The following is a 71,016-nucleotide window of genomic DNA, read 5'->3' as shown; positions in this document are numbered from 1 at the left end:
GATAATGAATGGAAACGTAATGAAAATATTATGATGATATATGGAAAATGAAATGCACCATTTTATGGGTTATATGCGCCCGAATAAGGGCTATATGGTATATGATGATTATGTGAATTATACATATATGTGATGAATATGATATGTACGCCCCATGTGGGCAAAGAAAAGATGCAAATAACATGGAAATTACTATGTAAAGAAATGATAATGTGACATGATGGAACCAATAGTCTCAATATGATATATTATGGTGAAATATGAACTTATGTGGCATTATATGTGAAAGTTGGATAATGTGATTATAAGTGCGATTTTGTGACTTGATGTGGAGAAATGAGGATACGCTACGAATAGGAAATGACGTAATGCCATGAAATGGCATAAGAGAAACCCTGACGCTTCTAGGAGTAAGCAAATTCGATGGAATTTCGAGGACGAAATTCTTTTTAGGGGGGATGAGTTGTAACATCCCGAATTATATGGCTCGATGAAAGGTTTGGATATGTGATGAGGAATAGTAGTTAAATTAAACTATGAGGTAGAAATTTAATACGAAATGTCGATTATGCGATTTTCGGCAATTTCGTTTATCCACGTAAAATCGTAAATCGAAGCTAAGAGCTAATAATTTTATAAATTATAAATTATGGCCTAGAATAATTTTTGAATAATGTGAGGAATTATTTTGTACCATTTGAAGGTAATTAAAATTTTTATCTCCGATTATTTCAGTTTTTAGGGAAAACGATCGGCAAAACGTTTGGAGTTACAGACGAAGATAATTTTACATTAAACTAGAATTTAAATGCTAAATGATGGTATATATAAATCATAAATATGAGATCTTATGATATGGAAACAAATTAGCACAAGAAATGAAATTAATTTAACTAATTAAATATCTAGAAATTAAAAGAAAGTTCTAGAAAATTGCCATCTATTATTATTATCAAATAAAGCTTGACTTCTTCCTCATTGGGAAAAGAGGAAAAGAAACAGTAGCCATGGGAGAAGAGAGAACCGTGAGTTCTCATGGCACTTCTAAGTTCGATTTTTCGTCGAAATATCGATCCAATCGTGTAAACGTTAAGAAATCAAGTAAGGTCTTTCTTCCTATACTATTTTTATAGCATGAAATTCAATATATATTAAGGTTGGAAATCTGAAAATTTCGAGCTCCATAGGTGTTGGCGCATAAATGGTTTTATGTTCGATTAATAATCGAATACGTAGCGTATAGACTTCGTATGCCACGTTTTGATGGATAATTTCAAAGTTAAATTGCCATGGTATGAACTTGATGTTGAGATTGAAAATACACCTTAGGGTTTGTGGTTTTAGTAGTTAGATGCTCAAATTAGATGAAATTTTTGATTAAAAATGAATTGAAATAGAATTGGATCAACAAGGTTTAATCCCCTGTTTTTCAGTGACATGTTCCGAATTGTTTGGCATGAGTAGAATAGTGAAAACTTTGGTTTAACAATTCTTAGAACACCTTTGATTAGTCTAGTAGTGCGCCAAATATTTTGGAGAATTTAGGAGTTCGTTTACTATATGTATAAATTGTTTGAACCATATGACCATAAACTGTCGAAATTCTGGTAAACTTCCATATTTCGTATGTTTTATTCGAATTATTCTGGGTACTTGAGATAAGGATAAAATCGAATAAATAATTTTTACATTAACTATATGGTGTCCAGGTGTTTTTGGAATTTTATGATGAATTAAAGAGTACAAATACCATTTACAAAAATTGTTGAGAAAATGCTGCCAGAAATTGTCTGATTTTGGTAGTATGTGGGAAAACGAGAATATCTCTTAAATTATTAGGAATCTCTGAGTGAATCTTGTTGGATTATAAATTGGACTTCTTTGGGTATTTAAAAATATTAGGTCAAGCCTCTAAATCCTTCCGAATGAATATAGAAGTTGTATGACGAATCGGTCCAGTGTTGTTGTTATACCAGAAAGTTAAGAAATAAGGGGATATTAAGTTAATATAGAAAATGAATTTATGTAAGATGTTTGATCATGGAATTGTGATTTAGAATGAATATGAGTGTTAATGTAAATTTAGGAACTTTCTAATTGAGGATAGCAATTTTAATACATTAATTACATGATTATATATTCTCTGTGAATAGTAACAGAATACTTACTGATTTTATTTGGAAGACTTAATGAGCTGAAATTGGTAAGAAATAAGTATATGAAGTAAATAGTGGTATAAGGATTGCATATGATTAATTTAGAAATTAATTATGGTCATTTAGTATTTTTGATAAAATTATTAAGATGGAGATTATAGGCTGTGAATAGTAACAGCCTATATAACTTATGAATAAGGTTAAATAATTGGGATTAAATCCTTGATACAAATCTAGGGATGCTAATGAAGTTGATGAAAATAAGTATACGTTACTAATATTTACGATATTTACAATATAAGGTGTAGAAGCCTATAACGCTGGTGGTCGTGCAGAAAGGAATGGACCTAGAAGATAGCGAAGGGTAGGAAGGTGAAATAGGCTTATGTTCATAAGCCTGCGAGGTAGCGTATCCTCTCAATGGTTTTCGATTCCTTTGGTTGAGATGATGTATGCTATAATGTGATTATATGTGAGATGTTAATTAAATAATGTGCTTAAATATGCTTATGATTTAATATGTAGATTATTATGATACCTATTCATTTTAATATGAATGATCTGCGGAAAAATGGTACAAATATGAATAAAAGACATTGAATATGATATGCAATGAAATGTAATAAATTATGAAGATCTGAATGATGTGAAATATGTCTGAATAGATTATGAAAAGATATCTGAATGTATATGAAAAAGAAGTTATCTGATAAGTAGAGCCTGAATAAAATGAAACAAGAGAATATTATGTAAAGGTTATAAAAGCATATACTAAAAGTTTAGAATGTATGTGAATTCGATAAGAATGATTATCTGAAGTGATATTTGGAAATGGAATAAATGTGAAAAAGATATTTGAAAGAATAATATGAAATAAAACGTCCCATTTGCTTGGTCATATGTGTTGGGTACAATTGGCATGCCATAGGACAGCAGCGCTGCATTATCTGTGATCACTCGTCTTCTGGATAACCGAAGCGAGGATCGTCTGTTATCTGATGGGCCCCTATCTGATCTGCACCCTAATGGGTGGTCTGATTTTCTGATATGCACCCTATGGGTGGTCTGTGCGGAGTCCTCTCGAGGACAAAATCCGCGTCTGCATGTGATTCTGTTTCTGATCTGGTCCGTGTACCCTGCCTGAAACCAAGCAGATATTGGGGCTATATGATAAGATAAAATAAAATAATATCTGATGACTTCTGAATAAGAATCTGTGATCTGTGATATATAAAATAATATATGATGATTTCTGAATAAGAATTTGTGATATGTGATGTATAAAATAATATCTGATAATTTGTGAATAAGAATCTGTGATCTGTGATATATAAAATATTATCTGGTGACTTCTGAATAAGAATCTGTAATCTGTGATGTATAAAATAATATCTGATGATTTGTGAATAAGAATTTGTGATCTGTGATATATAAAATAATATCTGAGGACTTGTGAATAAGGATCTGTGATATGTGATTTGTAAAATATGATTTATGATATGATTGTTGATCGGTCCTCACGCGGAGGAAATGATATATATTATGTTGAATGGTCCCCGCTTGGGGTAATTAACACGAACAAAAAAATAGTATATGAAAATAAATACTAAAAGGAGAAAAATGTGATACGAAATAATAATATATGATGAATATGTGTGGTTATCTGAACAAGTATGCTTTGGTGTGAAGATTATGAGATTGTAAGTAATTTTGGGATTATGTGAAATTGAAATGAAAATAAGCAAAAGTTTAAAAAAGGAAATAATGTAGTTATTATAGTTACTATTGTCTTAGCTGAGAGGGTTGGATTCTGTAGTTTGGATATTGCTACTGGGCTTTCGAGCTCACTCTCCCTCTTTTCCCCCTGCAGGTTAGAGTTGATATTATGTCAGTGGTGTTGCGCAGCTTTGCACCTTTTGCGAGTTACTGGTGGTCAACTTGGTTTAGTAGTCGTGACATGTTGTATAATAGTTTAATCTTTAATCTTTCGTTGGATAAATGTTAAGTTTTTAAATGTAATAGATTTTAATTGTGCTTTTAAGCTAAAAAGAAAAAGGAAAATTTCAGCACGGGTTTTCGATACTGAAACGTGACATCACTTATTCGGTGGGTTTACCTACCGGGTGAGGGGTGTTACAAAGATTGTCAGCCAGAAAGTATAAATATTGTGATGACGTTAATCGTTGATTGATTTTGCATTCCAATACCGTTTGTTCCAATACCGACATTGCTTTTGTTGTGCCTTGTTTTTAAAATTTCCATTAGAGGGATTTGTAATTGCTTATTGTCTCCGCGTCCCATAAAAATAGGGACACTTTCCTTTTCCGCCCGTCCCATAAAAATAGTCTATTTCCATTTATAGAAAGTTGTCTCCAACTCATTACCCATATACATCAATTTATTTACAACTTCTATCACCAGGACCACCATTAAACACTAATAATAATATGAATCTCATTATCCACTAACATTATTTTAACTACATTTTTCCTCCTATCTCTTAATTTATCAATTTTGCATTAATTCTCGTATTGTCCTAATGTCCATATTTTTATGGGACGGAGGGAGTATGTTATTCGTAAACAAATAGAGTTGAAGGTCAAATTATAGCGAATAGGATGTCTAATAAGCATATAAGATAGGAAGTTCTAACCTAACACAAAACTATGATCAAAGGTAAATGGTGGACTCCCTCTTATATGCTACACTTTCGTGTGAAAACTGATGTGGGACTGTATCAATTCATCCCTTTTTAAAATCGGACATCCACTGAGGCACACGTCAGGTGGCCCAAAGCCATAGGCCCACCATCGCCTTTGCTTCCCTTTTTCTTTTAGCCCACAATTTTTGGCACCCCTAAACTTAAAACTATGGTCAAAGGTAAATGGTTGACTCTCTCTTAACATCCCCAAGGGGATAAGTAAATGAGAATGTAAAGTATGATAACTGCCAATTTTACCTTTTTTTTAAGATCAATCCACAAGTGGAGAGATAAATGAGAATATAATATACATTTTCTCACTTTGAGGAGGTATCTTTACCTCTCCATCAAAGAGAAGGTAAAAGAGAAAAATCTGTTTTTTTTTCTTAGGGGGAGTAAAATAAGCCAACAAAATCTCTACATCAAAATTGAGAATATGTTGAAATTGTTTTTTGATGATGAAATTAATTCCACCAAGAAGAAACAGAATACCAATAAATTCCCCCTAATTTTTGAAATAAAAAAAAAAACTAGAATCACACTTACTTCATCCACTTCTGCTCCCCAAGCCAAACAATTCCATTTCAATATCAAGCAAAGAAAAATTCAAAGGTACAAATATAGAAAAGAAAATAGGGGAAAGAAATATTCGAGAGATTGAGATAGTGCATCGGTTCTTTGTTTGAAGGATTGAGATTAAATATTAGAGAGTGGGGAATTGGGTTCATATAGAACAAGCTTCAATCATTTTATTTGATTAGTTTAGGGTTGATTTATATTTAAATATTTTTAAGACTTTATACTATTTGTTAAATATATTGTTTAATATTGATTGGGGTCATATAGAGCAGTAAGGAAATCTTAATCGAATGTCAAAGCACCATATGCATATCTATGGCGAAGCTAAAATAGAAAATGAGGAAAACAAAAAGTCAGTTTTAACATGGAGGTTTCATTGTGTAGTTGAAGAGTTGAATGCTAGTTGGTTTTAGAGTATTATAGTAAATAATTTGTTAAATCATTATTTCTCTTTAATAGTATGTTTTAAATAAATAAAAAAGAAAGAGTCCCCTGGCACTAACCTTGCCTATCAATTAATTGATAGATGCAGAATTAAAATTATTTACTCTAAGAATTCAGCAAACTTAATTAATAACATAAGTTCAACAAACTCAAAATTTAATTGCATAAAAAAGTAGATCAGTATTAATGAATTAAATACTTTCTCATGGTTTCAGTTGCATACTTGATTTAAGGGTTATGCCTTTCAACTTTATTTAAAAATATATTTTTAGATAATTCAGCTTATTAACAAGAGTTTTGCATAACAATTTATTTAATAGTAGTAGTAGTACTAAATAAATTTGAAAATAAAAATAAGCATGACATTGACTCCAGTGCCTAGGAGACTTCGATTGAGTCAACTACAGACAGAACTACGCAACTTCTAAAATGTGTACTACAGTATTTGATTATGGTAATGAAATGTTATGGTTTTTTTATTGATTTTAATTTGGTGGATTATTGTTTATTTTGATTTTATTGATAGCAGATTAAATGTTACTTATTGATGAGGGAACTCTTATGTAAATTAATAAAACAAGATAAAGTTTTTAAAGTCATACCAAACAATTTAATGGCTTCCCAAGGATCTTTAATATATTACTCCTACTAACATATAGGGCAAAGCCGGACCAAACAAAATTATTATGGTGGGGAAATTATACAAAATAATTTAATGAAATTCTACTATATGTGTCTTTCAATCGAAGTCAAAATTGGAAACTATGTAAGTAATTATATCTGTCCAAATCAGAAAAAAATCAACTGAAGACTTTTCCACATGTTAATATCATAACTCAATCATCTAATTATTGAATAGAATATATATGAATTTTTGCATTTAAAATTAACACTTGTAATTGACATAACATAATAATTATCTGTCGGAGAAGGAGAAGGAGAAGGAGAAGGAGAAGGAGATGGAGATGGAGATGGAGATGATCGACTATGTCATGTTTCCAACCTAGATGTTGAAACCGGTCAAGCTGTTAGTTAACCAACTCAACTCCATAGAAATTCTGAAGCTCAACACTGGTAAGTTTCGAATTCGATATACTTTCCAATTTATTCATCTACACATTTTGTTTTCTATTAATTCCAGTTAAAAAGTGTGTATATTTTCTGTTGGTCAGCAGTTATATGTTGTTATTGTTTGCATTTGAGAAATATGAAGAAATTCCCAATAAACTAGAGCTGTCGATTGTTGTTTTTTGAGTTTCTTGGATTAGATTCGTGCATTTTATAATCAGACTTTATTTGCAATTTGTTGAATTTAGAAGCATAAATATGGAAGAGAAAAGCATAAAAAGAGTAGAAGGGTTTGCTGAAGTATCAGTTGTTGCTGTGGCTATAACTGGAAGTAGAAAAACCAAACATGTAATCACTTGGGCACTGGATAAATTTGTTCCAGAAGGATTAGTTCACTTCAAGCTGCTGCACGTCCGCCCTCTCGTATCGAGCATCCCAACTCCGAGTAAGTTGTAGTATGCAATAATGGACTTGATAGAGCTCTATCTTGTGGAGGGTGATTATGTAGTGTTGTGCTGTAACAGTGGGTAATTTTATTCCAATTTCTCAAGTTCGAGATGATGTAGCAGCCGCGTATAGAAAGGAAGTGGAGTGGCAAGCAGCAGAGAAGCTTCTACCTTACAAAAGAATGTGTAGTCAAAGAAAGGTTGGTTTTGTCTAACAAGATTGCCTTTAACTTCAGTGCTGTGTTTAATCACTGCTTCGACATTCAGGTGCAAGTCGAAATTGCACAGATAGAGTCGGATGATGTTGTAGCTGCAATAACTGGGGATATTCAGAACCATGGGATTAGTAAACTTGTTATTGGTGCTTCGTCTCGCAGTATTTTCTCAAGGTAATGGACAAAACAGCTACATTTTTGCCCTAATGTTATTGGAGCTATCTTGTTGTGACCAATCACGGTCGATTTTATGAACTGCATCAAAAAACAATATTCTGATTCAGGGGGGTGAGTATAGGTCCGTTGTAACTGGATTTTTGTGTATTTCCTGTCATTTAGAAGTTGTTCATTTGTTGATCATTAAATAAAATATACACCTGAAAATCGATGTCCATTCTTTAGTTTACAGTATGTTGTTGTCAATCATGTCGCAGGTTCAGCAACGAGCTTTGTGTATTAACATGCATTCTTTTTGTGACTGATATGATAACTTAACTGTATGCCCAGGGCACGCACACTCTCCTCGAATATAGCAGAACATTGTCCGCCTTTTTGCACTGTATATGCTGTTTCCAAGGGGAAACTATCATCAATGCGGCCAGCAGATTCAGAAACAAACCAGAGCTTTAGAGATGACAGCAGCGAAACAAGTTCCATTAATTCTTCAACCAATACTTGGAGCTCACGATCAGGTACTTCGTATGAAACTTCTGCTTTCTTGTCAATATATTAGTAGTTAATGCTGTAGCCTAGTCGAAGAAAATGAACCTGATTCCATTTAGTTTAAATTGATTAGGTTGTCTGTTCGAGGCCTTAGCATTTATTTCGTTAGTTTGTGAGAAATGTGATCCATTTCTTTCCTTGTATTATGCCTCCAGATCGGACAGACCAAGGCTCATTCGCTCATTTCCGCTCTGCTTCACTGCCCATGCAGCGCTTCCAAGCTCTTTCCACCTTTAATCTGCCTCTTCTTCATAATAGAACGCCTTCAAATGGAGTCGTGGATCCTAAAAATCTATGTCTGGATGCTCAAGCAAGTAACGCGACAAACCTTTTCTCCAATGATTTAGATGTCATCGAAAAAACTTGTCAGGCCTCCTCCAGCTTCACAATCTCAGTAACGGAAAATTCTTTGCTGCAACACGCGTCGACTTCTGAGACCTCTACCAAGGATCAGGTAATAATATTTTCGTATCGTTTCCCCATTTTGCATTGACTCATGGATGACATACTAGGAGGGCTCTACATAATAAGAATCTCGTATTTTCCTTTTATTCGGATGAATAATATAAAATCGAGTAACTTGTAGTCTTTTCCTGCAGGATGATGTCAATTTTGAGCTAGAAAAATTGAGGATCGAACTCAGACATATCCGAGAAATGTATGCAATGGCCCAAGGAGAGGCAATCGATGCTTCTAGAAAGGTATATTTCTATAGCTACCATTCTTTTGGTGCTTAAACTTAGATGTTAACTCATTTTCAAGAAAGAGTTGTGATAGAGTAAACAATAATTAGATTATTCCATGTGAAAATGGTGGAGTTTCTGATATGCAAGTTGAACTTACTTTAAGAGAACATGCTGTGTTGTTCATTTCGCTGCTCTCCTTCAGTTAAACGAGCTTCAGAAACGCCATCTAGAGGAGGAGATTCATCTCAAACTGGAACTTTTAAAGGAGGAAGAAGCCAAAGAGTTGGCCAGACTGGAGAAAAAGAGATACGAAGATGCTTCGAGAGAAGCTGAAATTGTCAAGGAATGTGCTAAAAGAGAAGCAATGGAAAGAAAAGAAGCGGAGATCCAAGTTTCTCGTCAAATGAAAGAAAAAGAGAATCTTGAAAGCATCTTGAATGGCCATTTCTATCAATACCGTCAGTATGCATGGGAGGAAATTATATCTTCCACGTCCTCGTTTTCTGAAGATCTTAAAATTGGAATGGGAGCATATGGAACTGTATATAAATGCAGTTTTCAGCATACAACTGCGGCTGTGAAAGTCCTTCATGCTAAGGAAGGGAGCAGAGTAAAACAATTTGAGCAAGAGGTATTTATTTCTTTATTCGGATAAGAATGAGTTTATTTTCGGATACCAAATACAATCATTCTGAAAGGCATATCATGTCTTTGTTATAGTTGTAACCGAAAGTTCTGACTGCTCTCTCTCTCTCTCTCTTTGTTGGTTTAGCTGAAAATATTGAGCAAAATCCGTCATCCGCATTTGCTGATTCTGTTGGGTGCATGTCCCGAGCAAAGTTGCTTGGTGTATGAGTTCATGGAGAATGGTAGCCTTGAAGATAGACTGTTCAGGAAAAATAAGACTCCTCCACTTTTATGGTTTGATCGCGTCCGAATTGCTTGGGAAGTAGCTTCGGCTCTTGTCTTCCTTCACAATTCAAAGCCAAGAGCAATCATACATCGTGATCTAAAGCCAGCAAACATATTGCTTGATCGCAACTATGTGAGTAAAATAGGAGATGTTGGCCTTTCGACTATGGTTAGCGAAGATTCCCTTCTGTTATCCACTGCATACAAGGACACTGCTCCAGTGGGTACATTGTGCTATATTGATCCCGAGTATCAAAGAACAGGCATCGTCTGCCCCAAATCAGATGTTTACGCATTTGGAATGGTTGTTCTACAGCTGCTGACAGCAAAACCAGCTATCGCCCTCGCTCATAAAGTGGAAAACGCAGTGGAAGACGACCGATTGTTGGAGGTACTAGATACAGAGTGCGGTGCATGGCCTATTGAAGAAGCAAAAGGGTTAGCTCTCATTGCATTGAAATGCACTGAGCTTAGACGAAGAGATAGACCTGATTTACAAGATGAAGTTCTTCCCGTTTTGGAGAAACTGAAAGACGTTGCTGAGAGAGCTCGGGATAAGACATTAGTTTCTGCACCACCACCTCCTAAACACTTCTTGTGCCCCATTCTCAGAGTAAGCCTATTTCCTCCCCCTTTAGGCCATCAATCCATATGTGTTTTCAATTAGTTCAAAAGTTTAAGCTGATGAATTTTGCATTGCAGGAAGTGATGAGTGATCCTTGTGTTGCTGCGGATGGCTATACATACGAGAGAAAGGCGATTGAGGCATGGCTCGTGGAGAAAGATACATCTCCTATAACCGAATTACCGTTGCCCCACAAGCACCTAATTCGTAGTTTTGCCCTTCTTTCTGCTATTATGGAATGGAAGCAAACATAAACCTCATTTCATTTTTTTGGGTTTAGTGAGTGTATTTTTATAGGTTTACATGTCAAGTGTGAAGCAGACAACAAACTTGTGTTTCCTAAAATATTATCCAGAACTTCAACTGTAAATATGGAATTACAATTTGAAATTGACATGACGAAACACATGGAATCGAGTCATGATTTATACAGAGAAAACACAACTTTTAAGAGCCTTGACATAAAGGAAAAAGGTTATAATAAAGAGGTGGTCTCTTCTAGTACAAATTTTTTTAAAAAGCAAATCTCAAACTTTTGCAGTCTCTTGAATTCAAAACAGCATGCTGTTGCAAAGATTTTTTTATTTCTTTTGTAATCTCTCAGTTGTAAAAGAGAGCATCCAAATACAAAACAATAGCATTGCACCTTACAAAAAATTATAGCAGAAGAATGGTTAATGAAGTAGACTAAAGTTACAGAACCAAATATCGAATACAACCCACCGGCTATGACTCTGGCATCTCTTTGGCCACTGCAGAATAACCATCGACAACCACGATGCAGTGCTTCTAAGCGGCAGCCGGAAACTTTGGTTTTATCTTACTTGAACATATTTTTCCCTATGGTATGATTTGAGAAATTGGTCTCACCTTTGGCAAAACTAAGTCTCCTTTGCTTTGACAAGTCATCCTTTTCATGTTCAAAACGTGCTTGGATGAATGAGACCTCATCACAACCTAAGTTAGTGTTTCCCATGTTCAAAAATCATTCCTTTGACTTGGCACTCTTTCATCACACCCATGATCTTCACTTTACAATGTCTTGAAGCTTATCCAGGATTTGCTTTATGTTAGGCCGGCGTCGTCGGGATGGCGAGCAACACGCCGTTGCAAGCTGGAAATATCTGAGCATACCATCTTCGGCGACTACCCTCTCGTCATTCTTAAGACCAACAAGAATCCCCGGGTGATGCAAGTTTGCACTAGTCATGGCACTTGGCAGATACGAATCTTGATCCTTCCCATCGACCGCCTGTTTCCCAGATAGTAATTCCAGAAATATGATCCCTAAGCTGTAGATATCACTCTCCTCGCAGGCGTCCTTCATTTTAATCAGCTCGGGGGCTTTATAACCCTCAAATCCAGACGCTTCAACCATTTGTTGCCCTGTACTCGGACTCAACAACAGACGCACCCCAAAATCTGAGACATACGGGTGATATTCAGCACCCAATAGTACGTTCTTCGACTTGAGGTTACCATGGACTATCGGTTTCTCCAACGCTGTATGGAGATGGTGAAGCCCTCTAGCAATACCAATCGAGATTCTGCATATGGTAGGCCATTTATAAGCCTCCCCATTTCCATCTGTGCATTATATTCAATCACATTAAGTCAGTTCAACTCCCCTTCTTCTATGTGTTCATTTTCACAATGCCAACCAACCAACATCAAGCACAACATGAAACTAAACAATCTTATGTGTTTCACAAACTTAAACCTCAATTTAGACAAATGTTCAAACAAATTCCAAGCAGCAAAAAAGCACATTCATTCAGCAGGACAGGAAACAACACTAAATCCATACATCAAACACATTCTTGAAAATAAAGATTCAATTTTTATACCTTTAATAAACTGAGCCAAATTTCCAGAGGTGTAAAAGGGAAGAACCATCAATTTCTCCCCTCTGGGACCTGCATAAAAGGCATTGAGAGGCACCAAATTGGGGTGCCTAACCGAGCCCAGCAGCTCAATAGCAGGCAAAACCTCTTCCATCCTCAATGTACAAGTAGGCCTCAAGAATCTAAGCAATGTCACACAATTCAAATTAACCAAATTGGCTTTGTACAAAGTCCCATAACTCGATTTCCCAATAACTTCCCCAGGCGCCTCAAGAATCTCCACCACACTAAGATCTTCACCGCCTTCAAATTTCACCAGTTCCTCTGCATTCAACTTCAACACCCCATCTACCCCCTTGGCCTCCAAATCCAATTCTGCGTCATCATTTTTCGAATCTCTTCTTCGAAAACACAAAATTATGGAGAGGAGAATAATGGCTAAGAGTGGCAATGGGGTTAGAGCTGCGAGGAGTATGATTTTAAGCTTGTGCTCCATTTCTCATTGATTAATTAATCATGGTGGTGAAGAAGCAGCAAGGGTTGGAGGATCTGGGAACTCAAAGTGGTTTCTATAACTGTCTGATTTGGGAAATCTGAAAAATGTGAACTTGGAGTTTATGAGGAACTGGTGAAACAAAATCTTGATTGGGACTGCAAAATTAGTGGAATTTGAGACATAGGTGCAGACAAATATGTGTGTAGAAGGTTGGCGGAGAGAGAGGGAAAGAGCACAGACTGTCTGACAGAGAGAGCAAAAAATGGCAGGTGGATTATCTATCTATACACTAACTTAAATACTACGACATGATTCTTTTAATTTAATGGTTATGCTCCACACGAATTAAACTTCTTATTTGCCTATAAATCCGGCTGAATTAACGTTTACGCTATAAGTGGGTTAATTTTTTCAGGTAGGATAACAGTTCTTACTTCTTAGGCAGTTTCATTTATGTTATCATAATTATTACTTATGATTGTGATGATTCACGCATTTATATAGACACTTATTAATCTCAAGCAAGTCGGGTTATATTTTTTTTATTTTTAATATTCTTATATTTATATCAAACAAAAAATATAAGGTCTAACATATTACTACTGCTACTACAATAAAATTACGCAACATGAAATTATCGTTAAATTATTGAAATACAAGTATTGACTTAGTGTCTCAAAAATAAATACTCAATCGTCCCACAAGAATATGTACTCTTTCCTTTTAAATCCGTCCCACAAGAAATGCATTTTTCAATTTTAGAAACTCTTTTCTCTCTAACGAGGTGAGACTCATTCCCCACTAACAATACTTTAATTATTTTTTCTATCTACATATCTCTTACTTCACCGATTTTGCATTATAAACATGTGTTGAACTCAAAGTGCATATTTTTTGGGAACAGATAGAGTATAAAAATATAAAAAAAAAATTTACTACTAACATTCTTTTTCTAAATTAGTACTCCACTAATAATTTGGTATGTGGTGAATGCAAGATGTATATTTGATGTATTTCATGATTTTGAATTTTAAAAAAAGTATCTAGACTAAGGTTCAATTCTTTTGAAATATACTTTTTTATAATTAATTCTTTCTCATCTTATTATGTACGGTCTCGAAGGAAAATTTAACCATTATTATTTATTTTTATTTTTTTATCTTCTCCCATTGCTCTCTTATTCTCTCATTTATGTTTCGTAGCATGCGTTTTAAAATAAAATAGTCTCCAAAATATTTCTTTATACATATTTTATATGGTTTAAATTTTATATACTAGTACTCTCTGTCTGCGAATAGGAGTCACGTTTTTCCATTTTAGTCCGTCTGCGAATAGAAGTCCCGATTCACTTTTACCATAAACGGTAATAGGGTCTCACCTTCCACTAACTCATTCCACTCACATTTTATTTAAAACTAATATATACAAGTGAGACCTCTATTTCACTAACTTTTTTCCACTCACTTTTCTTAACATTTCTTAAAACTCGTGCCGCCCATAAACGGGACTCCTAATGCCGGACGGAGGGAGTATATATGTTAATGTTATAGTGCTTTATTCGTCCATAAAATAGTCTTATTTGTAGATGACACGATTTTATTGAAAAATTGAAGTAAAAGAGTGAAAGAGAGAAAAAAAAGTAAGAAAGAAGGAGACAAAATGGTAAGATAGAATTTCTATTTTTAAAATAAGACTTTTTTATAGGCATTCTAAAATGGCAAAATGAGACTATTTTTCATGAAGGGATTTGTATGATATTAATATAAAGAGGTAAGTTACATTGCTAACTCATCCTTAAATTGCTAACTACAACTAAGTGATAGGCTTTAGATCATTAAATTAATGCACAAGATCATTTAGCTACGAGTACAAATATAGTGGATAAAAAATGTTAGTAGGGGTATTAATGTAAATTAACAAAAAAGTTAGTTATAACTAACTTTTAAAAAAGATTGAACTATAAAAATGGTCCTTAAACTATGGGTTTATCTCGTCAATAGTCCCTGGACTTTAAAAATATCGCCAGACATCACTGGACTAAGGATTTATTTCAAATTTGGTCTTTTTGCCATTTTTTTATACGAAAATACCCTTTTGAGCATTTGGGCAAATTGGTCTTTTTACACTTTTAACATTTTAAATCTGATATTATTTGAAAATTATCATTCTTCTTCCCTTTTACCATCCTTCACTTTATTTCTTTATTACAATATTAGATTTAATTTTATAAAATTAAATTTCAAATTTAGACATTATAAATATTGATTAAAACTATTAATTTTTATTATTTAATATAATATTCAGCTGAATTGAAGAAGTACAAAAAAAATAATATTAATCATGATGAAAAAATAAGAGCTATTCTATTTAGCCTTCGTTCGGTTGTTATAATTGTTTGTGATTAAATATTACGAAGTTGACTAAAAATTTGATACTACTAAAAATTTTATATAGGAGTATTTTTGTTGAAATTTTCTAGTTAGTTTTTATTGTTTTCAAATAAATAAATAAAAATTATATTAGTCTTATATTAGATGCATATTTATTTCATAAGAAATCGTGTATATGATCTATTTACGATTAAAACTATTAAATATTGATTAAAACTAAGTTAGTGTCGGCATACCTTATTGATTAAATATTAGAAACTATCAAATATTGAATAAAACTATTAGTTTTTGTTATTTAATAATTTTAAAAATCAAAATTTAAAATTTAATTTTATAAAATTAAATCTAATATTGAAATAAAGAAACAAAGTGAAGTATGACAAAAGGGAAGAAGAATGATAATTTTAAAATAATATCAGATTTAGTACATCACTGAAATAATATCAGATTTAAAATGTTAAAAGTGTAAAAAGACCAAATTGCTCAAATGCTCAAAAGGGTATTTTTCATATCAAAAAATGGCAAAATAACCAAATTTGAGACAAACCCTTAGTCCAGGGATGTCTGACGATATTTTTAAAGTCCATGGACTATGGGCAAGATAAACTCATAGTCCATAGACCATTTTTGTAGTTCACTCTTTAAAAAATATCCAAAAAAATTAAATGATTATAACTATTTCAATTTAAATTATTTTTTAAAACAACATATATCAAATTAAAGATAATTTTATAAGGATTCTAACGAGATCTCACTTGCATATGTTCCGATGTCAAAATTTAAAATTATTTTTAGAATTTTTGTATTTTTCAAGAGTCAGTTTAATGTCAACATATCTATCATAATATATCGATGTAATGCTTATACAATGTCAATATAGTATTGTGTTGACATATTTAATGAATCGTATTGATATGTTAAATACTCCCTCCGTCCCGGACTACTCGCACATTTTCTTTTCGGCACGGAGATTAAGGAATGAGTGTATAGCAAAGTCAACAATTGCGGCTGTATGTGATAATTTTTACTAAAAATGGAAAGAGTGCAAATAACTTGGGACGCCCAGAAAGGAAATAAGTGCATGTAGTCCGGGACGGAGGGAGCTATATTGACATTTTGATCTAAAACCTTAATTTTAGTAGTTTTCATATCTTTTTAAATTTAAATAATAATAAATAAAATTACACATGACAATTTATAGGCCATTGTTCCCCAAAAACTAATAAAATGATAAAAATTTTTTATTATTTTAAGCATCAATTCATATATAAAACATTGTTCCAAATTCACTCACAAATGGAGTACTTATTGCCATTTCTCTTCACCCAAATCAGCCCACACATTATTTAGTAATGTATGGCCAAAAGCAAAGAGTAACTTAATTTCTAACTCTCGCCCTAAAATGAATTTTAAAGCTCAATTGTGAGACCTATGAAATTCGCAACTCCAATATTAATCTAGCATTAATAGTTTTTCATTCACATATAAAGAAAATTAATTTTACAAATATGTAAATAGTGAGGTCTTACTTAACGTCAAATGATTCTCCATAGAAACGTGACTGATTACATGCTAGTACTAGATCATCCATTTTTCCTTCATTTTCTTCAATAACTACTATTCCCTACGTCCCAAGTAAGCAAAGCGCTTCTTTCGGACACTAGATTTAAGAAATTATTATTTAAAGAGTTAAAATAGAGAGGGTAAAGTATGAGAGAGAAAAAAGTAAAGAATTAAAAAGAGAATAAAGTAGGTGGAGAATAAAATAGGTGGAGATGATTTTTTTACTAAAAGGGGAAATAACTTACTTATAATAGAACATTCTAAAAAGGAATGTGACTCGTTTATCTTGCGACGGAGGGAGTACAAAATTTGAAACTGAAAAAAAAATATCTAGCACCAAATATTATCGTTAGCGATATGAGGATACTTCAAGAATTTGAACCACCATGCTAAATGAACGAAAGACTACCCAATGAAGAATTTAATAAAACAAGCTGGCATATATGTCATTTAATTTCAATTAAAAAAATGCACAGCAGTTCAAAAAGCCTCTTCAAATAAAATATACTAGTAACGTACGAACTTAGAGACAAATATGAATACTAGTGTAAGAAAACTAGATAAGTAATACTGGTATTAGAACCTAGTTAAAAAAAGATACTATCTTCATCCACGGCCAAGAGTCTTTAAACTCTTAATAAAATTACTACTCCTAGTAAGTATACTTCCTCCCCGTCCCAACTAAGTTGAATTATACTTCTTCTTAGAACGTCTCAACAAAGCTGAATCATTTCCGTTTTTGATAAAAATACTTCTTCTTAGAACGTCTCAACAAAGCTGAATCATTTCCGTTTTTGATAAAAATAAAATATCTAATTACTTTTACTTTAGCCCCTATTTTTTTGAGTGAACTACAAAATTAGCCCCTATGTATGGTTAATCGAACGCTGGAGGTATTCATGTTTCAAAAAATGCACCAGAAGCCTCTACATATGGATATAATATCATTTGAAGTCCTTTTTCATTGTTTACGGTCTTCCATGCCCTTCTCACCCTCCTTTTTTTCCAAAATGCCACTAAGGACATTTCGGTCATTCCAATATTTCATCATTACATTTCATTAATATAAATAAATTTGAATTTTAAGAATATTGTAAAATAAATTATTAAAATATTAATTTTTATATAAACATAATACCAATAAATATAAATACTAGAAATTATAGTAATACACATATTATCATCGGATGTTTTAATGGTAATTAAATATATTTTATTCTCCAATTATTTTTCTTAAAAATACGAGTGAACTGCACCAAATAACCTTAACTTTTGCACTTGTTGCACCAGTGACCCCTAACAAAAAAAATAGCATCACAGGGGCCAAACAAAATATATAATCACAAATGACGGTTTTTCGGACGATAACACCCCCAGGCCTAAAAGGGCATATTTGTCAAATTACCCACAATTATGACGTCGCCCTGCATGCAACCTGACACAATAACATATGATTTGACTTAAAGTTGAATGGGTGATAAGGCTCGTTTCATGCATTGGTTTTGGGTTAAAATTGCGTCTTTTTGGAAATTAATGTATGTTTCTAAGTTCAGGTGCATAAGAAATCTGTCGGATCTAGGAGTTTGTGTTGATTGACCTGGCAGATGTAAAAGAGTTGAATTTGAAGTGGAAAACCAAAAGTCGTCGCTCGGACCTAGGAGAATCAAGAAGATGGCGACAAAAGCAGAATGGAGCAAGAGCAGACTTTAAAAGATCCTACTCATGGGTACAAGCGTCAATTCACGGAGAGGATGCCTTAGGGATTAGAGCCTCACCTATATAAAGAGCTCAACATTGAAGAATGAGGATCATCTTTTCTCGACCATCTTCCATCTCTCATCCATTTTTATACACATTCACTTTGAAATACACTTCAGTTTACTACGCGCTTGGATATGGGGTGATTTCCGGCTACCTTGGTGGTTCTAGTTCGTTTTGCTGCTGTGTAACACCGCCCTGCATGGGTGAGGAAACAATATTTGACATTCTGTTTTGGATTAGCTTTCGTTTTTAAGTACTTGCTGGTTTTTAGCTTAGTAGTTTCTGTTTCTGACTTGGATTTGCTGGAATCAAACTTATTTCTAAATATTATGGAAATTTCTGTTGGTTTTTGTTGGATCTCGTAGAGTTGATGATATTTTCTGCTTTTCTATTTCGTATTTGATGTTGGTTAGATGTTCGGAGTTGGGATCTGTTGGATTACTGTTGGATTGGGTGGATCTGATTGTGGAGACGTTGGGATTTTGTGAATCATAGTGGATCTGGAGTTTGCTTTTTAAATTCTGCATGGTTATGGTTGTTTACTGTTTGTTCTCGTATATGCTAGGCCCATTAGTTTATATCTGTTGAGTTTAGCCTTTAATTCCTTGTTTAATTTCAGATTTGGAACTTGCTCTGTTTTTATGATGTTTATTACTCTGTTTTATTCTGTTTCCCGTTGGATTCCTGAAGGAGATGGAGTTTGTTAGTAGTTAGGATCAAATATGCAATCTGTTTGTTCTCTCTGCTTTGTCCTTTTACTTTTTTGCAGCTTTTCAGCACCTGTATACTTAGGGAAATTTGGTCCCCACTTTCTGTGCTAGTTTGTTTGGCCACTTTAGGAAAGTCAGTTTAGTCTCCAGTTTGTTTGATTTTGTTTCTCAAGTTAATTTTTCATTATGAGTCATGCATGTGCCGTACGTATTCATTTCCTGGACCCAGTAGATGGAGTAGTCTAGTTTTATTTCCCAAGTCTAGTAGCTTAAAATACTTGACCCACTTATTGCGTGGCAGCAGCCAAACCCCTCCCAAAACATCTCAAATGCAGTTTCGTTGCACGTCTGTCTTCGTGGGATCGATCATCTACTTCCCTATACTAGCCAATAGTATAGTGGGTTGAGGTTTTTTAAGCAGAAAGAGTGTATCCAACGTCCATTTCTAATAGATTCATGATCTCCTAGACCATGTGATCTAGCGAATCTTCTGAACCTGTTGGATTGAGAATTATCAATTGCACACTGCATCTTCTGAGCCAATCTTCAATGGGTCATCTTTTCTTACTTTTTTACATTTCTTTACGAGGGGTGTTATGTTTTTAGAAAAAGAGAGAATTTGGTGAAAATATGTTCCCCAATGTGTTTGATTACAAATTAAGTTCGTGAAGTAGTGATTTAAAAATGTGTCTTTTTTACCCTTGACTATTGACTAATGTGCATAAATCATTAATATGACATTCATTGATGAAATTCACGCCTTAGATCAACATCTTGGAAAATTCAAATGGTTATGACTCAAATTAACCCAAAATTGACACCCATCATAATAGAAGAACTTGAAATTGAAATTTTAAAAATTCCAATTGCCAAACAAGGAACGCACCAAAAATCGAAGTCTGAATTCTAAGAAAAATTGTGTAGAAATTAGAAACAGAGGAAGCATGAGTACAGAGGAAGATGGAATCACCCAACTCCCAATCGAAATAGGCCAAGAAGAAATATACGAGATTAGGAAAAATCGATTATCATTGCCTTAATTTCATGAGGAATGAACAAGAACCCAACAACCAACATCAAATTCGACCACCGTGAACCATAATCCGCAAGAAATCGAACAAGATCGGAGAAACCCACCCAGATTTGAGCATATGTAAGAACATAGACCAGAGAATCTCGGACAAAAATCAAAAGAGACAGTCGGCATGAGACGACAGCGGCCATGGCTCGACGGCGGCCGTGGAGTGAGAACGAGTGAATGACCACTACCGCCGGCCAACAACACTACCGTCGGGCGTACACATCTCCTCATGCCAAAATAATTTAGGTAATTTGACTTAAAGATGATTATTGTGGACTTATTTTCAAAGATTTCAAATACACGTACCGTCGGCCAAAAATAATTTGAAAATACACGCCTCTAGATAAATAGCAAGTCTGTGAAGCTTCAAAATAGCAGGGGTGCAGGCTACAAGATGATTAGACAAAAATGTCCTTCAAGTCATTTGGGCATTTTTGTCAGAAAAATGGCTAAAAATACCATATTTGTGATAATATATTTTGTTAGACTCCTCTAATGTAATTTTTTTAAGGGTCACTGGTGTAACAAGCGCAAAAGTTATGATTATTTGGTGCAATTCACTCTGAAGATTAAAGTATACTAATAATATATAAAAATTATTTTCTCCACACTCTTTTAAAACTAATTTATACTAGGAATATGTGAAATCATGGAAAGACATTAATGCCCTTGGAGAGGCATTTTGGAAATAAATTGAGGATGAGAAGGGTACGAAAGACCGTAACTAATGAGAAAGGGCTCCAAATGATATTATATCCATACGTAGAGGCATTTTGTGCATTTTTTGAAACATGAGTACCTCCAACGTTCGATTAATTATACATAGGGGCTAATTTTGTAGTTCACTCTATTTTTTTTCTCTCTAATATTTTATTTTATTATTATTTAACTCATTCAATATAATTTTTTTAATTTCCGTAAGAAGTAATCCAAATTAGGATGGGGAAAGTATGAAAGAGATTGAAAGAAAAATTAGTAAGTACTCACGCTCCAATGGCGGACGCAGAAATTTTGTTTGGTAGGGGCTCTACTGTACGTTGCGCCATCCATCAACATCTATAGTCTCATTTTGACTCGGCACGAGTTTTACAAAAATGTTTGACTTTGTAAAGAAATATGGAAAAATAAGTTAGTGGAATATAGGCTTCATTTTCATACTCCATATATTAGTTTTATAATAGAATATGAGTGCAATGATTTAGTTGAATGTGAAGTCCACTTATCTAAAATGAAAAAAAGGTGAATGAGAGTTTGAACCCCGGATATTCTGAAATGGCAAATGCGACAATTTTTCACGGACTGAGAGAGTATATTTATATAGTCAAGATATGTGTGTGTGTAAGTTTGTGTGTACACGGTCACATATCCATGAATTTTCAGTTTTAGGATGAGATAAATAATTATAGCGTCTCAAAACTTTAAAAAATAAAAGATATAGTAAAATATTTATATATCAGAAGAACTTAACGAATAAAATGCCAGATGAGAGAATTTAAAAAGATACTTCAAATTAACAGTGTATTTGAAATAGAAAATTGAATTAAAAAGAATTAAAAAAAATCCAAAGTTTTTTTACAATTGAATTGATAAGGAAAAAAAAGTTAGTGAAAACTAAAATTATTGGTGAAAGCTAACCAATACTTTTAAAAAAATAGAGAAGATGCATTGTTTAATCTTTAAGTTTTAAAATGAAATAGAATAGTAGTATAAGTTTTTAAATTACTTAAATCAGCTGGAAGAAATTAATATTATAATTTCAAATAAATCAATGGTTCTTTTTTGAAGCTATTATATTGAATTTGATAATGCCCACGTCTTCTTCCTAAATGCAGTGTTATCCATTATTTTAATATGCGTTCAGTTTATTAGATTCAACCCCTTCTTTTCATTTCACTTACAATAATTTACTCTCCAGCAACAATTATTGGGAAGGGCTGAAACTCAATTTCAAAATTTTCAAATATTTCACAAGAAGAAAATGGACAAATAAAACTTTTGGGAAGGGCTTAAACCCTCCTCCATTGCTTACTGTGTCCGCCAATGTCACGCTCTAAAGTCAAAAGTCTATACTATCAACTTAAAGAGTGTGAATTGACAGGTACATACTCTTATAATCTCAAGCTTCGTTTCTCTGCAACATTTTTATGGAAGGAAATTGTTCCTTAGAGCATCTCCAGTGGGCGGATGTCCCACTAGGACATCCACTAGGACTTCCCAAAAACACATCCTGCCACGTCACTAGGACTTCCCATCCCACTGCCACGTCACTAGGACATCCCCTTCACAATCCGCCCTTCCCACTAGGACTTCCCGCAACAAAAAAAATCACAAATTCACAAATAAAGCAATTTACGTTTACGGAAATAAAATTTCAACACGAATACGAACGGAAAAAATTAACAACTTCATTTAAAAAAAAACATACATGATTTGAAAAAAAAATTACATAGTAATAAAACAAAAAAAGTACTAACATCAACGTCAACCCTTCCGCGTCCAAACCTCTTCGATAATATCGTTCTGAAGTCGAACATGGGCATCTGTTTGCCGCATGTCGGCAAATGCACGCATCCGCTCGACCTCTCCATGAGGTACCCCCATATTCACATTCGCGGTGGCCACGCCGTGACTTGGACCTGCACCCGTATCATCTTCATTGGTCCACTGAGTCAGTTTCGCAGCTTCATTTTCGACAATCATGTTGTGCATTATGATACATGCGTACATGACATCGCCGATGTTGGGAATATACCACTGCCGTGTAGGACCCTTGACTACCGCCCATCGACTCTGGAGCACACCAAATGCCCGCTCCACATCCTTGCGCGCTGCTTCCTGACGGCTCGCAAAGTATGACTTCTTTTGTCCGAGCGGATGCTTGATTGTCTTCACAAAAACGGGCCAGTTTGGGTATATCCCATCCGCCAAATAGTATCTTATATTGTGCCGGTTGCCGTTGGCGACGAAACTGATGGCGGGACCAACGCCATTGCACTGAGCATTGAACAGGGGCGACGACTGGAGAACGTAGATGTCGTTGTTCGACCCGGCGACTCCAAAATAAGCATGCCATATCCACGGTAGTGTACATCCCCTTCCAGGCGGCGGGGCAGTTCTTCCACTCCCAATGCATACAATCTATGCTGCCCAACATCCCAGGGAACCCGTGCACCGACCCATGCATATCTATCAAACTCTGACAGTCTTCGGGGCTCGGACTCCGAAGATACCGCTCACCGAATATCGCTCTCACACCCGCGCAAAAATTCTGCAGACACTCGACGGCTGTCGACTCGCCAATGTGGAGGTACTCGTCGAACATGTCGGCCGCGCCTCCGTACGCCAGTTGTCTGATTGCGACAGTGCACTTCTCTAAGGGCGTGAGTCCGGGTTTGCCAGCTGCATCCTCCCTGATCCTAAAATACAGGTATCTTCTCTCTAAAGCACCCACGATATGCATAAACAGCGGACGATGCATCCTAAAACGTCGCCAGAATAAGGCATCCCCAAAACGCGGCTGCGGAGCGAAGTAGTCCTGATACAACCGAATATGTGCAGCAATGTGGTCACAGGGTATTATAGTTCGACGACGGATCGGCCGATGTACCGCCGCCTGCTGCCGTCGCTGCTCCCTCTGATGTAGCAGCCTATCTATCGCACCTTCCACAACGACCTCCAATTCATCCTCGCTATCACTGTCACTAGCCATTGTAGATATACTTGAAAATAGAGATGTAGAGAGAGAAACTTGTTAACACAAGTGGTGCGAATGAAATAAAGTTCAACGAGCCGTATATATAGAGTTAAAAAAAATTAATATACCAGACGTCCGACCCGGACGTCCGCCCACGCCACAATGGCGGACGTCCACCCGCCCGTCGCCGCAAAGTCCGAGGACATCTGACGTCCTTACGGGACGTCCGTGTCCGAGTTGAAACGCCACAATGGCAGACGTCCCGGTCGCCCGTCGCGGATGTCCGACCGGACGTCCGCCATTGGAGATGCTCTTAAATCATAATTTTTTTTTATCGATTTATGCTTCATTTCATAAGTTATAAAATTAGCTAATTAAGTCACAATTTATGTAACTGGTGAAGATACAATGACAAAAAGTACATTTAAATCATGAATTTGGTTAACTGTTGGATAAATTTGCATTATTCCATGTTATGATGATCGATTTTAGATGATTATTATGTAATTAGTGAAGATATAATGACAAAAATCACAACGAATTTCATCATATTTTATTTGTATATGATAATTGAGAAATATATATAAATTGTGATTTAATTAGCTATTTTTAAGTTATGAGATGAATGAAGTGAACCTAAGTTATGATTTAAATGGCAAGTTTTACTACTCCCATCGATTCATTCGGTAATGACATGACAATGTATGCATATGAGAGGGAGATAAGCAGTCGAACAAATAAATTTAATAATTACTAACTTTTGCACAATTAGTCAATTACCCAAAGCTCCAAATTTAATACTTTGCGCAATTACCCTAAGAATAAAGCCATGCGGCCACGTTATGGCCAGCCATAAATTAATTAAATAACAAAAAAAATTGTTTTTTTTTCAAATTTTTGGTTTAATACTACTTGATTTTACTTTTATATCATCTTCATTATACGTTGCTCAACATGTTAGTGTTGCTCTTTCGTAGTTTTTGCTCAACTTATTACTACTGTCATTTCTTGATTGTTGCTCAACGTATACAGTAATTCGTGATTTTAATGTGTTTTACGTAATGGAATTCAAAGATAAGTATCAACTCACAAGTTCATTCACACACATATAAATTTACATCGGTAATTCTAATTTTTTTATACATGTAAATGGACTAATTTAACTCTTTATGGCCGGCCACATTATGGCCATTTAGCATCACTCTTGCCCTAAACAGATATGATTATGTATACACATTTATAACAGAGCCACGTCAGCATATCGGGGTAAAGTTGGCAGGCACATGAAAAAGATAGCCGTTGGGGCCAACTAATTATTTAATGATATTAATAATTATAAGTCTCCCTCCCTCCCTAGTTTCCAAAATCATAGGAATCCGCGCTACTAAATTCACAAATTCTAGCCGTTACAAAACATACACTCCCTCTACCACGTGTCTGCAGCTTCCTCCCACCTTACAAAAACTGTTCCAACCTCTTCCATCTTCATCCCTATTCTCCCTTTCCCTTTCCCTTTCCCTTTCCCTCTCCCTCTCCCTCAAATTTGAAGAAGATGATGACCTCAATTTTGTTCCTTATTTCCCTCACCTTGTTCCTATCATACGCAAGCGACCCTTGGGACGGCGTGATTGTCACACAAGAAGACCTGCAAGCTCTCCAAGCCTTCAAACACGAACTCGTCGATCCAAACGGCTTCTTGAGAAGCTGGAACGACACCGGCTACGGCGCCTGCTCTGGCGCCTGGGCCGGCATCAAATGCGCCCAAGGCCAGGTCATCGTCATCCAGCTGCCCTGGCGCAGCCTCGGCGGCAGAATCACCCCAAAAATCTCCCAATTTCAATCTCTCCGGAAGCTCAGCCTCCACGACAACCTCATCGGCGGCCAGATCCCGCCCTCGCTCGGCTTCCTGCCCAATCTCAGAGGCCTTCAGCTCTTTAACAACAGATTTTCTGGCTCAATCCCGCCTTCTCTCGGCTTCTGCCCCCTTCTCCAGACTATTGATTTGGCTAACAACTCATTGTCTGGCCCCTTGCCGCCTACTCTCGTCAACTCAACTAAGCTCTTTCGGCTCAATCTCAGCTACAATTCCCTGTCTGGCTCTGTACCAGTCACATTTAGTCGCTCTCCATCGCTCCTATTCCTCGCTCTCCACAGCAACAATCTCACCGGCGACGTTCCGGATTTCTCTGCGTTTCAGCTTCAATCGCTGACGCTTGATCACAATTTCTTCACTGGAACCTTGCCTAGCAGTCTATTCCGTTTCAGCAACTTGTCAGTTCTCACCTTGAGCTACAATCGATTAACCGGAGAAATTCCGGCTGCGATTGGGAATCTCTCTTCGTTGAGGGAGCTTGGTTTGTCTCACAACGCTTTCACTGGCCAAATCCCTAATTCTCTATCTGATTTGCCCAATCTCAATTCCTTCAATGTCTCGTACAACAATCTATCCGGTTTTGTTCCGCTGAAGCTTGCTCAGAAATTCGATTCATCTGCATTCGTCGGCAATCTCGAGCTCTGCGGCTACACTGGCTCAGCGGCGTGTGTTCCGCCGCCTTCGCAAGCTCCTCCGCCACCTGCGTCTAAAAAACGACGTCGTAGACTGAGTAGCAAAGACATTATCCTGATCGCGGCAGGGGCGTTGCTGGTAATCCTGCTAATTACTTGCTTCGTTCTCCTCTGCTGCTTGTTGAGGAAAAGGAAAATGGAGAGAGAAGGCAAGGAAGGCGGAAGGGGCACGGCGGCGGCGGAGAAAGGCGTACCGCCGACTGCAGCGGAAGTGGAAGGGAGCGGCGGCGGAGAGACGGGAGGGAAGCTCGTGCACTTCGACGGGCCGATGGTGTTCGGCGCCGATGATCTTCTCTGTGCGACAGCGGAGATCATGGGCAAGAGCACCTACGGAACAGTGTACAAAGCTACCATGGAAGACGGCATTCAAGTGGCTGTCAAGAGACTCAGAGAGAAGATCACAAAAGGGCAAAGGGAATTCGAGATTGAGGTGAATGCGTTGGGGAAGATTAGGCACCCAAATCTGTTAGCTCTCAGAGCTTACTATTTAGGGCCAAAGGGGGAGAAATTGCTCGTTTTTGACTACATGCCTAAGGGAAGCCTTGCTACTTTCCTTCACGGTAGGGTTCGTCGATGCACATCCGAAACTAATTTGCTGATCATATAATCTAATTATGTCTCTGTTAATTTGCAGCTCGTGCACCTGATACTCCGATTGATTGGGCAACAAGGATGAAGATCGCTAAGGGGATGACGAGGGGGCTGCTGTACCTCCACACGAACGTCAGCATCAACCACGGGAACCTCACATCGAGCAACGTCCTCCTGGACGAGCACGCGAATGCCAAGATCGCGGACTACGGCCTCTCCCGCCTGATGACTGCGGCTGCGAACGCCAATGTGATCGCGACAGCAGGGGCGCTCGGTTACAGGGCGCCCGAGCTCTCGAAGCTGAAGAAGGCGAGCACCAAGAGCGACGTGTACAGCCTTGGCGTGATCGTGCTGGAGCTCCTGACGGGGAAGTCGCCAGGGGCCGGGGAGGGGGTGGATCTGCCGCAGTGGGTGTCGTCCATCGTGAAGGAGGAGTGGACCAACGAGGTTTTCGACTTGGAGCTGATGAGGGATGCCTCGGTCATTGGGGACGAGCTGCTCAACACGCTCAAGCTGGCGTTGCATTGTGTCGACCCCACACCCTCGGCGAGGCCGGAGGCGCACCAGATACTCCAGCAGCTGGAGGAGATTAGACCGGAGACGGGGACGACGAGCTCCGGAGATGATGGTGGCGCAATGGCATCACCTGCTCAGGATTAGGATACAAGATAGGTGGTAGTACAAACTTCTTGTTCCACTATTCTTTCATTCTTCTCAGTTTAGTTTGATGTTTTTGCTCTAAATTTTCAAGGATTTGGAATGATTTGGCATGATTGGATGTGAATCCATCTTAATTCCATCCCCTATCAATATCATGTAGTAGCAAATTTTAAATTAGATTGCAGTTTTGTTTTTTTATATATATTCTGCTGTTCTTTTTCAAAAATATACTCCCTTCGTCCCACAAGATACAAAAATATGCATTCTTTCCTTCTTAGTCCGTCCCACAAAAATATACACTTTCTAAATTTGAAAACTTTTTTTCTCTAATTTTGCATTAAAACTCGTGTCAAACTCAAAATGCATATTCTTTTGGGATGGAGGAAGTAGTACTTTTGGCAGATATTTTAGTATATTAATTAAAAAAACTTACAAAGTAAATGAGTATATAAAGACTAAAAAAGTCCATTTTTATCCTAAACATGTTCTCTTTTAACAATTTTAATCCCAAACATCTATAGTTTAATATAAGAATAAAGATAAATTAACAAAATACCCCTCTTAATATAATTCGATTGACCAAATTTGTCAAAAAATTAGACAAAACAGCCAGGGAGTTATTGGAGTAACTAATGAAATGTCAACATCAAGTTCTATATCCAGCAAATACTGATCAATGAGTAATACATGGTTAAGTAGCATTTGTTTCTTTTCTCCAGAAAAATCTTGAAGGTACAAGAAATGGAAAAAAAAACTAAAAGTAAGAAATATACTAAGAAAGAAGTGGGTGATTGATATTTACACTAATAAGAGCTCTATGATTTTCTGATGTATGCACTTGTTTCTTCAGCAACTGTCTCCCAAACATTAGCCATCTTCTCCGCATATCCAGCCTGTTATACCATAAATGAATCAAATTTCTACTGGGTTCATTTTCATGTGGGAAGAAGATATCTCCCTACTGAATAAGGGAATAATAACAGAAGGAACTTTATAAACAGTACTGAGATGACAAGACTTGCTATCAGATTCTCTTTTCATATCACATGCACTGCCTATTAGTTGAGTTCTAGTGTTAAAGACACCAACTACTCAGGTACTCAATTTCACAAGTACGCAAAAGAATTACCACATCTTTTTGCTAAAACAAAGATGATCAAGACAATATTGTGAAGGAGGCTGTTCAATACCTGATTAACAATTAATCCTTTCAGCATGTTTACAAAATCATCATGCTTCTCTTTCTCTAGTCTCTCCAGCTCAGTTTTATTATTTTCCTGCATCCGAGAATAACGAGTTGACAGATAGATCATCGAAGAAAAGTGAAGATAGATCACAGAATCTGTAGTAGCAGAATTGTCGCAAATGAGTTATTGCTAATTCCATTTTCCCGATTTGGGGCGTTTGCAACATTTTAAGTACAGACGAATACAAGGAACTCTAGAATCGATTAAAGCGCACAAGACAGAACATGATGAAACATAATACCAAAATTAACACAACGGTTTCAGACAGAGTACATAAAAATAAGTCCAAACAAATCGGACCCCCAACCCAGACATGACCGATTTGGAAAGGAATGCAGAAGTTACAGGGTTTCAAGGGTAAGAGGGTACCAACTTTTAGAACTAGGGCGGGTGAGGTGGGATCTTAACCTATCCCGCTATACCATGCATCTCCCAAGGATCTTCATTACCCTAAATATTCTTCTGTATCTCTTTACCCAAAGTGATTGATACAGTTGGTACATAACACTCCATAACACTTGAGTGATAAGGCATGATTGATAAAATAATTCACTCTAATTAAATGTTTGGTTTGCCTGATTAGCCTCGTGACAGATAACTCAGCACACAGCTAATCATCCAATTGGATGGTTACTTTTATCACCCCAAAGTTGGGTTGATTATTTAATCATCCTCCTATCTATAATACAAAATTCTCAAAATATCATAACAAAAATTATTATTGATTTTGTTTGTCCTCAACTTATGCATTTTTGCATGACTATAAATTATAAAATAAGAATCTTATTTTTCTATTTTTTGCAGTTTAGTCAAAATCCTTCAATTTACCTGCAACACAATCACTCAATCAAAAACACAAAATTAAGTTATCCAAATAATCAAATCCTACTATATCCTATCATTCTTATCTATCCCACCCACCAAAACCAAACGCCTCGAGAGAAATGAACCATGGATGCAAAGGAAAGGGACAAGTGATTATGAAATGAAGAATTTTAGAAAGGATTTGCAAGTGAATTTTCCAGTTGAGCCCAACACCTTCATCTCAAAAAGATTACCTCCTTCCAAATGGCCATCAGCAATGGACACACTTATTTCATTCAATCTTTTAAAGATTTAAAAAGAAAGAAAGAGTTAGCGATTGTGGATACAAAAAGCAATGTGTTTGTTATGGGGAAGATGAGATACAGTATAATGAACACAATAGCATAGCCTAAAGAATAGTCTGCCACCCATGCATACATCTTCCCAAAACCTCACCCCCTCACAATGAACGTTACTGATTGATGGAAATCTGCCTAAAATCTAGAAGTAGCTCCCCAGGGGCTGCTGGAGGTAGTTCAACTATACCTGCAGACAACAAATTGTCCTATACACCATATTTGATTTTAGAAAATCTTCATCAGAAAGAATTCTTTTCAGTTTTAAGCACCAATCCTCAACAATACTTTATTTTAAAGACCAAAAACTCCAATACACATGTCATTGGGTCTGGGTTTAGAAAAACACATTTGGATTAATTTAACAATTCATAAAAATTAGATTAATAGTTTGGTTGTTCTAGGAAGTTCCTACTGTAAGCATCAAATTTTTACACTCAACATAATTTTTGCAATGCATTTGCAACTCTGCAAGTATTAGCATGAAGAGAAATGCTAAAAATAAGGCAAGCAAAACGAAGGAAATTGATCTGGTAGACTTCCAAAAGGGGCAGGAAGAAAGTGTGGTTGAGTTCAGGTCCTTTATTTCACCAAAGTCGGCTTCAAAGTACAAGTGTATAACTTCATGTAGTTATTTGGAAAAATTCCAAAACTGTCTCGTAGCAAGAAGTGTCGAATCATCAAGAATTTTAAAGAAGACTTCTATACAATGATGTATGCAGAGGTAGAAATACTAGCAGAACATATCCATTTTAAAAATCCCAAGTTGCATGACCTTAAATCTCATCTACACTATGCAAGACATCACATTGATCCTAATTAGGAATCTTAAGATACTTGTCCACATAAGTCATACGGAGACAAGAGTCACAAAACAAAGGTATTACACAATTTCCCATGCATATATATATCAAGATCCAAGAACTTGGATATTAAGGCAATAGCTATTTCCTCCATCCTCGTGACATTTGTTTCTACTTCATAGTGTGTGACTCCACCATCTACATAAAGTCATACACATTCAGAATAAACCCTCTAAGGACAGAAGGGGGAGTGTTCCTAATGTATTTTTCTTTACACGTCTAAATACTCAAGAACAGCAAAGCCAACCATAATCTCAGTTGCTTAATCCTCATTGCTTAAGCTTAATTTTGTTGGTTTTTAATTACAGCGCTGATCAACTGCAGAAATAACAGTTCTCTAGCAAGTGATATGAAGGAACAGAACATTCTCACAGAACGAAAAAAGAGCCAATGGGTTCAAGGATTAAAGGTCAAATATAAATGTTGCAAGACTTTTTTATCTGGACAGAGAACCAATCACTACAGATACTCATTGACAAATGATAAAATAAAAATGTGGTTCCAATCGCAGCATCATTTTCCTGAAGAATCATTATAAAAATGGGTATAGTGAAGTATTTGATTGAAATAAAACTGGTTACAGCAGGAAAAAAACAAGTTTCTTATTCATTTTTTTTGTTGTGATGAGGGAGGTTGAGAGGTATATTGCAGCCTGAAAAATTATTTGTTTTTTCAATTATCTATCTTAAGAAACACACATCAGCTCCTATCAAAGAAACACACCTTAGCTTCATTTATTCAAAGATCAGCTTCAGCAATCTAGGAAAGTTCATTCAAATGGTGTTCTACAACATCAACTTCCAAATTAATTTGGGTTTCAGATAATTAAAAGTAGTTCATGACTTCTTCCCCAACTTCATTAAGTATCAAATTATATGATCTTTTCATAAATATATAAATGATGCTTTACGTGATAGCTCAGCTCAGTACAGTACAACATTCTCTACTCTGGTCTAGGAACTTATCAATAAAAAATGCTGCAATGAGATAAGGAGTGGCCACTTTTGACTACTGATGAACCCATTCATAGTTTTTTTAGGAATCGGAATCTGATCAAGTGTACACTGTTTGTTTTGGTATCCTATGTTACTAAAACCAGAACATGATATATTGATTGATAATTTATAAGCAAAGTAAACCTGGGGAAACTATTACAATGTATTTTAAACCAGGTTGAGTAGAAAAAATCACAAAAAGAAAACTTGATCCCCTTAATTTCTAAGCACCCAAAGAGCTACACAAGTGAAAAGAGAGAACAGATTTTATTAATGGACTCAATGGAAAGGGGAATAATCTATTTTCTACCAAAGTTCTGGTTTCCAAAAGGAAAGGAGTATCAACTTGATTCAGAGATGTACATTAATGACAAATTTAAACGAGCAAATTATGTGACAAGTGACAACAGAACATTGCAATCACAAAACCACCAAGAAAATTGAAGCACTGTCAGTGTTGTTAGGGTCGCGGGGAGCACCGGGTCGATGGGGTGAAAATTCGGGTCGCGGGTCGACGAGTCGACGGGGTCGAGAGACCCACAAAGCTAGGTTAATTTTTTTGCCTTTTAATATTAAATAAAATAAATATATTGCTCTAATGTTTATAATATATCAAATAATATAAATGTAGACGCAATTCATGTGAATAGAGATAAAATGGAAAATAGAAATGATCAAAATATCAAAACAATTCATAAGTCATAACACAATAAATAATTGAAACCATTGTCTGAAAATATCAAAACAAAGGAATATATGAAGGGTGCCAGAAACAGATCTTTGAATTGTTTATTTGTTTAGGAGTGAAGAGGCCGAATTCTAAAGTGTAGAAAGTAGGTTTGAAAAGTTTGATGTGGTGCATGCATATATATAGAGAATTGTGATTGAGAGAGTCAAAAAACATGTGAGAGATTTGAGAAAATCAGAGATAGCATGTGTTTAGGGCGACCCAGGCGACCCACTCGACCCAGCCGACCCAGCGGCGACCCTGTATCTCGATCGACCCACCCATGTTGGGGCGGTGATGGTCTCGACCCAGGCGACCCGGGCGACCCGAACAACATTTTGACAACACTGCACAGTGGGATAGTTATATTCAAGACAAATTTTTATTTCTTTTGACTAGAAGGCTAGATATCCTACCTTTATTCGTTTGTATTCTCTGGCTGCACTGCTTTTGGCATTCTCAGTTATTCTTATATTTTCTCGTAGCTCTTCGATTTTCCTAATTCTCGATCTATCACCACCAAATATCTTCGATGAAGCTGCTTCAAGCTTTTCAATTCTTGAATGTAATGATGATAATTCTGATAAGAGAGTTTGTACAGTCAAGAAAGCACTTGCTCTGTCTGAAAATGCAATGTTGACAGCAAGCATCACCCCGAGATACTCATGAAGTTTATCCTACGATAATTTAAGATAGGCTATACATCAAAAAGAGAGGAACTACTGTAGACTTTAATTGTATTAACAAATGTAAGAACGACTAATGCCATAGTATTAACCAGCAGCATAAAGTGCATATGCAGAAAGAACAATAGTTAGAGACGCCAAGTAAAATAATACCCTTACCAAATGTTTAACTGTCTTGGCATTCAATTCTCGATATAATCTACTTGCTTTTACTGCAGCTGTTGCCACATTTTTCATGTCTGCAGCATGGGCTCTTTGGGAATCCTGAGCAACTTCCTCTGTTTCAAACTTGGTTAATTTGACAAAAGCTAACCCCAGTTGGCCCATGGTCTCCCCAATGTCTTGCTGTGCTTTCACAAGCGATTCAGCCTGACCATAGAATATAAGCCACAAGGTGTTGTTAGTTAGTCAGAGTTTCCCCACTAACGTTTAAAACAGAGAACTCAAAAATTTTATAGATAAAATAGTAGTATCTTGTTGTTTAAAAGGAAACTTTTTGAAAAATAAAATACTCCATTTGACTATAAGAAAATTCCAGAGCTAAAATTAAACCATATCAAAGCCACAATGAAGGCAAGACCAACAAACTCGTATAGATCCTCAGAGATGAGTCCTGCAAATTTACCTCTGAATTGTGAAAGTTATTAGCACTATGTGAGTTGTTTGGATTCTAGAATCATTCATTATTCTGTCCACAAAATACGAAGCTTTACGATAAATTGTGCATTCTTTTGGAGGAACAGTGGGCTAATGCATGCGCTAATAAGATAACACAATGAAATGGAGAGTCTACTCCTTGAATGAATCAGTGACAGCAGATTGGTGGAATGAGGGATCAAGAGATGGATAATGAGCCTCGTCTAAGAAGCAGAAGCAGAAGCAGGGCACCCTCATCTAGCTTGTGTCTGGCGAAGCTTGTAGCACTAGATAATAGGCATTCTGGTATGGCAGGCCGCAGGCAGGAGCCAGATAACAATCAGTTCGTGTCTTCGTGACCCAAGAGAAAGGTTCCTCACAGAAATAGGCCATGAGGGCAGGCCATGTTTACTTTACCATTCCAATTCCATCGCTGGTCACTAAAACTAAAGATGTGCCAAGTGTGGAATACTACAAAAGGAAGTTGATCACGGCCTATAGAAAATTAAAATGGATTCTAGTCAAGACTCGAGATCTTGAGAAAATTGACCAATGAGGATGGTTAGTCTTTCTTTTTCACAACCATTATCTCTCTCTAAATCCCTCTATGACCGGTAGAATTGCCCCAGACTCAATCGAATCAATAATAGGACAAACGGACAGTGTGCCACGGAGAGGAGGATCTTTTTTCCTGAGACACCATACTAAAAATGAATAGCAGTAACATCAAATACTACTAAATGCTGGAAGTACCACCAGCGGCACCCTTCTCAACCGCAATACCAGATTTTCATTGGAAACTCCAGATGTAGGTAATTTTAACACAATGGACTCAACCATTCATGAGCTGATAAAGGAAAAAGGTTACTTATACAAACAATTCTTGAAAAAGTTCATAGCATCTCAAGCTACCAGCGAATATCATCGCTAGCCAAATAGGTCTCGATTGTTTACAAACAAAGCTCAAGACCGTTACTACTCTTGTTAACAATTAATTAGAAATGTCAACAATCCTCAATCAAGGCCATAAATTCAGGCCAAATTTCACAAAACTACCTTATGGGAGCTTTAATCCGCCGTTTGTACGCTGAAAATAAAAATTTCCAGGGAGGGGAAAGACGCGAGAGAAATTCGCGTGTTTATTTAAAACACGCATCAAGCTCTAGCGTGTTGACTTAAAACACGCATTCTTCTCTCGCGTGTTTTACTCATACACGCGTTAGGCAAACGCGTGTTTGCCTTGGTTCCATCGCTGCTTCTGCCTCTCATTCACAGAACACCCAAACCAGACCGGGCGCGACGCCACTTAAAATATGAATTGGAGCAGCTAGATGTCGGATTAACTTCGATTTCCGCCGGCTGGAGACGTTGGGAGCAGAAGGTGTCGCGCTGAGAGGTGTCGCGGTGTGAATGAGGAGCGAGTTCCGTAAGGATCTGCCTTCTGGTGTGGAGATCTAACCAAGGCAAACACGCACTACCGTCTAGCGTCTTTATCAATACATGCATGAGCTTCTCGCGTGTATAAGGAAGAGACGCATCAGCTTGATGCGTGTTTTAAATAAACACGCGAATTTCTCTCGCGTCTTTCCCCTCCCTGGAAATTTTTATTTTCAGCGTACAAACGGCGGATTAAAGCTCCCATAAGGTAGTTTTGTGGAATTTGGCCCATAAATTCATAGGAATTTTCAGATTAGGAATAATAAACATGCAATGCAGGAAAGAAATGAAAAATAAAAAACTTATCTTGAGAGATATATACCTGCTGAGACACATTTATGAGCTGCTGTTCAAAATCCTGCATTTTCTCTTTCTTATCCAGAAATTCTTTATCATCCTCAACCAAAGGCGGCTTTGCTCCACTCCAGTCATTCGCCACAGACTGCTTCAACTCTTTAAACATCCTCAAAAAATCCCTCCCACCCTTGGCAGGCTGCGCCACCTCAGTCGAATCCGCTCCTTCAAGCATCCTCGAAGCCGAATCAGAGATCCTCGACAGTTGCAATCCATCCGAAGGCTCCAAAAACGCCCTCAATTCCTCACTGTTCCTCAACACCGGGTGCGCTGCAAGCCGCCTCAAGTATTTCTCCAACGCCGCGCGCCTTTGCTCGAGAAATTCATTCTTCTGCATCACCTGGCTCTCCACCACACTCTTGTCAGGCCTCAGGGGAATGAAAAACCCTCGGTAGCTCTCCCCCAACCGATCCGACAACGCAACCACATCCCTAAACCTTCTCCTGACGTTGAATTCGGTGCCGCTGAATTCAGGCATATTCGTGAAAGTGGTGATCAAGTAGGAGAAGTAAGAAGTAGCTCCAGGCTCCTTGTTTGGATCGGAAACGGAGATTTTGAGGACCGTGGAGAAGGATTTGGGGGAGGCAGATGCGGAGTGGTCGAGGGCGGTGGTGTCGGGGGAATCAACGGAGTGTAGGTCGAAGGATTGGAAGACGGCTTCGGCGTAGGACGGAGGCTCGAGGATGGAATTGATTGAGCTGTGGGTGGGATTGGGGGTTTCGATTGAGTGGGGGTGATCGGTGTGATCGGAGGTGGGGATGTCGACGAAGTGAGAAGATGAAGAAAGAGGATCGTGAAATGAATTGGAGCCGTTGGAGGGCGAGGGTTCGTGGTGGAGCAAGGTAGCAGAGATTCGGTCTTTGGTTGTGTAGAGACGGGCATCTTCATAGCCCTGATTGTCAGAGCCCATCATATCCTTGGAAGAATGAGGGGTAAATTAGCAGTGGCGGTGGTGGTGGTGGTGGTGGCGGCGGAGATGCGGAGGTCAATGGTTTACTCGAAACCAGAGAGTATATCAGATCAGATGCGACGTGTATTTCTATGTGGATTAAATTAAGATTATTTTATAATTTTAGTTAATTTTACATCTTTTATGTACGTATTTTAAATTTGAAATTCAGGGGGAATTTTTTTAAAATTCAAAATCCAACACTACAACTTAAATTTCATGAACTGGTTAAACTACACAGAAGTTGAAGATTGTGTAACTAATACTCTCATTTGTCCCACAAAAATATGCACTCTTTCCTTTTTAGTTTGTCCCACAAAAATATGCATTTTCTTATTTTGAAATGTCTTTTCTCTCTAATAAGGTGGGACACATTCTCCACTGACAATACTTTAATTACTTTTTCTCTCTACATCTATCCTACTTTACCAATTTTACATTAAAACTCATGTTGAATCCAAAGTGCATATTCTTTGGGGACGGAGGGATTAATACACAGGAATAAAAAATAGTACTAGCAAATAAATATACTACCAGATACTCTCTCGGTCCCACTTAATATGACACGTTTTCCATTTAAGTTTATCCCATCTAAAATGACACATTTCCTTTTATGGGAACTTTCTCTCTCCAATTAATACACTCAAACTCTTTTTCCCACTCCTATTAAAATAGGCATCTTTCTTTCTCTCTATATTTAAATACTTACACCATCTTTTCTCTCTCCAATTAAACACATAAACTAATAACTCCTAAAATCTCGTGCCGGCCAAAAAATTTGTCATCTTAGCCGGGACGGAGGGAGTAGAAAATTGGGATGTGAGGGTTGAAAAATGAAATTTCATAGTATTTATTTTATTAATTCTTCAATTTGTTCAATTATAAATAGCATACTCCATCCGTCCTCAAAGAATATGCACTTTGGGTTCGGCACGGGTTTTAATATAAATTTGGTAAATTAAGAGAGAGGTAGAGAGAAAAATTAATTGAAGTATTGTTAGTGGAGATGAGTCACACCTCATTAGAGAGAAAAAAACTTTCAAAATTAGAAAGTACATATTCTTGTGGGACGGACTAAAAGGGAAAGAATGCATATTCTTAGGGTTGGGTAAATATACCGAAAAACAGTATTTCGATCGTATCGTACTGAAAAATATAAAAAAATATCAAATTTTTGGTATACCGAAATTTTCGGTACGATACAATACTGTATCGTAAGTTTTCGATACGATAACGATATGAATTTTCTTATACCGCGGTATACCGTTTTATATCGAATATACGATATATATTGATATTGTCGGTATACCGAAATATATCAAAAATCAATACGTATTGAATTATAAATACATACCGTTTATACTTATTGTAATAATAATACTCCCTCCGCCCACGAAAAATAGAGCACATTTGTCATTTTTGGTTATCCATAAAAATAGAGCACATTCAAAAAAGGAAAGTTTTCAACAACTTCTCTCTTACTAATAATATGGACCTCATATTCCACTGACACTACTTGTCTCTTACTTTATATCCCTCGCTCTTACTTTTAATATGAACCTCACATTCAACTAACACTACTCATTTCTTACATTATCAGTTCCACATTAAAACCCGTGTCATTTCACAATGTGTCCTATTTTTCGTGGACGGAGGGAGTATAATTTTTTTTTTAAGATTAAAAGTTTAAAATCATAAATAGATATCCATTTAATTTATTTATATATTCAAAAAATATTTGGAAATCCTAAAATCATAAATAGATATCTATTTAATTTCGATATGCCGTTCAGAACGGTATACCGAAGTTCGGTACGATATACCGAAATTTCGATACGGTAACGGTATAGATATTATCTATACAATATCTATACCGAAATTTCGGTATACCGAAATCTGATATATCGAAACTTTCGATACGGTAACGATATGAAATTCTTTCATATCGATATTTTCGATATGATAACGATAAAAAATTTTGGTATAATATACCGTATCGACCCAGCCCTACATATTCTTGTGCATGGAAGGAGTATTCACTTATGACTCTTGGACGGTCACAAATACAAACATAAATGTTATATCGTTATCGTATTCAAGTTTATTGATATTTACGGAAATTTCAATATTTTCAATAGTATTATTTATTATCCATTATGTGCTAACCTACTTATTTCATGTTCTATTTTAAGCCGCTCTAAGCTAGTATTTGTAAAAAAATTGACAAAAACTTTATTCACCTATCTTACTTTACTATTTCTTTTTTCTTTTTCTTTTTCTTTTTCTTTTCTATTTTAATATTTTTTTATTTTATTCTCTTAGCCATTTAACCTTCAAAATATTATGTTTCTTAAATCTTGTACTCTAATATCAACTATTTACAATAAATAGGATATAATAGTATTTTAATACTGCTATATTTTCTCATTTCAAAACTTTTTGGAGCAAGTTGGGGGCTAGATTAAGTTAGATCAAATTGTAGGCTAGATTGGGACCTTGATAATGATTAAAAGATTGGTAGGTCAGATCCATTAATATTGTTGTATATATGGATATTGTATCTACGTAAATTTATTTTTCAAAATACTGCAATTTAAGCTTATGTCAACTTCTATTATACATTATATATCTAGATAGATAAAAACATGATACTCTCTTCGTCCATTAATAACCGTTTCATTTTACTATTTTTGTCCGTATATTAATAAATATCTCATTTGTCATTTTACTATTTTTGGTAATCGACCTCACGTCCCACTGATTTTATCTTACCTTTATTTTATTGTAAAACTAATATATTCATTCCGTCCAAAAAATAGTCATATTTGTGGATGACACGAGTTTTAATTATACGCTAAATTAGTAAAATAAGAGAGATGTTGAATATTGGACTCCTTGCTTTGGGCTTCTAATATTAATTGATTGGGCTGGTAATTTATTGAGCCCATGTAATATATTGTGGCCTAAACATGGGTTGGCCCGGTTACTTACCAGACTCGCTGGATGGTTGCCACCTGGCACCTCCACGCGGATCTCGCTCCTCACCCGTTGGATCTAGGGTGTGTTTATTAAGTGAGGAGTCGACTCTTCACTTCACCCATTATGTTGATTCTACTCTCTTTCTCTCTCTGAACTCGTCCGTCTTCTCTCTACCTTCTCTCTAAGTTTTCGGCGGTTTTAGCCGGCAATTTCCTTCAAGCTTTTGGTTCTACCGATGATTCTCAGTTTCTAAGAGATCTATCGGTGTAGTTTGAGTGTTAGGCAACTTCTTCGGTTTCCTTCTCAAACCCTAGAGTTCGGTCTTCTTCTGTGACCGATCTTTTGTGCTTGAAGGTGTTGTGCGAGGGTCTCTTTGGTGTAAGGTTGTGTTCTGATAGGCGTTGTGTGGATCCGTGTGTTTAGATGGCCGTGGTGTGAGAAAACCAGTGAGATCTAGGGTTTCACAGATCTTTGGTTGTGTGGTTTGTTCAACGGTGCTCTCTTTTGTGACTTGGAGTGAGGATTGGGGAGGTTTGAGGCCTAGTGCAGTCACTGCTGTGACTTGAGCCATCCGTGGCCCGTTTCTCGGATATACTTTGTTCTGATTGGTCTTAGATCCTTCGGAATCTTGTCTCTCTTACTAACTCCTTTACTTAGTGTGCAGGACATCTCAAGAAATAGAATCTCAAGCTATGTGGTATACTTGAGACTAGTCTAGGGTTGTTGATTGTAAATCTTGTACTGAGTTAGTGTGTATTAGCGATACCATGGTTGTACTTGGCTTGTACCTGTAACACCCCCTACCCGATCGGCGAACGGTCGAATAGGAAATGTCACAATTACGGTGCCATAAATTATGGTCAATTAAAAACCAAACTTAATTCATTAACCTATCAGCAAAAGTTCAACCACTATTTACAAACACAACGGAAGCTATTGCAAATGTTCAAATACTATACATGCCACATCTAACAGAAATGGACACAAACGCCGCAAGCAGTGATCAGTGACCCACCGTGGATGCAGTGCTGGCGAAGAAACGAAAGAAATATCCAAAGAAATCCCCGATCCAATTAACCTGTAGCACACTCAACACTTCAGCCACAATTCTCTAACAACAATAATCATACAACTTAAATTTTTCAAATTCTTATAATTTTATTTACCAACCATTACCGCATATATCATATTATTATTGTCTTATTAATTTCTAACATATATTGGGCAGCATCTCCTCTATAACCAACACATACCCAGAACCCAACAATAGGCAATATCAAACCCAGAATTTATCAACAGTCATCAGCATTCATATGAAGCATCTAATATTCCAAATGATATACATACATTAACATAGACAAATCACAGACGTCATCATACGTATCAACATACCCGTACCAGTAGTCAAATCGTCGTCCACGACTTCAAATTTCCAAACTATGTCATCAGAGGGGTATAATAATACTCCCTCCGTCCTGGGCTACTCGCACATTTGCTTTTCGGCACGGAGATTAAGGAATGAGTGTATAGCAAAGTCAACAATTGCGGCTGTATGTGATAATTTTTACTAAAAATGGAAAGAGTGCAAATAACTTGGGACGCCCAGAAAGGAAAATAGTGCAAGTCTCAGATTTTCAATATTTATGACAAAACTTAACAGAACCATGTAACACAATCCATTTTCACGTATAAGATATTATCATATCAAATTTTAACAGATGTTTCACATAATCTCATATTATAACTCATATGTTGTCATACACATTGCCACATATATCATCAAGAATATTTCGATCGACATTATCACATAATTTCACACATGGCCCCTTAATGTGCTTAGTGACATACTAGGGTACGCGGACCAGATCAGAATCAGAATCAGAATCAGATACAGACTCGGATTTTGTCCTCGAGAGGACTCCGCACAGACCACCCAATTAGGGTGCAGACAGATAATCAGACCATCCATTTCGGATGCAGACAGATAATCCCGGGAACAGACCACCCATAGGGTGTAGATCAGACAGATCAGATAACAAACGATCCTCGCTTCAGTTATCCAGAAGACGAGAGATCATAGATAATGCAGCGCTGCTGTCCTATGGCATGCCAATTGTACCCACATAACACACTCAAGCACGTGGCATAAGCACATACAAGTATACTTTATCATCAACGATTTCCAACATAACAAATCCATACAGAAAGATCAGACATCATCACAGATCGATCAGACATATTTCACATGTAAATCTTATTTGTATACATCTCACCATCTTTACAGTCACAATCATATTCTTCCATTTTCATACTTCATTACCAAATCATTCAATAATTCATCATATTCTCATGTTTTACTTCATAAGTCTTTTATCACATAATTACTCATAATCTACTAAAATAATAATACATCAACACAGACAGACAAATCAGACCTCATCACAGATAGATAGATCAGACATCGTCACATTTAATCACATTTATTTCCATCTCCTCAACGTATACTCTTTTCACATATTTCATTGTCAAATCAATCAACAATCCATCATATTCTTATATTTTACTTCATGAATATTTTATCACATAATTAATCATAAATTATTTAGACAATAAGTCACGTAATAATCACGGAAAAACACGTAAGAGAATTAGGCCATTTAAGTGTTGAGCATGCTACCTGGATGACGTTATTTCCAAACCTTTCCATTCGACATTTCTTCTTTCGCCGATCCTTTTTCCTTTCATTTGCTAACATTTGGGTGTAGCTACCTCATAGAATTATAACACAAATTAATTTATCGAGAAATAATATTACTATAAGCTAAACTCTCCCCTTTTATCCTTATCTAATATCCTAGATGAAAGTAATTCCATGATCTACCAATTTACTTTTAATATATCCACTACATTGGACTGTTTTCTCGTTAATGTTATGTAATCATTTAAAAGGATTTGGAGGCGTAACTTAGTATTTCCAAATACCCTTGGAAGTCTAGTTTACAAAGCAATAAGATTCACTCGAAAATTCCTAATGGGTCGAGAGATATTCTCCTTTCACCACAGACTACCAAAATCGAGCAGTTTATGGCAATAGTTTCTACACAATTTTTATAAATAGTATTTGTACTTTCTAATTATCACAAAATTCAGAGAACAACTAAACACCTTATAGTTAATTTAGAAATTATGCAATCAAGTTTTTATCAACCTTAAATTCCCTGAATATTTCGGATAACACATACCAAAATATGCTAGTGTACTAGAATTTTGACAGTTTGTAGCTGTATTGTTATAACAATTTATACGTATAGTACGTGAACTCCGAAATTTACAAAACAATTCAGAGAACCTCTAGACTCATAATAGTTATTTTCAAAATTGATAAATCAAACTTTTCACAGTCCTAAATATTCAAAACAATTCAGAATAAGGGGCTGAAAAACAGAGGAGTAAATCTGACTCATACTTTTGTATCAAATTCTATTTTCATTTATGTTTAATCATCCCATTAACCATAAATCAACAACCATTTACTCTATATAACATCAAATGCTCAAGATTCAATAATAAATAATTTTCGGCCATCCCCCTTTTTTTCTTTAACTCCCAAAACAATAATTAAAACATGCATATCTATCATCCTAATATCACATATAAATCAATATGACAAACATTAATTTCATGCATGGTTATTCCCATAAATTTCGTAAATCATATAATATTTAAACTCAATATTTCTTGCATCTTTAAGTTGTAGAAATAGCATAAGATACAAGGGTTACCTTAACTCTATCATTTACACTTGATTTTCCTTCAATTCTTTTCAAGACATGATCAAGAATGGAAGAGAAAATTTTCTTGTATATCAAAGAGGGAGAGAGCCGAGAGTTTTCAAGTAGAAGGAAAAGGAATAATATTATTTGTAGTTTATATAGGTCTAAAATTCATTATTAAATTTTATGGAAGATAAGGTGTACAAGTGGCACCATTCTAATTAATTAACCATGTCTAGAATTTTCTTCATATTTCCTCCACTTGATGGACGTGTAATACCAATTACATGGCTGAAATGATTAATCATTTCACTTTTTACAAGATTTGGGGTATTTTTTTATGTGAAATGATCATTTTGCCCTCATGTCGCGTTTCCTATACGAGCACCTATTCAATTCTAATTTCTTGCTCGATCTTACTCACATTATACTTATTTTGATCTCTAGATTCCATATAAATTATCTTCCAGTGGAAATTCCTAATATTTCTCGGCAAATTCGCCGAAAAACCCTAATCGGTGACTTTTCTCAAAAACGTACTAAAACTCATTAAAACTCAATTCTTTGCTCACGTATCCTTTCTAACACTTATTTAAGACTTATATTTCGGTATCCCATGATTTATTGAATTATCAGAATTTATTTTGTTATTTATTTCAATTTATTTGCCGAAAACCCTCATTTCGGCGATTTACAGCACCGGAAATTCACTTTTCCGTCTAAGGTGGGTTTTGGGGCATTACAGTACCTCTGAGATTAGCTATCTCAGATCAATATCAATAAAACATGTTCCGATAATTAGTGAATCTCAAATAGTCTGATCCCTACAAGAGAGATGTTGAAAAAATGGATAACGCATGAGAGAGTGAGAGAAGAAAAGTATAACAGAGAAGGTAAAAAAGTTGATACAAATATATAAGAAATTTTTTACTATTTTTTAAATAGAAGTATTTTTTTTGGATATCCAAAATGATAAAATAAAGATATTTTTTAGTAGATAGAAAAAAGTATAAAAATAGGATTTTCCTTTTTCATAATTGTTTAGTACTAGTATATTTGTTAAAATTCATGCTAAATCAAATTGAACCTTTGTATACTAGTATTATTTTATTATTTATATTTTCATAATTAGTTAAACAATCTCCAACTTTTGTTGTCAAACTAATGCATGAAATTTAAACTATACAGTAATATTTTGAGGGGATGTGTTATATTGCTAACTCACTCTTAAATGGCTAACTACAATTAAATGATAGGCATTAGATCATTAAATCAAGGTACAACATCATTCATCCACAAAATGCACAAAAATATCAATTAAGGATATTAATGTCAGTTAATAAAAAGTTAGTTATAATCAACTTTTAAAAAATATCCCAAAACTTTAAATGATTATAACTATCTCTATCTATATTATTTTTTTGCACAAAATATATCAAATTAAAGATAATTTTATAAGGATTCTAACGAGATCTCACTTGCATATGTTCTGATATCAAAATTTGAATTTTTTTTAAATTTTTATATTTTTACGTATCATATAAATGTAAATGTACGTATAAAAAATATGTCAATATAATATATATACAATGTGAATGCAAAATTATGTTGACATATTCAAGGAATCACGTTGCTATTTTTGATATACTATATTGACATTTTATCCAAAATTCTAAATTTGGTCATTCTTCTAATTTATTTAAATTTAAATAATAATAAAAGGAAATTACACATGATAATTTATAGACCACTAAATTACTGAAAATCCTATAAACTTAAATTAGTTGTAGTTAACAATTAAGGGATGAGTTAACAATCATCATACCCCAATATTTGAGAATTGAGAATCTACATGAACTTTCATGATATCAATATTTTAAGGTGGGTTGAACGGAAAAGTTAATTGGGTTTGGATGCGTAATACTGGTACAGCCCAATCCAACTTAAGAGACATCCCATCCAGCCCAATCCAACTTAAGAGATTTTAATTACGGTAAGTTGAATTGTTTGGATTAAAACGCGGAGATTAATTCCTAAGAAAAGTGAAGTAAATACACCAAATCTGTATATGGGTTCGTTTGTTTGGCATGTTAGGAGTAGATAGTCTCCATTATCTACCCTAATGTGTGTGTTTGATTGACATGTTGGTCTTCCACACGACCCGGCATTCAATACCACAACCCGAAATTGTCGGTGCTTGTTATTCCAAAAAAGTTGATATCCCTATACCCGTTCAACGCTGCGATTGTGTTGTATCTCCAAAATAATGATATGACCTCTCACCATCAAATGACTGAAATACCCCCACCATTAATTCAACCACCATCCACTACACCGACTCCAATTCAAAACTTTTGCATCCAGAAGCACAAAAATCTACCAATTTCAAAATCGGCGGTCATATTTCGAGATTTCGCATCTATGGGAAAATCGATAATATTGATTCGTACCATGTTAATCCTTGAAGATCTTGTTGGGCGGGCAGCGTCGGCGTTTAATTGTGCAGGTAGAATCGAATTGAAGATTCTGTCGGCTTCGCCGTTGTGTGGAGGTTGAATCCAATTGCACCTACCCCGGGTACCCCATACGATCCATGTCTGACCAAGATCAACTGCAGAAGGTAATGTTTTTTAGAAATCCGAAAAACTTTCCATCTTCAATTTGTGATCGACCTAAATTGATTATGTACATAATACATCGATTTTTGGGAATTAGATTTGTTTGTTGTGTCTGAATGCATGTTAATGCGTATGTGGGTTGACATTATTTGAATTTATATTTCCATATTCCAATTGATCTGCAGTTGATTTGTAATCCAAGAGATTGAAGTCGGCATGCTCTGTTTTAGCATCATGAATTTTGAGAATTTTGTTTTCATTGGTGTGGTTGATATTGGGCAAGCTGAATTGACCTATGTTTTTAGATAGAGCAGACAATATGACTAATTGAGAGTACTGAAGAAAAATATATGCCAATCTTCGGTATCTAGATTAATCGACTTTGGAATGTTGTATATTTGCTTTTATGCTTGTGTAGTGGTTCTTGTTTGTAACTGCAATGCTGCTAGACGTAGTTTTACTAAAATTTACATTGATTTAATCCATATATGGTCTCCGTAAGTCTGAGGCGCGAATGAAATTTTGGGAACGCGCCAAATAGGCCTTTTGAGGACAATTCGGGAATTATGTATAATTTATGAGGCCATTTTTGGCAATAGAAATTTGTATCTCTAATTTCAGTTTGTCATACCAAACAGAGGTATTGCAAACATATGATACGTATAGTGACAAACAAACATAGAAAGGTGATTACTATGCAAAACAGAAATCATGAAAATAATGTTAAATATATGCTAACATACGATAGACCAACATGACAAACAAACAAACCCTATATGTAAAACACTTTTTGGTAGCATTTGCCAAATACAAATCGAAATCCCAGCTAGAGCAGAATAAAATATCTACCAAATCTTCTCTCTCTAAACCCCAAATGGCCGCTCCGGCGACTCTCCCGATCTCTAACCCCCAATCCGAATCTCAGCCGCCGATTGCCACCCCCGCCTTCCGCGCTTTCATCTCCCGCCTCAATTCCAACATCCGCAACGCCCTCGCCCAGCGCCGCCCCTGGCTCGAGCTCCTCGACCGCTCCTCCTTCTCCCGCCCCGACTCCCTCTCCGACGCTGCCTCTCGCATCCGCAAAAACTTCTCCTATTTCCGCGTCAATTACGTCTCCCTCATCGCTCTCTCCCTCGCCCTCTCCCTCTTCTCCCATCCCCTCTCCCTCCTCGTCCTCCTCGCCCTCCTCGCCGCCTGGATCTTCCTCTACCTCTTCCGTCCCGCCGATCAGCCGCTCGTCCTCGCCGGCCGCACCTTCTCCGATCCCGAAACGTTGGGGATTCTGGTGGTTTCCACCATAGTCGTGGTCTTCCTCACCAGCGTCGGATCTCTGCTCATCTCCGCGTTGCTCCTCGGCCTCGCCGTGGTCTGCACGCACGGCGCGTTCCGGATGCCTGAGGATTTGTTTTTGGATGATCAGGAGCAGGTCAATACCGGCTTCCTCTCGTTTCTAGGCGGCGCCGCCTCCTCTGCCGCCGCGACTGCTGCTCCTACTGTTGTCGCTGCACGCGTCTGATTGTAGATCTGGTGCGGAGATCAACACACGAGGTAATATGTGGAATTGAATTGAATTTTACTCGGAAAATATATGTGATTCGTCCGTTGTTGTGATGGACATGTGTAGTTAGGGTTTCTTGTTTGCAATTCAGGATACTTTACCAATGTCTATCAATGTAGTAATTGTCTTGGATCGATTTATGTTTAATTTTTCTTTATAAATGGATTTTGCCCTTTTGAACTCTCAATGCTCTCGATGTTCTTGAAAATGAATAATTCTTGAAACTGCTTGCATTTTGGTGTATCATGTTTCACAAGGATTTTCGCTAACATTGATTAAAATAATTTCACAAGGATTTATGAAAAATAATTTAGCAAAAAAATTAGATAGATTCCACCTTATTAAAATGATCAAACTATTTGTCCCTCTCAGTTCGTTCGAGTAAAGCGATTCGTCGATGTGATCTATATTAAATATAATTTCAATTTATGCAATGTTAATATATATGATGTGTAGATTGGAGCTGTAATTAAATGTAATGTTTTACACACAATTTGAATAAAACACCCTAATAATATAACTTTACGAGATTATAGAGTCAATTGTAGTGCTATTAGTAGTATTTTATTTAATTTGAATATTAGAGCATCAACAATGGCGCCCGTCCGGGCGGAATTCCGACCGGCGTGCTGGAATTCCGCGGCGGACGTCCACCTTTGTTCATGGTATGCACAGATACGGAATTCCGCCGATGACACCGCAGTTCCGCGGCGTTATGCGGAATTCCGTCTCGACATTTCACAAACTAATTACAAATTAGGGGCAATGGAAACATTTAGCCTCACATTATTATTACACTATGAACAACACCAAAACCTTGAATTTCATGGTGAATTCGATGGGAAATGACAAATAGTCGTTGTGACGATGAAGAACATGTGGCTCAAATGCTTCATCTCATTAATTTTATTTTCTCCCAGGTTTTCTAGGTAATTTTGAGTTTTTCATCCAAGAGAGAATATGACCATAACTGATCAAAGATCCACCCTTTTTATTTGATTTCACCAAAGAAATTGCTTCTGGGCGAGATTCCCGCACGGTTGTGCATCAAACACAGCCATGTACACGGTTCGCACAATGGCTTCAACTCTGGGCGAATTGGTGACAACTCGTTGTTGTATGAGCCAGCCCTATTCGAGTTGCGGGCTAATCGGCGCACCCATGAGTTGCGGATTGCTATATAATCATGTGGACTTATACCATCGTACTAGTGGATTTAGTAGATGCAAAATCGAGAAAGTAACTCCTTTTTAATAAAAGAAGACAATAAAATCCTTCAATAATTTAATCACTAAAAATTAGGATTAGAAGGAGTAGGAGAGTGTGAAACTAATCAAATTTAAATAGTAATGTAGTACTACTTGTCTTGTGTACGATATATGAAATGAGTAGTGGTAAGTACATTATAAGGCCAAAGGCATAGTGATAGTGGTGTAACTCTTCACGCCACAAAACGAGACCAATGAGAACCAATCACCAACTACATTTATTCGCATAAAAAATGCAATCTTATACAATTAATCCCATTGGTCGGTCCTCTTTCATTTTCCTCTACATACTTGTGCAAATGCCGCATCAGCTTTAGCTCAAACGACAACACAAGATGATGAAGATGGAGCCCCGCACTTTAACCGTCAAACCTCCCGGCTTCCACTTCCCAACAAACAAACTCCCCCGCCGCCACCTCTCCTTCCACCGCGTCGTTGTCACCGCAGAATGCACCTCCCCGGCCAAGCGCCGCGACGTGCTCATCGCCCCCTTGCTCGCCCTCGGAGCGTACGCGCTCCACTCGGCCGCGGCCAAGGCGGCAGAATTAACTAAGCAGCATGTCAAGGACGAGACGATTAATTCGAGGATTTACGACGCGACAGCGATAGGAGAGCCGCTGGCGCTGGGGAAGGACAAGAGCAAGGCGTGGGAGAAGATGATGAACGCGCGGATCGTGTACCTAGGCGAGGCCGAGCAGGTCCCGACGCGAGACGACAAAGAGGTGGAGATGGAGATCGTGAGCAAGCTGAGCAAGAGATGCGCTCAAGCTGAGAGGCCCTTGTCGTTGGCCTTGGAGGCTATTCCTTGTGATTTCCAGTCCCCCCTCAATAGCTATATCGATGGCCGGATCACTGCGGACGCCCTCGTGTCTTTACTAACGCATTGGCCGTCGCAGCGCTGGCAGGAATACGAGCCTCTGCTCACTTACTGCCGCGATAATGGAGTTCCGGTTATTGCCTGTGGCCTTCCTCTTGAGGTACATTCATATATTTATGAATCAACGAACTGATATGTTTTGTGATGTCAACTGATAATTATTAATGAATCAGCTAACTGATATGGTTTAGTGGAGTTAGGTTTTGAGGACAATTCAAGGTGAAGGGGTAGGGGGGCTCTCAGAAAGTGACCGTAAGAAATATGGTCCGCCTGCAGGGTCGGGCTTCATCTCAGGGTTCCGGTCTATCTCAAGGCGATCCTCGTCATCTTCGTCGTCGTCGTCCTCTGTTGACATAAATTTCTCAAGCCCGCCTGCTCCGTTCGAGCCAAGCTCTTACTTCTCCATGCAAGCGAAAGTGGTGGAGGACTACTCCATGTCTCAGATCATTCTACAGGGCGTTACAGCCGGTGGGAGCAACGGGATGCTGGTAGTGGTGACGGGCGCCAACCATGTCGCCTACGGGGCCAGAGGGACAGGTCTACCCGCAAGAATATCAAGAAAGATCCCGAAGAAAAATCAAGTAGTGATATTGCTTGACCCTGAGCGCCAGTATATCAGGAGGGAGGGAGAAGTCCCTGTTGCGGACTTCTTGTGGTACTCGGCCGCCAGGCCCTGTAGTCGGAACTGCTTCGATCGTGCTGAAATCGCCCGAGTCATGAATGCTGCTGGAACTAGGAGAGAAGCCTTGCCTCAAGTAAGCCAACTATATATTTTTTTTTCAGACTGTCCCAAGATAGTCAAGTCATTTTCTGTTTTGGCAAAATCAGGACCTTCAAAACGGACTCGATCTTGGTCTAGTGTCCCCCGAAGTACTACAGAATTTCTTCGATCTAGAGCGATATCCTATCATCTCCGAACTGACAAACCGTTTCCAGGTAATTTGATGATTATGTTCAACTCCATTTTTGTGACGGATGTTAAGGATGTTTGATCAACAACAGGGCTTCAGAGAAAGACTACTGGCAGATCCCAAATTTCTACACAGATTGGCCATAGAAGAATCCATATCAATCACCACAGCCCTGGTAGCTCAGTACACGAGGCGCGGAGACAGATTCATCCAAGAGCTGGACTACGTTGTCACGGACACATTAAGAGGGATCGTGGTGGATTTCTTCACAGTGTGGCTCCCAGCGCCCACGCTGTCATTCCTCCCTGTCGTGGACTCTGCTGCCCCGGACAGCTTGGAAGCAGTGAAGGGCCTTTTAGGGTCCATCCCGGACAACGCTTTCCAGAAGAATCCGGTCGGGAGGGACTGGAACTTGAGCCATAGAATAGCATCAGTGGTGTTTGGTGGTCTAAAGCTGGCCGGAGTGGGATTCGTCTCCAGCATTGGCGCTGTGGTCTCGTCAAACATACTCTACCTACTTCGGAAGGTCATCAACCCAAGCTTTGCTGCGATGGAGCAGAACAAACGCTCGCCCATACTCAAATCTGCCCTCGTCTATTCAACCTTCCTCGGAACATCAGCAAATCTGCGCTATCAGGTGCGCCAAATGCGCTAGATTTATGTTATTTCTTTCAATGAATACAAATCAAACAAAATAGTTTGTTTGTGTGTGTACAGTTTATTGCAGGAATAGTGGAGCATAGGATATCGGAGGAGATCGCGGACCAGCCATTGCTAGTAAACGGGATCTCGTTTGTGGCTCGAACGATAAACTCGTACTTGGGAACGCAGGTGATATGGCATTGGAATGTTTTGTTATTGTAGACATAAAATTGAGATGATGAATGGTTGCTGATACATTGAATTTGTGCAGCAATGGATTGATTTGGCACGGTACACAGGAGTGCAGGCTTGTAAGAAGGAAGAAGAAATAGTAGTAACATCGTATCAAGTGTTAGAAGATGCTACCAACATTGATGAAGTTGAAGCCAACCAGCAATAGACTCTGTATCTTCAAAATGCCATTTCATTCTTTCACAATTTTGGCTAAGTGTACATTGAAAATGGACAACCACAGGAATACTTTCAATCAATTTTCATTAATAATAGTACATTTTATAGAATTCTTCGATTACTAGTGGTCATCATTTCTCTACCTTCCATAATGTATTTTAAATGTTTATTTTTTTATCCATGAAATAAGATGCAATATGGATCACCAAAAGTAAGTATTTTAGAATAAATGCATATTAAAAACATATAAAATATTAATTTTAAATATGAAATAAAATAAAAAAGGAAGTATAATTCAAGTAGGAAAATGTGATTATCTTGAGTAGGACGAAGAGAATATTTATTTATAAATTCAAAATAAATTAATTCTCTCCTTCTCACTCACCACAATCCCAAATCTCTCTCTCACGACATGCCATCAGCAAAGCCCCATGCATTGTGATTTTCTTTATACAAGTACGAATAACATTTATGATCTTATTTAAATTATTTTTAAAATCTAGGCATTTAATAATTATTTATCTTATTCATAACCTCAACTTTTAAGACATTTTTTTTGAATGCATCATAAATTTTAGTCAAGCAGTTGAAATCAACTAACTCGACTACTATATGTTTGGATTAATGGATTTGATTTCAAATCAATTGATATTGATCATATGCTTTGTTATTTTCAGATAAATGAATCATTTTAAGAAACTTCCTTCTGATGTCAAAGTTTCATCTCTATCAGCTAATGGACCTTCAATTCTGCAACCTCAACTCATCTAAGAAATACTCCTTCCGTCCATAAATAAATATCCCATATTTGATCGGCTTGGGTTTTAAAATTTTTTTTGACTTTGTAAAGAAAAGTGGATAGGAAAAGTTAGTGTAATATGGGTCCTAATTTTATATATTAGTTTTATAATAAAATGTGAATGGAACGAGGGGTCGACCTACCAAATATAGTAAGTGAAATGAGACATTTATTGGCGGACAAAGGGAGTACTATAAAAATAGTAGCTACTTATATAATTTTAGTTGATTTATGAGCAAGCAAGATCGATTTACTTTCAAATTTGACAGAGAAATACAGATAAAAACATGATAGTATGTGCTTCAGTTTGGAATTTAGAGAAACAATATGGCATAAAAGGAAATATACTCAAAAGTAAAACTCACACAATAACAGAGTTATTGTGTTACCTGACGATTCCAAAACTTGCACTGAGCTAATCATCTTCTCGTCGAATAACTGAGATTGTCGGTGCTGTCATCGTTTCATCCTCAACTCTTGCAGAAGATTCTTCTTCAATCAACGTGAGCTGCCTCCCGGGGCTGTTGTACTCCTTGGATAATCGGCTGGGACTAGGCGAGTTGCCCTTTGTAACACGGGATGGAGATGGGATGTTGTTCCCTAAAGGCGAAGTGGGATGAGACCGGAACTCACCACCCTCGCGATTCAATGGGGACATAGGCATATGCTCACAGTTCTTCTTGTAAAACCTGTCTTCCACGATGTCATATGCGTTCCCCGTTCTTACTTCCTGAGCCAACGAGCACCAACAGCAGAACAGCCACATGGCGCAGTCGGTCACAGCTGGTTTGCCACAGCAGAATTTCGAAGGAGGCAGATTAAATCTCTTCCTCATCTGAATTCGCCAAAACCCACCGTAGAGTAGACCAAAAACACAGAGGAATATCCCGGTGATGCCTAATGCCTCCCTAACTGTCTCGTTATCAATATTAACAGCAGCCAGGTTGAAAATCCAAAAGGGAGCCATACAAAATAGAAGAAACGTTGCGATGTGGACGTACATATTGCCAAACCCGAGTCTCTCCATATTCCATCCGAAAACACAGAAGCTACAGAAGAGTGAAAGGTATGCTAAAGAAATGTCATCCCAAAAATCAAGAATGCCTCCACTCCAACTTGGTCTTGTCTCCAGTGTTCTTCCATCGTCTCTCATCGCAAACGAGAATCTCTTTTCTAACGATTCTCTCCTAGATTGGTCTCTGCTACTACTATCCTCAGTCGTAACTGGAATTTGCATTTCCTCATCTGACTGAGTCTCATAATCTTTCCCAAGAGGGCTAAGCATAGTGTAAACTCCAGCAATTGCAGGGGCACCAATCGCGAAAGAGATACATATTCCAACACCAATGGCAGGTCGCTCCGACCTCTTGTATCCCAAGTTAAGACCACATAACGCATATTGAGCAAAGCAGTTTAAGTTCAGCAAGGCCACAACTACCATCATATGTGCCCATTCATGGGGTTTGTAAGTACCATTTTTGCAGTAAACTTTCCGGAGCTTTAGAATATCTTCTTCTCTCCATCTCAGCAGTAGTGCCAGGTGATATATTCGCTTCGGATGCTGGTATAAACACATGAGAGTGAACAAAGCATTGAGGATCTGATTATTGACTTCAAACCAAGCATCCCTCTCCGATTTCTTGGGCAGGGCATGGTTTAACATGCCAATCATGACCATGAACAAGATAGCACCGGAAACAGCAACGCAGACAATCCAAACAAAGAGCGCCATATTCATAGGATCTCTTATCCATTCTTTCCCCATTTTCACAAGGTTATTCCAGTCCATTTTACGCGAAAATATCCTATGGAAGCGCTCACGTATATGGAGACTTCCGGAAGAAGAAGGTACAGCGCGTGAAGCCTCGTCCTTCCCCTCTGCAATCCGCTGAAACCTCGCTGAAGGCGACGCTAAGTTGCCAAATTTAAGAAACCTCAGCCTTTTAGAAATAGCGGAGAAACCGCCATTGGATCCTCTCCCCGAGCTATCTTCATTTATAAGACCTCTCTGGGATGTTGAGATGTGTAGAGGTGCATGACTCTTGACTTTACCAACACTAGACTCCTCACTTCGCAAAATATCCTCACCATCACCAATTGAAACCATTTTTCTTTTTTTCTCTTGAAATCACCAAAGCATTCTTTATCTTTTACCCTTTTTCCCTTCACTGTGGCAATCAAGCTACCAAAATAAACTCAATTCATGACTGCAACTTCACTTCACCCAATATATTCTGGAAAAATATGCCAAATCAAATAGGCAAATTGAAAACCCCAACTAAAAGATGAAAACATAGAGACTAAGAGTAGGATTTCCATTCATTCAAATACTAATTGCTACAGCTCAAAAGCAAAAATAACAAACTAAATTAAACAGCTCATCACAGATAGAAACTAGATAGGAAAACTTAGCAGAAATAGCAGTACAAAAAAACAAGAAAGGAAAGGAATACAGCAATATGTAAGCAATGAATTAAAAAAAAACTCACAAATAGGGCCAAATTAAGAGAGCAAAATTTGGGTGAGATTGAAGGTGGGAATTTGAGATTGGGCAGCTACAGTTCCAGAGAAGAAAATGAAAGAATATTGATTAAACTTTAAAGTGGGATGCTTTTATTTTGGTTTTTCATCTTCTTCATCTTTCTCCTATAACTATAGCTTTTATTCCGTTGGGTCAACCGTTATCTGTCGACAACGTGCAGGTATTGGCTTTATTACATTTTATTTTAATTTATAAATTACAATTTGAATCTAAAGTGGAATCTCATATCATATGTGTGTACCTTCTTTTTTTGGAAAATTCAAGCATATTTTAATTTCTGTGTCTTGAAATCTAAAAAAACGCGTTGAAATAGTTTTTTACAGGATTAAGAAGATATTCAAACGGCATACATAATCATAAATCTAATGACAAAAAAGACTTGATTAGGGTTGATTTGATTGTGGTTTTACTAATCTAAAACACGAAACAAGAAAAGCCATTGACAATGCAAAAGCATGTTGGCCAAAGTGAATTCCACGTGGTAAATATCTGGCTTCACGTGAAATTAAGAAAGATTGTGTATAAGTTGGCAAGCGGTAGAGTAATAATGTTTGAAATTAAAGATTTTGAATTCGAGTACAAATCTTAAGCGACCCACCATTCCACCTGTCCCTAGTTAATAACGTCTGAAATTAAAGATTTTGAATTCTAAATACAAATCTCACAGGCCACCCACCACATGAATCTATGTAGTCCCTAATTTATTTGTAAGCGTGGAATAATAACGTCTGAAATTAAAGATTTTGAATTATGAGTACAAATCTCAGCCCACCCACCACATCCACCTATCTTGGTCCCTAATTTGTTTGAATAGAATACTAATACTAATATAGGGCATACAAAAGTTGACTTTCAATTTCAGACTAAACAATTTTGGTAGAGTTTTTATATAGTTTTAAACTTTTAGTTGTGTGTTTTGTGTACAATTTAGCTTATGTGGATAGTATGCCTTCAAGTCTTTATTTCAGCTTTAAAAATTAGTCCATAAGTTTGATGAATTGCACTAATAACGGATTTGAGAGTTGAACCTAAATAATAAGACAAAATTACTAAGCTATCCTACAACTTTCTCACTCTCAATATGTTCATACATATATTCCTGAAACTATTTTAATCCGTACAAAATTTAAATGGTATTCTATATTTTACACCAAACATTAATTTAAAATAGCGTGAATTTTTATCTAAATTATCAAACACACCAACTGGAATTTTTTTTTCTTGTTTTGGGAGAAAATATATTAGTGGTTCTTAGGAACAAATTCATTTTTTATTTAAAATATGCCTTAAGCAAATGTGTAATTAAAGAATTATGCGTGTGTAATGTGTAATTGGAATACGCATTCGAATGCGCAAACTTAAATACGCATTTCGAGAATGCATGACTCATTTATATATAATGGGGGTGTTCGGTTTGTAAGATTGTATATCAGGATTAAATAAGTTGTGTGTTTGGTTTATATGATTAAATTCTACAACTCAATCCTAGATGGATTATCATGTGATAATTAGTCATAATCAACTCCTCTAACTAAAGTAATCTTACTACATAATACTAGATTATGTCTTAATATTATTTTACCTAGGAAATCGAACACACTATGGTCATATCACTCCACTTTTGGAAATAACATTTAACTATTGACAAATTTTGTAGCAAATTCTTTATAGCTTTTGGTCATATTTTTGTTTATTTGTGCATGATATTTCAGCAATTGTTTAATATTATCATTTTCTAGTTGAAATTTGTAATACTATAGAATATTCTTTTAGATCTAGGTTTAAGAATTACTTCCTTCGTTCCATGTTATTGAAGGGTTTATTCTAAGCACAGAGGTATAAGAAAAGTGTGTTTAATAGATTGTATGAAAACAAAATAATATTCCTTGTCTTACTAAATGTGAAGCATTTGCTTTCGTCAGGAGATCTTATATGTTTTGTTTTGTGAGTTAAACAGAGAGAATAAAGTATAGATTATATTGTTTCTATTTTAGAAAATGTCACTTCTAGTGGGATAACTCAAAAAGGTATTGTAAGGGGACTTAGCCGATTGGATTGTCCCCAATTAAAAACTTACATGTGTTCACTGCAGGTGTACACGGAATACACAGGGGGACAGAGAGAAAAATTTTCAGTGGACTAATCCTGATATGGTATACTTTACGAATAAGATTTTGACAACTAGATATATACATGGCCTACATCTCCCTCTATAAACACACATGGCTGCACAAATATAGAAATTTTGCATGTCCCATACATAACACAATATCAATATATACACACATTAATTACGCTATATTTAATACACTTAAATCTTTCCCATTAAATAAAGATTGTGGATAAAAATTTACATACGTATATAGTCATCACCAATATACACGGCAGGAAGTATTTTTTATTGCAAGCACTGCCTATAGTAATATTTAATGGGATTGTTCTTTTCTTATTGCTTTGCACAATATGACTATTGAATGAATGATATTATTTTCATGGCACCTTAATTGGATAATATTTATATTCTATGCTAAATTTTAAAGATAGTTAATAAAATTAAGTTGATCTATTTTTTTTTATTATTATATTAGATTTTCGTCGGTATACCATAAAAAAACACTATAAACAAAACCGAGTGAGCGATTGTTATAGTAAATAAGAATTAAATTTAAAATAAAAATAAATAAAACTATTATTCTCAAATTGATCCCCAACCATAAAGTTTAATCATATCAAAATTATTCGACAGTTATTACATAAAACATTTTCAAAAATAAAATAGTTTCAAAGAGTTTTGTGATGACTTTAAATTTGAACTAAGTAGTATTAATTTTTTTATGAAATTGTTTTATGTTAGCAATAAAAAGTACTTCCCGCCATATAAATTGGTGATGTACATATACTTGTGTGAATTTTTCTCCACAATCTTATTTGAAGTGAAAGATTTAAATGCATTGAATTTTTTCTCCACAATCTTATTTGAAGTGAAAGATTTAAATGCATTGAATATAGGTAATTAATGCTTGTATATATGGATATTTGAGTTGTATATGGGACACACAAAACTTCCACAACCTTGTGTTTATAGGTAGAAGTGTGGTCCAGTTGTCAAAATCTTATTGATAGGGCATACTACATCAGTTTTCTATGGTGGTATGCCTAGTCCACTGAATTTTTTCTCTGTTCGCCTCCGTCTTGGGCATTTAAATACATCCATATCTTCTTATTCCACATTCTTCAAGAGATATATTCATTCTAAAAATATAACACGGAATGGTCTTCCGCGCCACATATAGGGGTGGGGAATATACTAAAATACCGCACTTACCGTACTGAAAAAATACCGAAATACCGCATTTACCGTACTGAAAATACCATTTTTTTTGGTATATCGAAAGATTTCGGTATGGTAACGATATCAATTTTCCTATACCGAATATTCGGTATATACCATAGATTCAGTATATCGCGGTATACCGAATCCTCAGTGTATACCGAAAAATATGTATATGTTGTCATATTATATACTCCCTCCGTCCCCTAAAAATAGGAACTTTTGAAACGGCACGGGTTTTAATGCAAAAATTGGTAAAATAAAAGAGATAGAAAGAAAAGTGTGTTAGTGGAAAAATGGGCTCCACCTCATTAGTGAGAATTTTTTCCTAAAATAGAAAGTTTCTATTTATAAGAGACGAACCAAAAAAGAAAGAGTTTCTATTTTTAGGGGAATACTCTCTCTGTCCCATAATAGATGTCACACTTTACTTTTTAGTTTGTCCCACAAAAGATATCACATTTCATTTTTTGGAAAAAACTCCTCTCAAATTAATATAAATATAATATTTTCTTTGTCCATCTAACACCTAAAAGATCACCTAAAATCATGTGTCATTACCCAAGTGTGTCATCTATTATGGGACGGATGTAGTACATTATATTTAATATATTTACATATAAAATAGAATTAAAAGGAAAAAAATCTCTGAAAATCCTGCTTTTTAAATAGTGCATATAAAATAGATTTTTTTTTTCTTAACCGTATTATGGTATGCCGTACCAATATTCGGTATACTGTAAAAGTGTGGCATACTGCAATAACGACAAGATAATGGTATCAAAAATTAACCATATCGAATTTTCAGTATACCGAAAATTCGATATGGTATCAGTATGATATTTTGTCAAAGTTAAGTTTTCGATACGGTATACAGTATGGCAGTCTCGGTACGATATACCGTACCAAACCATCCTGGACCACATAACATTCAAGTAATTCTATAGTACCAACTCACAAAATAACATTACTATACCTAACTAAATTTAATAAATCTACACAACAATCAAGCAAAAATAATTTCAAATTCAATTACCACAAAATCCAACTTTTTTCCAAATACCTGAATGTGGAAAATGCGACTACATAACAACAATAACAGACTTAATGTATCGCCCCAAAACCATCGTCCGTATTTTGCGTATCTGAGTAAAAATAATGCATTCAGTTTTTTGGTTGTGATTTGGTTTCTCTATAGTTCAAAACCATACACAATCTCCAAGTAACTTGTAGATATCAAAACTCCCTACACTTCATCGACGAAATATATCAATGTAATCATAATCTCGTAACCACGGGATGCAGCAATTCAATAGCAGAATCAATGTTCCCTCCAGGATGAAAATCAAAAACATGAAATGGTATATTAGTTACAAAAATCATGGTCACGGATCTCGCAAACACTTTAACACCAAACAAGATAGTAGTATCATTCTTATAGTACACACACAATCCCCATACAGCAAACCCACAACATAAGCATCAGAAGAAACTCATAGTCTTGGATAAATCCACACAACTCAAGTAAGATCATCTTCCTCCATCTCTTTTGCCTTCAAGGCCTCCTTTACTCTTAATAAAAGTGTTGTCTTCCAAGCATCCTACATCCCCAACCCCCAACAGAGAATTAATAAACCACTTTTTCAAAGCAAAATGCATTCACATGCTATAACCCTATATGGAAAATATACAAAATCTGAAGTCTAGGCATAAACATATGATGGAATGTGTAGAAACTAGAATGCCTTTTTACACACATTAACTAGAGTAATTGATCCAGTGAATAGTAACTTTGTTTCATGTAAAGCAACATAGCAATCAATGGTAAGGGAAAATAGATGGAAGCCATTCGTGTTAATCATAGACTTTTAGGAAAGATAAATAAAGCTTAAAACAAATACTCCCTCCGTCCATTGTGGGAGTCCCGGTTTACCATTTTTGGGTGTCCCACTTTAGGAGTCCCGGTTGGAATATTCCATAAATGGTATTAGGCCACATATTCCACTAACATTTTATTATAAAACTAATATAAACATTCCACTATCTTTTTTCACCAACTTTTCTTTACATTTCTTAAAACCCGTGTCGAACTCAACTGGGACTCCTAAAGTAGGACGGATGGAGTAATAATGATGATATATGCATCAACCATAACAATTTCGCAGTAAATAATACTTCCTCCGTCCACCATTAGGAGTCTCATTTCTTGGCGGCACGAGTTTTAAGAAATATTAAGAAAAGTGGATGGAAAAAAGTTAGTGGAATTGGGGTCCCACTAGTATATATTAGTTTTAAATGAAATGTGAGTGGAATGAGTTAGTGGAAGGTGAGACCATACCATTTATGGTAGAAGTGAACCGGGACTCCTATTTGCGGACGGAAGGAGTACTTGATTCTCTACCAGCGATTAGTGACAAATATCCAGTCCTTATAAACTAAGATTTGTTTAGATGACTTTCATCCTTTTAACTGTATTTCTTAGGTTGTCTTTCGATCCTGTTCATTATATTTATTTCACTCTCTCGATCCTCCCTCAGAATCCCAAGATAGGGATAAGAAAAACTACATGATAGGGATAAGAAAAACTACTACATGATAACAATTACCAACATAAAATTAAATGAACAAGTCCGAGTTCTCACTGTATGGAGCCTATGAGGCATATAGAAGCCAAGCTTTAATGTAAGGTATTAAGAGTAATTATCATGCAAATAATACATTAAAAGATTACATTAAGCAACTATTGGAGCTACGTAAAGGGCGCATATGCCCATGGTTTAAAACAAAGAAGGGTGTTCAAAAGCTGAGTATAAGTATAAAAAGGGTAGGGGGGACAAAAATCAAGTCCGGATAAATGAAAATACACTTACCAGCGGGGTCATGCTATCAAATTCCTTAACAGCATCAGTAAATTTAGCAACATCTTCCTCATCAATAGCAGCTGCTAAATCCTGTAATCAACATACACACCAAGTCATTTTCAGGTCAAGCAATAACTTTTGGAGGGGCTAGCAAATTCACATAAAGATATATAGATCAAGAGCTACAACATGATAGATGAATATGCAACACAAGTTTACAGATGGAAATTCTAGTTTCCGAAAGTGGAAGATGTGGAGATAGAAAAGTTAAGAGAGTTCGAAAAAAGAATATTGAATGTAATGCTTTAGCAGCCACGACATACCGCAAGCAATTTGTACTCTCGTGTTCCAGAAAATGTAGGATCCAATTCCTACAAACACAGAAAATATGGTTATCCCACGCATCCAAACAGAAAGAGTGTTGTAAATGGTACAAAAAACAAGATGAACCTGGTATCTCTCCAATGCCTTGTTTATCGCAACAACATCACCTTTGCAAAGCTGGCAAATACCAGCATTGAGGAGGTGCCCTTTGACTCCATATTTCAGCAAGTTATTGTTGAGACTCTGTCGTGCTATCTCTTCAAAAATATCAATAGCCTTTTGGTATCTGAGAAAAAGTCCGAACATGAAGCTCGAATCATACTAGCTAAACCTTAGCATATATAGAAGTAAAAGACCTTCAAAGCTAGCCTATAAAACCCTGAAACCCTTTTCTCTGGCTTATCCGGAATGCTAGATCATGCTAATTGTTTAACAGGGAATAACCTCAATACATACCGTCATATCCAACACAAAAGAACATAAAAAAACCATGATATTATTTTATCCTTCTTCAGTGAATTGTATTTTGCAATTTCAACACATTGCCATATCCAAAGTCTCTAAGACCATACAAATAAGCTTCTTCAAACAACCTCTTGATTCAAGAATTAAATGTATGGGCTATGGGGTGAACCATAGAACAAAGTGCAGGCAAGTAGACGAAACTCAGCAAAATCGTGATGCCAAGGCTCACATAAACCACAGATGTGGTTAGTTGGCAGTAATGCTTTCATGTGATACTATAATTTGTGTTTTTAAAGATGATTAATAGCAAAAAACTTTAATTTTTCATATCAGCCAATTGCATCTAGTTGCAAAAGACAGTTGGGGTGTGTTCATAATTTATATGACTAGAAAAGTGACATGCGGGCAGAACCAGATAGGAAATATTCATGACGCATAAATACAAATTTAAAACAGACACTGATGATTTTTATATAAGCATATAAAACTGGGGATGGCAGCGCTTGATTATGCAGAGAGCAGAGGCAAACTTAACTGTTCCAATTGAGCAGCGAATTGAGAAACTTTCTGCTTGCATTGATTGGCTGATGTTGTTACGTCTTCACTTTGGAAGAGATCGGCAGCTCTTTCATAATAAACAATAGCCTGCTCAAAGTTCTGTTCCTGCTCATACAGTTCAGCTATTTCCTGCAAAGCAAAAATGTCTGGTCATTTTCATCCAAAAAACTAACTAACATCATTGGCAGAAGAATAAAATCTTCATCCATATCTAACAATAAGCAGCAGAACTTGACTGCTAACAAAAGGTCATGTTTCACAATTGAAACACACATACTTCTAAGATTTTTTACCTTGTAATATCTGGCAGACATATTAAGCCTTCCAATATCAAGAAACAAATTTACAGATTGCTCGAGACATGATATCGACTCTGTAAAAATATGAATGTCAGTTATGGCCAGGTGGCTTCATTTCTACAAAATGAAACAATAGAAAAGATGGGAACTACATACTATAAAATGTAACATGCCTAGTTAAACTAAATGCCAATTGTTGCTAATTTAAAAATACCTCTTATATTGGACTTTTTGTAGCAATGGGCAGCATCAGCATATGAAGCAGCAGCTTCATGCTTGCTATCCAACTGAAAACAGAAATACAAGGAAACACATTTACCAAAATTAAAATCAGATGGGGGACAGAAAAAGTGACCTTGCAGCAGAGCGCAAGACGCACTCCTAGAGAAACTTACCTTCAAGTGGCAGTTAGCCAGCTTAACATACACTGCTCCGGCCTGATCCCCTGATAAAGAAAACCCCAATTTTATGCATAACCAAAACTGGTAGGAAACTATTTTCCGAGATAAATGAGGACATTTCCTGAAGCCTCTAAAGATTTGTGATTTCCTTTCCTTTTTTCAAAAAAGAAGCTTTTAAGAAAAATCAAAACTACTGAAATGCATCAGACTGAATGTAATCATAATTCGCAAACAATAAACATAACAGAAAACTGATTAAGCTCGCATTCTGATATCATAATATTCAAAAGTTGCAAAATTACAAATGAGAGGCCCCAATGAATAATGCTGTGCATAGACCAGGATAAAGGAAGCCAATGAGTAGATGATGAAAGTTACCTTCAACCATTAGAAATAAAAAAAAATCTTCACAGTAATTTTGATGAAAACACAAATTAAAGTTAGCACAGGATAGTTTAGAAAGTTACCCCTTGAACTGGATTTGCTTTATTTCACAATTCAATTGTGCAAACTATCGAAGTATCAGCACTTAACAATCCGAAAAGGAGTAAATACAAAAACCCGCAAGTCATCCCCCACTAAATTTTAGATCCAGAAGGAGGATTTACAGCAATCGGATTCGTATCCATCGAAATCACGAAGAATTAATTTTTTCTTCCACTTATAATCCAGATGAAGAAAAATGAACGGAAGGGATTTATATCAAACCACACAAAATCGGGACTTTGCAAGTTGATCGATGAATAGAAATCACAGGGAAGAAATTATGCATCCGGAAAATTGAATTGCTTACATGATTTGGCAAGCTTATAGGAATTGGCAGCTTTTTCGAACAAATCGGAGGCGTCTTCATACTTGTGGCCGAAAAAGGCCCAGCCGCTGAGCTTCTTCTCGGCTTTTTTCTCGAAGTCTTCGCCCTTTGCAGTGGGATCGCCCATTGTTTTTCCCCCTTTTTGGTTCTTCACCGAAATCGTGGGTTTGGTTTGGTTTATGTTGCTGGATTTTGAAGGAAAATGAGGATATATCATAAAATAATTTTCAATGTTGCCTTTGTCTTCAGCGTTGACCAAAGAGAAATCGCAGCAAGATTCAGTCAGCTTTGAACCCATTGTAGATTTGGGTTTAATAAAAGTTACTTAAAGTTATAACTGTGCCATCAATTCTACTTTTATTCCTTATGCTAATAATTAGATTAATGAAATATAGAATTAATTAATTAAATAATAATTATTACAGATATTTAGTAAGGGCGTTCCAACAAAATAATAAAAAAGGAAAATACATGAGAGTGATCAAGAGGATTAATATTGTTATATTAAAACATTCTCTTTTCAAAATTAATAATCTTTATTGCAAATTCAACACAAATATCAGTCTTAGTAACAAATACTTCCTCAGTATGTACACTCTCATTTTTACTCAGTTTTAAGAAATTATTTAATATTATGAAAAAAATGGGAAATGAGTTAGTGGAATGTTGACCTCATTTTTATATATTCCCTCCGTTTTTTTAAAATAGCAACTCTTTCCATTTTAGTCCGTCCTTTAAAAATAGCAATTTTCAAACTTTCTATTTCAGGAAATCTTTACACCCCTATACATCAATTTATTTACCACTTATACCACTACAATTAACAACTTAAAGTGGACCACATGATCCACTAACATTAATTCCATTACTTTTTTTTCTCTCTATCTTACTTTACCAATTTTTCTCTCCATCTCTCTTACTTTACTAATTTTTCTCACCCTCACTCTTACTTTACCAAATTGTGCATTAAAACCCGTACCGTTTCAAACCTCCCTATTTTTAAAAAAATGAAGGGAGTATTGATTAATAGAATGCGTGTGTAATGTGTTAAGTGAATGATGAGGTCCATTTACTTAGAATGGAAAAAGTAAATGGGACTTTGAATCGCGGACACCCTGAAATGGCAAAATAAGACATTATTTAACGGAGTGAGGAAATAACACAAATTTAAGTGCAAATTTAATAAAAGGAGGTATCCAATACGGGCTTGTTGTGAAAGATTTTTATGTCATGTTTGATTGTCAGGATTTTGTTTGAAAATATAATCTGATTCCTTACTTTTTAAAATTATGTGTTTGTTTTGATTTTTTAATCTAATTAGGAAAGTAATCATAATCCTGAAAACAAACAAGTAGTACAACAAAGTCTTAACAATTATTACATTATAAACTAAAAATTAATCAACAAAATCATAATAATTTTTTTTTGAAATTATAAATTTTAGAGTGAACTGCATGAAATATCCCTAACTTTTGCACTTGTTACACCCGTGACCCCTAACAAAAAAAATAGCACCAAAGGGGCCTAAAAAATATACAATCACAAACCATGTGTTTTTAGCCATTTTTCGGATGAAAATGCTCAAATGACTTAAAGGGCAATTTTGTCTAATGACTGTCAAACCTGCACCGAGGCATTCACAAACCGGAACCGGCGCCGATGGTTCGGCGGTTCAAGCGGGCCGGTCCATGTTCAAAAAAAGCGTGAACCGTAACCGGCGGTTCAGCGGTTCCAACGGTAGGATTCCGGCTAGGGCGTAGGTTTTCAGGCTAGGTGTGCAGAAAAACCGGTGGTTTCTGCCGAGAACCGCCAGTTTCCAACGGTCCCGGACCTTTTTCAGGTGGCAGCGTATAGGTGGCAGTGTATAGGCTTGAAAACCGGTCAGAAACCGCCGGTTTTCGGCCAGAAACCGTGGACTGAACCGCCGGTTCAGGAGGTAAACCGACCGAAATTTGAAATTTAAATTTTTTTATTTCTTCCAATTTTACTCCTATAAATACCCCACTTCCCCCATCATTTTTACTCACCCCATTCTTGTGTTAACAAGAATTTCCTTCTCAATCTCAATTTCTCTATTCTCTATCTTCATTCTCTCTAATTGCTCAAGTTGTTTACTACTATATTTGTTGTTGTGTTCGTAATTTACCATTTATTCAATACTCCATATTCCATACTACTTTCATTTTGCATTATGTCTTCTTCTCGTGGTGGACCGGGATGTGGTGATCGGGGCAAAGGAATTGCCCAAGATCAAAGTAGTCGTCCCCAAAGATCAAAGCAACCTAGTCGTCGAGAAGTTATGGAAGAGGTTTCCCGAGTGGCGGCTGAACGCATGCAAGTAAGTTCTAAAAAATAAAATTATTTTTACAATTCATAATATCATAAGATTAAGTTTTTTTTTATTTTTTTGTGTTCCTAATTAAAACTTCAACTTATATAATATTTATAGATAGAAGAAGATCATAAGACCGCCATGCTACTCGCTGAAATGCATCAAGGTGAGGGGAGGGGCGGTGGTAGTTCCCAACAACAAGATGACGAGTACGACGTGTCTATATCGTCGGACTCGGACAACAATGATGATAGATCTCATTCTCGTATTCCGTCTAGCACCGGCGGAAATGAGGACATGCCTCCCCCTCCACCCACTAAAAAAGCATTGAAATCTGATATTTTTGTTAAACACTACAAGAAGGTCCCGGAGGTAATTCCAAGTCCTAATGATCCGCTCTCTCAAGAAGAGACATCGGCGTTTCATGCATATTGTAACTATTGTGATAAAGTCTACAAATTTGCGAGTGGTGGGGGATATGGCACCCTCCGTCGTCATTTGGTGACAAAGCATCCGGTAGAATGTGGCACTGCCGCTACCCAAACCCAACTAAACTTCCAACCTGATGGCTCAGGTTCGTTAGGTACGCAACTTTTTAAATATGATCCTAAAATTTTTGCTGGCGTTATGACTATATGGGCTGCAATGAAGCATTTTCCTTTTAATGTTTATGATGACAAAAAAATTGAGGTTACTATGAAAAGTGGTTTGAACGTAGCTGTCAAAAGAGTAGGTCGAATGACCGTTCAACGATCTACCGTTCGATAATGTTTGGAGAAAAAAGTTGAATTATCACATTTGCTCAGATGTATGAACTGATTGTTTTAATAGACATTCATACATGGGCATTACGGTTCACTTTGTGGACAATAGTTGGACTTTGAACAAGCGTTTGATTGGTTTTAGAGAATTTGAGACACCACACACTGCACCCGAAATTGCTTCTTTAATTATTCAAGTTTTGAATGAATTTCAATTATGCAATAAGATATTTTCTGTTGGTTTTGATAATGCAACTGCTAACACTGCAAGTATTAATGACTTGATTGTGGCTTGTGCTCCGGTTATTGGTGGTAAGTATTTTCATCAAAGAAGCATATGTCATATTTTGAATTTATGTGTACAAGATGTGCTTGAATTATGGCAAAAGCATGTTAGTCCTATTAGAACTGCAATTAGATTAAACCATCAAAAGTCACATATTGCCAAAGCTTGGAAGAAGTATTGCCATCAAAGGAAGGGAAGATATACGAATTTTATCATGGATGCGTCTCATAGATGGAATTCGACATATGGTTGTCTGAATTCTACTTTGGCGCATAAAGATTTTTTGTGTGATTTTTTTAGAACCTATCCCATTTCTGATTTATCTTTGTCGCACAGTTGTTGGGATCATAGCGTGAGTTTATTTAAATTGTTCAAATATTTCAAAAGTGCGACTATTGAATTATCGGGTGTTTATTATTGCACTGTTGTTCGTGTTTTAGAGCATTGCATGTATATATTACTTGGTTTTAAAAGTGCGATGAAAAATGCTTGCTCTTCTCCTGAATTGATGTGTGTTTTATATTATATGATTGACAAATGACTTAAGTATTTCAGTGAGATTCCAACGGTGTTTTTTATTGCAAGTCTTGGATCCAAAATGGAAATTAGCCGGTACCTCCAGGATTTTAGATTTTTATTATAACAATTTGAGTTCTATTGATCTTGGTCCACTTCAAGCATTGCAAGCGGATACCAATGACCAATGGGGAGTAAACCTAACCGAAACATTTCAAATAAACCTCCCGGACCGGTCAATTGTCCAACAAACCTTCGAGTTTAACTTGCCTGCTCTCTACACCGAATATGAAACAAAGTATAACAGTACCCACCAAGTCAGAAGACCTACCACTCCTCAACAACAAAATTTTGGCTTCGCATTTCAAACTGATTATGATGACCCCGACGTGCAATCCTAATTAGCCGACCTATACAGCTACAGCACCTGCGGAAGGTCGACCTCGGGTATGGTAAGTGAGTTATATTTATATTTCGATCACTCTTTTCCTTTGGTGATGAAGGTCCTACTCCTCCCGCCCAAATCGACGTCCTCGATTGGTGGGGAACACACGAGAAAGTTTTTCCCATACTTGCATCAATGGCCAAGGAGATTTTTTCGGTTGCGGCTTCCACTGTCGCCGTCGAGTCCGCTTTCAGTGTTGGATCACGTGTGTTGGATGAATCAAGAAGTAAGCTCTCCGCGAAAAATAAGGAAGCCGTGATGTTACTTGATGATTGGACCAAAGCTGACGTCAGAGAACAAGAAAATGATTGGGATGATCGTCTGAAGGAATCACAAGAAGAATTTACCGGGGATGAATCATAGGCCAACCGTCAACCGCTGGCCAAGCCAAATAAGTAAGTAAGGTAAGAGAACTACGTAGGCTTTGATTCCCTAATGCAAATGAGCATTGGGGATACGTAGACACCTCAACTTAAATTTTAAATTTAATTTGAGCTCAAGTCCTTTTTCCTTTATTTCTTTTTTTTATTTGTTTCTACTTTAAAAATATGCAAATACAATTAAATAATTGTATTTGTATATACTCTAGTCGGTTAAGTAGATTTCTCTATAAGGCTAAATCCGGGAAACGTTTGACAATTTTACTATAATTGTTGATTGTTAGACTAAACTCAACATTTAAGGTTGAAGTGCTAAAGGTGTCCTCAATTTAGTTATGGAGAAACATCTCCTTCATCGACTAAGAGTATATATACTTATAAATTTATTGTTCAGAACTTCAAGCCTTTTTTGTAATTTATAATTAGCTTCGTTGTAGACTAGTAGTGTCGTTGTATTTAAATTTTTTGTTTAAGACTTCAAGTTTGTTGTGATTTGTAATTGTTGTAACTTGTAATCTCAATAAAATTGCAATTTTCATTGTGATTTTTTGAATTTTAGTTACGCACATTTCATAGATAAATAAATAAGAAAATTCAAAAAAAAATTTACGAACTGCCGAACTTGAACCGCCCCATGAACCGATGGTTTTTTGAACCGGAACTGGAACCGGAACCGCCGGAACCCTTGGCGGATCGGTTCCGGTTCATGAAAATGTTGAACCGTTAAACCGGAACCGGCGATTTTTGAACCGTGTGCATGTCTACCTGCACACCTTTGCACACCTACTCTCACAACTAGTACACCCCCTCCCTCCCCCTCACGTGGGCCACTCTCTCCATATACGGAGTGCTAACATATAAATATATTTAAATACTTGGGCAACTCTCTCCATATACACGGAGTGCTAAGGCCATCCACAATAGGAATAGCACAACCATAGCCTAGCCACAAATTCCTCCTGCCACATCATCAACACTAAAAATCCTCATGCCACATCATCAAAACAAGCAAATAGCCCAGCCATAGCCTAGCCACATCACTCAAAATGATATAAAACAAATAATTAACAATAACACAAAATACAGAATTAAATTTACGACACAGATACAGGAATATTCAATAATAATATTAAAATTTTAAAAAGTACATTAATTAAAAAAACACACTTCATTAAAATTAAAATAACATTACAACATCCTCATTAATGAGTTTGTCCCACATCGAAAGTGGAATATAAAACATTCAAGGATATCTCTATAAAAGAGAAACAACCAAGTATGAGTTTGTCCCACATCGAAAGTGGAACATAAAACATTCAAGGATGTCTCTATAAAAGAGAAACAACCAAGAATGAGTTTGTCCCACATCGAAAGTGGAACATAAAACATTCAAGGATGTCTCTATAAAAAAAAAACAACCAAGAATGAGTTTGTCCCACATCGAAAGTGGAACATAAAACATTCAAGGATGTCTCTATAAAAGAGAAACAACCAAGAATGAGTTTGTCCCACATCGAAAGTGGAACATAAAACATTCACGGATGTCTCTATAAAAGAGAAACAACCAAGAATGAGTTTGTCCCACATCGAAAGTGGAACATAAAACATTCAAGGATGTCTCTATAAAAGAGAAACAACCAAGAATGAGTTTGTCCCACATCGAAAGTGGAACATAAAACATTCAAGGATGTCTCTATAAAAGATAAACAACCAAGAATGAGTTTGTCCCACATCGAAAGTGGAACATAAAACATTCACGGATGTCTCTATAAAATAGAAACAACCAAGAATGAGTTTCATAAAAAAACATTAAATAAAAAAAAATTAAAAAATCCGCTGGGCGATGCGCTCGGCGATCCGGAGCCTGCAATGGGGCCGAGCGGATCGGCCAGCGCCTACACATC

At 36.4% G+C, this 71,016-nt stretch overlaps 8 protein-coding genes and 1 long non-coding RNA gene across 12 annotated transcripts; 5 read left to right on the top strand and 4 right to left on the bottom strand.

Annotated features, from left to right (window-relative positions):
• Positions 1-964: 964 nt before the first annotated feature.
• Positions 965-4,360, top strand: LOC121811360. The gene is made up of 3 exons (XR_006052534.1): positions 965-1,101; positions 2,459-2,560; positions 4,027-4,360. It is a non-coding gene; the product is annotated as an uncharacterized LOC121811360 (long non-coding RNA).
• A 2,435-nt stretch (positions 4,361-6,795) lies between these two features.
• LOC121741794 (U-box domain-containing protein 35-like) lies at positions 6,796-10,959 on the top strand. 3 transcript variants are annotated; one of them, XM_042134713.1, is made up of 10 exons: positions 6,796-6,954; positions 7,197-7,393; positions 7,518-7,594; positions 7,662-7,783; positions 8,117-8,301; positions 8,488-8,786; positions 8,932-9,033; positions 9,221-9,649; positions 9,791-10,543; positions 10,633-10,959. In XM_042134713.1, exons 2-10 carry the CDS (start codon positions 7,207-7,209, stop codon positions 10,807-10,809), a joined length of 2,331 nt encoding a protein of 776 aa, XP_041990647.1. In that variant the 5' UTR covers positions 6,796-6,954; positions 7,197-7,206; the 3' UTR covers positions 10,810-10,959. The 3 variants fall into 3 exon arrangements, with proteins under 3 accessions (XP_041990647.1, XP_041990646.1, XP_041990645.1); XM_042134712.1 differs by having other exon boundaries at positions 7,500-7,594; XM_042134711.1 differs by having other exon boundaries at positions 7,473-7,594.
• A 161-nt stretch (positions 10,960-11,120) lies between these two features.
• LOC121741795 (putative kinase-like protein TMKL1) lies at positions 11,121-13,169 on the bottom strand. The gene is made up of 2 exons (XM_042134714.1): positions 12,403-13,169; positions 11,121-12,142 (listed from the first exon to the last, which is right to left on the bottom strand). The coding sequence occupies exons 1-2, from the start codon at positions 12,893-12,895 to the stop codon at positions 11,583-11,585; spliced, it is 1,053 nt and encodes a 350-aa protein (XP_041990648.1). The 5' UTR covers positions 12,896-13,169; the 3' UTR covers positions 11,121-11,582.
• Positions 13,170-25,448: 12,279 nt separating this feature from the next.
• On the top strand, positions 25,449-28,112 carry LOC121742696 (probable leucine-rich repeat receptor-like protein kinase IMK3). The gene is made up of 2 exons (XM_042135922.1): positions 25,449-27,219; positions 27,294-28,112. The coding sequence occupies exons 1-2, from the start codon at positions 25,647-25,649 to the stop codon at positions 27,908-27,910; spliced, it is 2,190 nt and encodes a 729-aa protein (XP_041991856.1). The 5' UTR covers positions 25,449-25,646; the 3' UTR covers positions 27,911-28,112.
• Positions 28,113-28,543: 431 nt separating this feature from the next.
• LOC121741836 (sorting nexin 2B-like) lies at positions 28,544-37,043 on the bottom strand. The gene is made up of 5 exons (XM_042134763.1): positions 35,984-37,043; positions 33,748-33,957; positions 33,319-33,579; positions 29,101-29,187; positions 28,544-28,803 (listed from the first exon to the last, which is right to left on the bottom strand). The coding sequence occupies exons 1-5, from the start codon at positions 36,926-36,928 to the stop codon at positions 28,726-28,728; spliced, it is 1,581 nt and encodes a 526-aa protein (XP_041990697.1). The 5' UTR covers positions 36,929-37,043; the 3' UTR covers positions 28,544-28,725.
• Positions 37,044-47,111: 10,068 nt separating this feature from the next.
• On the top strand, positions 47,112-48,079 carry LOC121811226 (PRA1 family protein B3-like). Its single transcript, XM_042212040.1, has one exon. The coding sequence runs from the start codon at positions 47,209-47,211 to the stop codon at positions 47,848-47,850; it is 642 nt and encodes a 213-aa protein (XP_042067974.1). The 5' UTR covers positions 47,112-47,208; the 3' UTR covers positions 47,851-48,079.
• Positions 48,080-48,220: 141 nt separating this feature from the next.
• On the top strand, positions 48,221-52,111 carry LOC121811224 (protein RETICULATA-RELATED 6, chloroplastic-like). The gene is made up of 6 exons (XM_042212037.1): positions 48,221-50,137; positions 50,238-50,792; positions 50,866-50,973; positions 51,040-51,585; positions 51,666-51,779; positions 51,862-52,111. The coding sequence occupies exons 1-6, from the start codon at positions 49,496-49,498 to the stop codon at positions 51,988-51,990; spliced, it is 2,094 nt and encodes a 697-aa protein (XP_042067971.1). The 5' UTR covers positions 48,221-49,495; the 3' UTR covers positions 51,991-52,111.
• On the bottom strand, positions 51,449-55,492 carry LOC121811225. Of its 2 annotated transcripts, XM_042212039.1 has the most exons (3): positions 55,290-55,492; positions 53,190-55,034; positions 51,449-51,573 (listed from the first exon to the last, which is right to left on the bottom strand). In XM_042212039.1, the coding sequence occupies exon 2, from the start codon at positions 54,905-54,907 to the stop codon at positions 53,216-53,218; it is 1,692 nt and encodes a 563-aa protein (XP_042067973.1). In that variant the 5' UTR covers positions 54,908-55,034; positions 55,290-55,492; the 3' UTR covers positions 51,449-51,573; positions 53,190-53,215. The 2 variants fall into 2 exon arrangements, with proteins under 2 accessions (XP_042067973.1, XP_042067972.1); XM_042212038.1 differs by lacking the exon at positions 51,449-51,573 and having other exon boundaries at positions 53,033-55,034.
• Positions 55,493-59,981: 4,489 nt separating this feature from the next.
• LOC121742313 (alpha-soluble NSF attachment protein-like) lies at positions 59,982-64,650 on the bottom strand. The gene is made up of 9 exons (XM_042135421.1): positions 64,375-64,650; positions 63,576-63,625; positions 63,395-63,467; positions 63,175-63,254; positions 62,859-63,010; positions 61,985-62,144; positions 61,858-61,905; positions 61,544-61,624; positions 59,982-60,274 (listed from the first exon to the last, which is right to left on the bottom strand). The coding sequence occupies exons 1-9, from the start codon at positions 64,607-64,609 to the stop codon at positions 60,194-60,196; spliced, it is 960 nt and encodes a 319-aa protein (XP_041991355.1). The 5' UTR covers positions 64,610-64,650; the 3' UTR covers positions 59,982-60,193.
• Between the last annotated feature and the right edge of the window lie 6,366 nt (positions 64,651-71,016).

Source organism: Salvia splendens, chromosome 7 (assembly GCF_004379255.2).
Source record: "Salvia splendens isolate huo1 chromosome 7, SspV2, whole genome shotgun sequence".
Classification (NCBI taxonomy): domain Eukaryota; kingdom Viridiplantae; phylum Streptophyta; class Magnoliopsida; order Lamiales; family Lamiaceae; genus Salvia; species Salvia splendens.
Note: the sequence above shows the minus strand (reverse complement) of the source record. Positions and strands in the feature narration are given on the sequence as shown.

Bases quoted from the DNA above. Each gene is read 5' to 3' on its own strand.
- LOC121811224 (XM_042212037.1), top strand. From the start codon at position 49,496: ATGATGAAGATGGAGCCCCGCACTTTAACCGTCAAACCTCCCGGCTTC. The intron at 51,586-51,665 runs GTGCGCCAAATG...GTGTGTGTACAG, and splicing joins CAGCAAATCTGCGCTATCAG to TTTATTGCAGGAATAGTGGA. The intron at 51,780-51,861 runs GTGATATGGCAT...GAATTTGTGCAG, and splicing joins ACTCGTACTTGGGAACGCAG to CAATGGATTGATTTGGCACG.
- LOC121742696 (XM_042135922.1), top strand. From the start codon at position 25,647: ATGATGACCTCAATTTTGTTCCTTATTTCCCTCACCTTGTTCCTATCA. The intron at 27,220-27,293 runs GTAGGGTTCGTC...GTTAATTTGCAG, and splicing joins CCTTGCTACTTTCCTTCACG to CTCGTGCACCTGATACTCCG.
- LOC121742313 (XM_042135421.1), bottom strand. From the start codon at position 64,609: ATGATATATCCTCATTTTCCTTCAAAATCCAGCAACATAAACCAAACC. The intron at 63,626-64,374 runs GTAAGCAATTCA...TTTCTTTATCAG, and splicing joins CTATAAGCTTGCCAAATCAT to GGGATCAGGCCGGAGCAGTG. The intron at 61,906-61,984 runs GTTCATCTTGTT...CTGTGTTTGTAG, and splicing joins AGGCATTGGAGAGATACCAG to GAATTGGATCCTACATTTTC.
- LOC121741795 (XM_042134714.1), bottom strand. From the start codon at position 12,895: ATGGAGCACAAGCTTAAAATCATACTCCTCGCAGCTCTAACCCCATTG. The intron at 12,143-12,402 runs GTATAAAAATTG...TATAATGCACAG, and splicing joins TTTGGCTCAGTTTATTAAAG to ATGGAAATGGGGAGGCTTAT.
- LOC121811225 (XM_042212039.1), bottom strand. From the start codon at position 54,907: ATGGTTTCAATTGGTGATGGTGAGGATATTTTGCGAAGTGAGGAGTCT.
- LOC121811226 (XM_042212040.1), top strand. From the start codon at position 47,209: ATGGCCGCTCCGGCGACTCTCCCGATCTCTAACCCCCAATCCGAATCT.
- LOC121741836 (XM_042134763.1), bottom strand. From the start codon at position 36,928: ATGATGGGCTCTGACAATCAGGGCTATGAAGATGCCCGTCTCTACACA. The intron at 33,958-35,983 runs GTATATATCTCT...TTCTATGGTCAG, and splicing joins TCATAAATGTGTCTCAGCAG to GCTGAATCGCTTGTGAAAGC. The intron at 28,804-29,100 runs GTATTGAACAGC...ATGGTATAACAG, and splicing joins AAGGATTAATTGTTAATCAG to GCTGGATATGCGGAGAAGAT.
- LOC121741794 (XM_042134711.1), top strand. From the start codon at position 7,207: ATGGAAGAGAAAAGCATAAAAAGAGTAGAAGGGTTTGCTGAAGTATCA. The intron at 8,787-8,931 runs GTAATAATATTT...CTTTTCCTGCAG, and splicing joins AGACCTCTACCAAGGATCAG to GATGATGTCAATTTTGAGCT. The intron at 9,034-9,220 runs GTATATTTCTAT...GCTCTCCTTCAG, and splicing joins CAATCGATGCTTCTAGAAAG to TTAAACGAGCTTCAGAAACG.